Source organism: Falco cherrug, unplaced genomic scaffold, assembly GCF_023634085.1.
Source record: "Falco cherrug isolate bFalChe1 unplaced genomic scaffold, bFalChe1.pri scaffold_44, whole genome shotgun sequence".
NCBI lineage: Eukaryota > Metazoa > Chordata > Aves > Falconiformes > Falconidae > Falco > Falco cherrug.
In genome coordinates this window covers 218538-289719 of record NW_026599484.1, presented here as the reverse complement: position 1 = coordinate 289719, position 71182 = coordinate 218538, and the positions used below count along the sequence as shown (strand labels likewise).

General features: G+C 46.1%; 3 protein-coding genes across 3 annotated transcripts in view; 1 reads left to right on the top strand and 2 right to left on the bottom strand.

The window, feature by feature from the left end:
* LOC129735182 (epoxide hydrolase 1-like) overlaps positions 1-19 on the bottom strand; it is a 5391-nt gene extending 5372 nt beyond the window's left edge. The window contains exon 1 of the mRNA XM_055700541.1: positions 1-19. This exon is cut by the window's left edge and continues 107 nt beyond it. The gene's annotated coding sequence lies outside the window, so the exon portion shown is untranslated.
* Positions 20-18304: 18285 nt separating this feature from the next.
* On the top strand, positions 18305-36106 carry LOC129735165 (radial spoke head protein 9 homolog). Its single transcript, XM_055700525.1, has 2 exons — positions 18305-19208; positions 35909-36106. Exons 1-2 carry the CDS (start codon positions 18992-18994, stop codon positions 36067-36069), a joined length of 378 nt encoding a protein of 125 aa, XP_055556500.1. The 5' UTR covers positions 18305-18991; the 3' UTR covers positions 36070-36106.
* A 12397-nt stretch (positions 36107-48503) lies between these two features.
* On the bottom strand, positions 48504-51323 carry LOC129735177 (uncharacterized). The gene is made up of 2 exons (XM_055700536.1): positions 50441-51323; positions 48504-49038 (listed from the first exon to the last, which is right to left on the bottom strand). Exons 1-2 carry the CDS (start codon positions 51143-51145, stop codon positions 48931-48933), a joined length of 813 nt encoding a protein of 270 aa, XP_055556511.1. The 5' UTR covers positions 51146-51323; the 3' UTR covers positions 48504-48930.
* Positions 51324-71182: the final 19859 nt, after the last annotated feature.

Here is a 71182-nt window from a genome sequence, read left to right as displayed (position 1 = left end):
GACACTCTCTTGGTGACAATGCAAGCTACACCAACCATCAGTGCCACCTATTGCCTAAGCGTGCACTTGCAGATTAAGTTCAGCAAGAGACAAATGCCAAGTCCTGCACGCGGAGGGAATAGCTCCGTGCATCAGCACAGGCTGGACGCCAGATGCACAGAAAGCAGCTCTGCAGAGCCTGGCCTGAGGTCCTCAGCTGAGCCTGAGTCAACAAGGTGCAGCAAAGGCCAGTGCGTACAGGGCTAGACAGCAAGCGTGTTAGCCAGCAGGCTGAGCGAGGTGATCCTTCGCTCTCTTCAGCACTTGTGGGACCACATCTGGAGTGCCATGTCCAGTTCTGGCCTTGCTGGCAGAGGAAAGGCTGGAGTGAGGCTGCCCACCCTTGGTGGTCAGGGCCACCAGGCTGCTGGGGGGCTGGAGCCATGTGGTGTACAAGGAGAGACAGAGAGACCTGGGCTTGTTCAGCCTGGAGGAGAGAAGGCAAAAGGTGGGGTCTTACTGCTGTCTACATCTACCTAGTGGAGAGTGTAGGAAAAATGGACCAAGAACAAAAGGCAATGGACGCAAATTGCAAGGAGGGAAATTCTGGTTAGATGTGAGGAAAAATTAGTTCACCATGGAGGTATTCAGACACTGGGACAGGGGCCCAGAGAGGATGTGGGATCTCCATCCTTAAAGGCAATCAAAATTTGACAGGAACAAGGCCCTGAGCAACCTGATCTACCTGGACCTGCTCTGAGCAGAAGCTGCGATGAGCTGACCTCCATGTGCCCCTTCTGACCTGTGCATCGTGTGGCTCTATTCCATGTGCACCTGTGATCTGCAGCAGCCCAAACAAAAAAGGAAAAGTTGCTTTTCATTTTCCACAGAAATCAATGCTTTGTTTTAGCTCATTTTTAGACTTAATTTCCTTCATGGTTAGTAAAATCTTACTAGGTAAAGGCTTCTTTTTCCTAAATTGTGTCCTTGCTGTGCTTCAGTCCAGGAATAACTACATCTTACTGTGAGAGAAAATGATTCCTATATCCATGCAACGCTCTAAGCGAAGTACCACCACCAGTGAGCTCTGTGATGGTTAGGTCTCATACCGTGACTTCGTATGCAGCCACTGTGCCATCAAAAAAGAGTCATCAGGAAGAAAAGCTTGTAAATCCTTCATTTGGTCAAAGTTCAGTTTATTGCTACACCACAGCTATTTCTGGTTACATCCGTCTGGGATTACTTAGCTTTAAGGTTCTATTTCCCAAACAAAACCAGCTCTTTTGAGGCCTCTTGGAAGATGATATCACTGATTGCAGAGGGACTATAGTCAGAAGACAAGAGAATTATTAGCAACAAGGGGAAAGAACTACAACCCATGTGGAAGGTAGCTGAGGACCCTGTAAAGAGCCAGGTTGAGGTACTGCAGGCTGTGATGTCTTCAGTAGACAAAAGAGACCTCGAGGAAATTCTGTTTCTTACTTAGCACTGGGAAAAAACATAAAGGCTGGTGGAGGAAGGACTGGCTTAAACAGCTGTGAGTGAATTTATCTATACCAGGAATGTGGGAGAAGAGCCAGCAGAGCTAGTTACAGCTACAAAGAAAAGACAGAAGTTGCTGCTTTCTGTATAAAAAGCTTGGGAAAGTCAGAATGGCTTTTACTTAAGATACAAGGTGACACACCAAGGCCACTAATACCCTGGGGCTAAAAGGCAAAACCTCACCACCACCTTCACCCCCGATAAATCTGAAACAGCTGGGATGCCAGGATCCTATCTACTGAAATGCAGGGTATGTGCAGGAGTTTTGTGTGAGTGCTGGTGAGCAGAGATCAAAGGGTTCCCAGAGGAAATTCCATCCTGGGATGCAGCAGCAGTGGAAAGCAAGGGGTTTTTCCCCTCCTCTCTTACAACCTCTCGAGGCCAAAATGCACAAATTCAGGCAGAAACTGCTTGCTGGAGACAGCAAGGCTGCCTCCCACGAGATTTTGATGCATGTCTCATAAATGGAAAGGGGAATCCCACAGGAAAGGACCTGCAAAAATGTCTCAGAGCATCTCCCTGCATTGGGGCAGGATCCCTTATTCTTAATGGCAGACGTCTTAGCAAACCCATTTTTAAAAAGCCCCTTCGGAGCACTATTAGAAAAAATTCTACCTCTGTCCCAGCGCTGTGCTTTTGCTGGTTCAGCTGCTACTCTGGCATGGGAAAAAAAACAAAACAAAACCAAAAGGAGAGAGAATAAAATTTGATACACTGAATCTCACTATTGCACCTCTGTCTAAACTTCCAAATGCTGCCATCCCACAGTCCCTGTGTGACAGGCATCATTTTATAAAGGGCTTTCATATGTTCCCAGTGCACAAATCACATACTAACAGAAAGCTTGTTTCCTATGCTTTTCTCTTGCTCTTGTCACTGATCTGCAGGATCACCCCTGCAGCAATGATAGAAAATACAGACATGGAAATGTTACCGTAATGTATTTTTTCAGCTGGTTTAACCGCTGGATACAAGCAGGAGGAGCCAAACACAACACAACCTGCCAGCTCTCCCGGACCGTTCGCTACTGCTGGTACGGTGTGACCTGCTGCTGGAGAAAGCACCCAAAGGCCAAGCAGTAGTTCTGCAAATACTGGGTGCCCTCTTGTGGGAAAGAGGAGCTCGCAGCACCAGTAATACAACTTTTTTTTCTATTTGGGCTTTTTTCTATTTTGGACTTTATGTGTTTCTCGTTGCCAGTTTCACGTAATCATAATCCAAGCCTCATCAATGCCATTAATACTGAAACCTGAAACACGGGGAGGAAAGCTGGTGACTTCTCATTATGAAATGGGCTATTGAACAGGGGTAAGAATGGAGCACAAAACCTTTGAACGTAGCTCTTTTATAGCTTGAGATGCTGTGGCAACTTGGAAATGATTATTCTGACCTTTAGAGCCGTTGCAAGGCCCTTGCTGGGATATATGGCCCCAACTGTAATGCACTGCCCTTCACAGAATCATAAGATTCATAGAATTGTTGAGGTTGGAAAAGACCTTTTAAGATCATCAAGTCATCATCTTACAGCATGAAGGCATTGCTGCGTAATTTTCCTTTTGCATGCACAAAATCAGGTTCACTGTCTTAAGCATTACTAGAAAGCAAATGGTGCTCATTAACAGGGGATCTTTGTGAATATGGTCTCCTGACTTATACCAGGGACCAGCTCTCTTCTTTTTTTCTGGTCGGTGGCCACTACCAGTGAGCTGCTGGCCAGTGATGTTGCAGGGCAGGACAACTGGAAGCTTCAGATCTCTCCTGTGCTCTTCCAGGTTCCCGAAACCCTGCTTGCCCCATGGCATCACTCTGTCTTTGAACGTTATGTTCTTCCTTTGCTTTTAAGGAAGGTCCTAAGGCTAACAAGGATTTCATGTGTTATGCTGTATCTTTGCTCCTACAGGCCAAAGACACTGAATGCTGTATTTCCCTGCATGACTTCTGAAGGAAAATGGTCCCCATGGTCCAACAGGTCCAAGCTGGGACTGTCCATGCACATGCAACTCTTTCCAACTGGTATTGTATGAAAAAAGCCATGCCCAGAGATGGGATTAGATGGGAAAAATTGGAGATCTTACCACGTGTGGCTGTGTCCTTGGGGTTAAGGAAAAGCCCCCAGCACATCGCCCTACTTGCAATGGACAAGCAAAGTTTTCACCTTTCCAGTGAGGTCTCAGGACATTCAGCTGGTTGGTGGGAGATTTGTTTGGTACCAAAGTCTACTCTGGCACTGAATGGCAGGCTCTGTGCTCAGCCTCAGTGATCACGTCCCTGGAGGAAACACTGAGCTCCTAAGCACCTCCAAGCTGTTAATTCCTGAATCTTACTAACAAGAGCCAGCTCAAACATCTGAGAGCAGACGGCAGCAACACCTTGCTCCTGCCCTCACCGGTAGCCAGTCCATGAGGCCTCTGTGCTGCTTCATGGTATATTACATAAAAGTCGGATTGCAGGAGCAATGAACAGCTTGGGAGAGCCCAGGACAATCTCTCCAACCTCTTCCTCCCCCTCCACAAATGCTCCTTTCTTGCGCAGAAAGCCCATTCTCATTTCTGAATATACCTTCCCCCTAACATCTCTTTAGTCCTCTGTTCTGCACTGTATGCTGAAGAAAAGTTACTGTTTTCCCAGCTGGAAATGGCCCCTTCTCTGTCTCCCTTATTGTCGGAAGACCTCACAAATGTTTCACTGCTACCTCTGGCAAGGACTGGCCCCTTCTGTTGCTAATTAGGGAGCTAAGAGGTTCCTCCAGGCACTTCCCAGTGAAACTGAGCCCATTAAATGAATGGCAGGCAACATCTCTGGGGGTGGGGAGCAAAATTACACAACCGCTGCTTGGAAATAGGCAGTTTGTTACGTGTGCTGGTTTTAGAGACTCAGCAACATCAAAAACAAAAACAACTTTCAAATCCAAACCAGTGTATTTAGGTCACTGATACCCCAGGGATAATCTTGGGGATATTGGTGATGGGAGGCAGGCAGCAGGCTCTGGAAGCTTGTGCTCAGACCCTGGATGCACAAAATGTGATAGCTCCTGCATGTGTGCCAGGCCATGGACTGAAAGTCGGGTGTACAAGACCTTTCTGTGCTCTAGGATATGGGTACTGCTGTGCTGCATGCTAGGAGTGTTAATCCTGGAACGTAATGTGAAGGATAGCCCTTTTGGGCTTGGACACACTGTGGAGTTTTGGTAGGTGAGTGTGGTGGAGGCTTGCAGGCTTGGCTTAGCTAACCCAGGTGCCCAGCAGACATGAGGAATTTCTTATACAGAAGGGAACTTCATACAATCAGTACAGATATAACTTTCAACTCTGCTCAGTTATCCCATTTTTGTTGTTTTACAATCTTAGGATTGCATTGCATATCTCCAGCAACCATTGCTCCAAGCCATGTAAAATTATCATCTTGCAAAGAAAGCAAGAATCATTTTTTTTAAAAAAGGATGCAGCTGACCAAAGGTACTTGAGAGAGGGACTAGTCTTAAGATTTGTAGGACAATATAGATATAAATGTCTTATGGAAAAGAATATGCTGGGTGATTTGTCATTAATGTAGTGAAGAAGCATTGGTGGCAGAAACAAAGGCCTTATCTTCAACAAAGGGCTGCATATAAATTAGTATGTGTAGAGGGTCTATACTCAATGATTTATTTAGTTTAACAAAAAATCTCTAAAAAAGCAGTTAACAGGAAGTATTTGGCTGAGGCAGAAAGAAATGCTAGAGAACGATCTCCATCCTTCTCAATAACAATGATTGCTGCTGAGGATCCTGTAACAGTAGCTATGACGACAGGCCAGATCCCAAGCTGCTTTTCTCCATCCTTACCCTGGAAAACTCCTGTTCTTGCTTTCGGTGGGCATGAGTGCTCAGTGGCTGCGAGGGGTAGCTGTGTTGCAGAGTGGGGCGGGTTGTCTCTGTCCCACCGCTCTGCTGTAGCTCTGCACAGCCACCTTCCTGAAACTAGCTCTTACAACGAAGGGCTTCGGAGGGAAAAGGAGAAGCCCAAATCTAAGCATGCGTTTTGCAGTGCCATCAGCTGAGCATTAGGCGCTCACGGAGCTCCCACAGTCGGTATGGCAGGCAGCTGAAGGGCTGCTGGAGTGTGTGAGCTCCCCTTTGCAGGCCTGAAGAAACATGCAAGAAGAGATCTGTTTTTGAGATGTTGGTCTCATGATGTATTCAGTTCACTGGAAATTTTGGAGAGTTTTCTGCAATGATCCTGTGTGTTATTACCTCCCTTTTGGGGAACTGTGTTAGCTGTTTGGAAATATTTGTGGCCTTCTTTCCAAATTATTTATTTCTCTATGGTTTTTCCTACTGTCCATTATTAGTTGTTATGCCTACATTGTATAACAACAACAACAACAGTAATATGAGGAGACTCATCAGGTCCAGAGGCATTAAGAGAATGAAGACTGAATCAGCTGAACTTCTGACATAAGGATATGATTTTCATTTTTCATTAAAAACATCTAGTCTGGAAAACGAGGGACGTTTGAGTATAATGTAATAACAGCACTGCAGATATCTCACCTAAAGAAAGCAGCACTATGGACCTTGAGCATTATATCAGGACCCACAAATACAATTGGGAAAATAATTAGGTATTGTATTTTAAGATATTGTTCTGAATATGGTAAACAAGATTCTATCAACAAATCTGTAAGTGTAATTTTTTTTTCTCCTCCAGCTTTTCAGCATTCTTGGAAAGACTTCTCTAAGCAAAATCCCAGATACGTAACTGACTGGCCCTTCCCAAAGGTACAAGGATAAAGCCCTTTGCAAGTGGCTGTTAAGAAAACTGGGCAGCAACAGCTGCAGGATTAATCCTTGCCTAAGATTAATAAGCAGTTCCACAAGCAGTGTAACTAATGAAGCCTTGTTTCCTACATGTATTTGCAAAATACAGCTACTATCTGCAAATACAAAGAATTTGTATTTTGCAAGTACAAACACAAAAACTTTCTAACAATTGAATTGTTCTAAGATTTTGTTTCCTTTAGGTATGTTTATAAAATCACCCCTGCACTTCCAAAGAAATCACTTTTCATGAAATGTGTAGAAACACCTTTCAGAACTAATTTTGAAATGTCTGCTTGCCGAAGTTGGTGAAATCAGCAAACAGATCAAAAAGTTACTGAGAGGACACATCTATAGACATACCCAGTGATTGCACCAGCACTGGTTCTGCAGGAAGCAAGGAACAAAAATGAAGTTGTGAAAGAAAACATAGGAGAAAGCACCTATATTTTAGCAGTGTTGCAGTGAGAGGCGTTGCAAGGCTCACAGAAGGAACATCCCCCATGATCAGTGCTGAGACATATGGTAGCCAAGAATGATCGAGTCCAGCTCATTTGGTTTTAATGGTGAAATCTTAGTGCCATTGACGAGACCACCACTTGCTTTTGCACCACATCCAGAGGATGAAGTGTTTAGTGAGGCAGCCAAATCTATGTAAGATAGAGAACGACTGGGAAAAACTTCAAAAGGCCCTAGTAAAGGCTGCTGCTCTGAAATCTAATTCATGTTTTGGCATTTGCCTTCAGTGGGAGCAGGAATGAACCAAAAGTTGGGTAAGTGGCACAAAGGGATTGCAGATGGAGCTCTCTGTATGCCAGTATAAGTTAAGGGAAGCTGGAAAAAATATTTCACTGACCTAATATTTAAATGAAATATTCTGAGTTAGAGCTGATTTCAGGGAAAAACTCCAGGCACCTCTGTGGACAGCACAGTGCTGAGAGAGAAAACTCAGTGCAGAGCAAAGCAAAGCCAAAATAAGATGTCGTGTATTAAATAGGTCAGGAATGTATATATCACCGTAACAATTCCAAAATAAATCAGCTATGCATCCCCACTTTGAAATCAGTGTTAAGTATGGTCACTTCCATAACAAAAGGGCAGAGAGGAATAGAAAAGGCAGAAAAAACCTGGCACCATAATCACTGGGACAGTGGAGGCTGTAATGGGAGAAGGGAATGAGTGAGCAGGACAGTTTAGCTTTATGAAGAGTTGAGTCAGGGGAGAGACTAACATAATGAATATCTAATTTGACCTTTAATAAAGTCTCTTGTCACCTGCTGAACACCCTTCATGACTTGACATGGATTATAATCTGGGAGTTACACAACACCTGATGTAATAAAGAAAGGAAATGTAATTTTATGATGCATAGAATTCTGAGATAAAAAGAATTGCTGAAAAATGTCACCAAGGCAAGTAGCTGTAATCATAAAATTAGTATTAATAAAGTTGGTGATGGTGAAAATCCGTCAGTTCTTGTGCCTCTTGTTTTAGGATTTCCATTCAGGTTTGTGTGGCTCACTGAAGCTGAGATTATTCCTGCTGCTCTTTAAGCACAGCAGCATCCACATGGTGAAATACACTTTAAACACGGAGAGTTAGAGCTCAGGCTGGAGAGCCAGAAAAAGCCAGTGTAATCCTGGTTTCTGGCACAAAGGCATCACTTAAAAGAGTGCAGAGTTATCCATTCCACAGCTCTCATGCGGTTGCAAATCTCTGTCCTGAAGACACTGGATGGTTTTTTTAAAGCTGCATCTTCTCTCTGGAGTAACCACCTGAGGGCAACATCACAGATGCAACGGGACACACAGGGTTCCTGTGCCTGGAATATTGCGCTCACTTTGAGTAACCCCATTACCAGAAAAATTGTGGTGACTGGGAAACAGCTCAAAGAACAGCAACAAAGATGATTAGGAGGCTGGAGCTACTATGCAGAAAAAACATTACAAAAGCAAAATCTAGTTTGCCTAAGGGATGACTGACTAGGAGCAGGATCCTGGCCTTCAAATATTTGAAGAGTGAAGAGAAATTATTTAGCATAATAAAGGGAGATAGAACTACCAGTAACTGGTGGAAATGAGGCAAGGAAAATGTGCCTGCTCTTCCTCTTACATTTTTCCTACCTGTGAGATACTGGGTTGTGAATTGGAAGTATTCATATTCTGACTCTCTAATGAAAGATCAGGGTGAGGACAGTGCGGGCCAGGAGCACAGACCCTTGGTCATGGAGATCAGCTCACAGTCTACGTGACAGTCAGGAGATGACTAGTGAGTAAAGCAGACCACTGTTGTGTGGGCAGGAAGATAGGGGTACCACGAAGTAAGAAATTATTTACAAAAGAGAAGTCATTCCTTCAAGAAAGTCCCAAGAAATCCAAGCTGTTCTCCCCCATCCACAACTTTCAAAATACATATGGCCCCAAGAAGGATCTTTCTTCTTTGCCAGCCTGCGACATATTTGTGGGGGTGCTCTAGAGCAATACTGATTTCAGGACAGGGATACTTCACCTTCTCATGCCTTTCCAAGGAAGCAGGTGTTGGGGCCCTTGATCAGGCATGACAGTGGTTGGAGGCAGCCAGTGGGACACATCACCATATGCTCTGATTCTGGACAATTATTTTTCTGGTGGAGAGGGTAGTGGAGGCATCCTGCCCTGTGCAAACACTGAGCTGGTGCTTAGAACACGGAGTGGAAGGGAGCGCTGAATTTATAGTATCGATGTGAAATGCCACCTACGTGTGCAGAGAGGTCTAGAGAGGAGACAGAGAAGTCCTGCCTGCCCTGCAGTCCAGGTTTGGCTTCTTCACTGCATGGGTTTGTGTACCATAGCACAAGACTGGCAGAGCCTCATGGCAGTGGCTGATGAGGTGTCCAGGTGAACCAGGAGCAAGCTGTGGGCTGGAAGGGCTTTGCTGGAGGGACCCAAGGGGACTGGGAACTGGGCACTGTGCAGCGTGCACACAGCTGAGCACCTCCAATGGTCCACAGGATGGCCATGATGGAAGTCGTCCAGCCTGGTCCCTCCTCAGGGGCAAGCAGCCCTCCCCAGCTGCCTGACCAGGTGGGAGGGAGGCACAAGGAGTCACAGTAAGGGGCTGAGAGGGATAAGGCAGGGTGAGCTGGATGCACTGGGCAAGCTAGCAGAGCTGTGACACTGCGAGCCCTGGTGCTGCCTGAGCCTCTTCAAAGAGCGGATTTAGCAACCTGAGAACATACATAGTCGGCAGGATCATGCTGTGCCGGGGCTGAAGGCAGAGCTAAGCCGCAGAGCTAAAGCTGTGGCACTTGGGCATAGGTTAGTATCCATTCTTTGCTCGGGAAGGGAAAAGCTTAACGCAGTGTTCAGGGGGAGGGGAGGCTCTGAGTGTTGCTGTAAGCACAACACGAGGAAATGGTGCTAAGACAGAGGCATGACCCATCGTTTGGTAGGAGGTGCCAGCCTGCCCAGGCTAGCAGTGCTCAGTAAAGCAAGTGTGACAAACCAGGGCAGTACAGGGGTGGCACCTCCTGTCTGCTTGTCCAAGCCCAGCCTGTACTTCTGCCATATCCTTCTCCCTTGTGGCACCAAGTGGGTGTTTTTGTGCAGGTTTTGCAGTTACTAACTCTTACCACACCAGCTTTCCTGCTCTGTTCCCCTCTCAGTATCCCTTGCTGGTGAGGTCTGAGGGACACTGGTATAGCTGAGAGACATCTCTTTCCCTACTTTTCCCTCTGCCAGCTGTCAATCACCCACCTGGCACTCAAATTCAAACCTCCCCATATCAGGCTCTCCTTTTCTTCCCTTTCTGTCCCTCCATCTACCTCCTTTAGCCAGTGATGGGACCACACCAGCCCCTGGAACATGCCAGCATGAAAATGAGCTTTTTGTGCAGAGCTTCCTGCGTGGGTTTGGGTTTCATTTGCTTAAAAAGCACAGAGCCAAAAACTTCAGGGTGATCTGGGGCCACTGGAGAGCCCTGAAAAAGGAGCAATTCTGGACCTGTCCAGCATGTGGAGTGCCCTGTTATACATCAGGACTTTGCAGAAGGATCCACAAGATGTTTCTTATTTAAAATGCAATTGGAGAAGGGAATGCTACACCAGCAGACTCATCTAGCTCCAAGTCATTGGGATGCCAGCTGCAGTGTGGTCTAACAAGCTTGCTCAAGCCCCTGACTAGACTTGACTGGCCTTCCTGAAGTCTGTCTTGCTGTTACTTCATCCTTGTTAAGAGTTTAAATACAGTTGCTACGCTGCAGTTAAACACTGATGCTGTGGTAGGCATGCCCTAAGTGTGATGGAGCCTGAAAATTTGGGAAGCAAATCAAGCTCAAGTAACTACTCCAAACGGAAAGCAATAAAAGACAGCAACTCCTCCTTCCCTTCACAGATCCCCTACTTAAGAAAGAAAATCCTAATTCTTCTAACAGTCCCATTATAGGACTGAACTGCACCAATGATGACAGGCCTTTAAAAAAAAAAAAAAAAAGATTGGCAAATCTATTGTCTCCTCTTAGAAGGCTTATTTGTAAATATGGCTAACCAAATCCTTTTCCTACAGTCTGCAGCAATATTTTTCCCTGAGATCGAGGAGTTAACACTCAAATACATCAGCCTATCTCAGACCCTGGAGGCAGACTAATGCACTATCTCTGCTAGAGCATTATCCCTACCATCCACTGTTTTCAGGTTCCTGTTAAAGATTAATGATCAAAGAGCAAACAGCTTTTGCTTTGACTAATTCTGATTCAAGCCTGAATCTCTGTTTAAGCAAAAGCAAACCAAGCGAGTGTTCATTTGTTTTGAGAACCACTGGTTCCCAGGAAAGAGGACAAATTTCTTTTTCTGTCTTCTGGGTAGTTGGTGTGGGCAGCTCTGTGCCTCAAAGGCTTTCCTGCCTCCATGGCACAGCAGCTGGGACCCGGCGGAGCACATAAACCCGTAAGACAGGTCCCTATCCTGCAAAGTGAGAAGATGTTAGGAAAAAAACATCCAGCATCATACCCAACTTTACCACAACTCTTTTACTGCCATTTCTGCTACTGCCGTTCCATTGGCTCCTCATTTGCACTCCACAGATGAAATCCTGATCCAGCAAAATCAACGAAAGCTTTGCTACTGACTTCTGCCAGACCTGGCTTTCAACTAGTAGCCTCTGGCTGTCACAAAACCTGTATCTTAACCCAGATACTGTTTCTGATTTCAGATATTTTCACAGCACAATTCTTCTAACCATTCAGCAATACACACATCTAACAGCCCACTTGAGCTCCTATTTCTGCTTACATCAAGTAGATAATGTTTTGAAATAGGCTGCAGCTTTCACCTACCCTCAGCCAAGTTCATACAGCTGTGGCCCATCAGTTCAAAGATAAATGAACTCAAGCTGCCAAGATGTGATTCTGGGTTAACAGGGGCAAAAATAAAGCTATGACCAAATGAGAAGGAAACATTAAGTTGTTTCGTATTTTGAAACTGATTAGGCATTTGTACAGAGAGACCCACTTAAGTCCTAGAACTAGGCATCCAGATCAGTCAGTACTGGCCCAAACAGCTCGCTCTCTCTCCCAAAATAATTACACCTTAACTCATCCCTGCTGGTAGTGTGTAGCTGTAAAACAAACGGTGCTTGAAGTTGCCTCGTGGTGGTTCTCTGGGAAAGGAAATTTGGTTCACAAGCACCACCGTAGTCCAAGTCTGCATGTCTCAGGTGCTCAGAAGTTGGCAACAGCCCATCCCACAGCGATTCTACTGTGCCAGGCCAAGCTTTGCAATGTGTTGTTACTAGTCTGAGGTGAACTGTAAGACACACTATGGCTGTCTAAACCAGTAGTCCACCACAACACCCACTCCCCTGCCCTCAGTCCCAGTTTTCTTTTGAATGGAAAGCTGGAAGCATGGCAGGGAAGAGAAGGCAGACCATTACACATCCAGGCTGCATCCTGTCAAGCAACCAGGATGTGACTGCAGTGCGCATCTGGGCCTCTGAGCTGGAAAACGGTCCCACGACTCACAGTTCCAGTGTGCCTCTATGCCTCAAAGGTTGCTGTGAGCATGAAATTGCCCTGTGGCTGGCTATAAAGCCTGAACAACTGACTGTGTGAGACCCACCCCATTTTGCATTGGCATAGTGCTGTGCTGCTGCATTGACAAACTCACGGTGGGGGCTTGGGCATGTGATTTCTCCTGTTGTTGTTGAGGAAACTTCCCTAGTTCAGATCTACAATGACCTCCAGCCCTTGCTGGCCAAGCTCAAGGTTACTGTGTTGCAGGAAATTCAGAGGTAGAGGCCAGCAGAACTAAAGGCACATCTAACAGCAGGAAAGCGAATTGGTAGTCATTATTATGTGTGACACCACTTGTATTCTCATACAGACTAAAGGCCACAAGTGAGACTGGGGGGAGGATTAATTCTCCTAGGTGCTGAACAAACCCAGAGTGACCCTCCACCCTCGCAGTTTACAGGTGTAAACCAGGCTTACGTAAAGGAAAATTTCTGAAGTTGCAGCATTTACTTGCTCGCTTTTTTTGCTCTGAATACTTTCACTTACTTAAAGACCAGAAAACTTGAAAAGAGATCAAACCAAGAAAGGCTGGAGTCTGCAAGGAGCTGTGTGGATCAAGCCTACAAATTATGATTTTATAGAGTTAATCTGGTTTTGGGAGTGATGCAGACAATTATAAACAAATCAAGGCAAGAAGGAGAGAGGTAGGAAATAAATGTCAAAAGATCGTAACTTGGGTTATTAAGAGAAGTCTTCATGCATGCCCATGAAACCACAGACTGCATTCTCTCTTTAGATCAAGTAGGAGTCTCTAAGCAGACAAGAAAGAAAAATTTCTCCTACCGGAGCTCTGTCAATAAAGAAATGTCAATAAAGGTTCAGCTGATTAAAACAATTGCCCAACACAGAGGATAAAATGAATTTGACAGGGTGGTCTATTACTTCTTTCAGTGACAACCCTTCTCCTCTCAGTTACAAATAATTCCTTAGCTTTTCATTAGCTATGTTGGAGGCACGCATCCATTTAGTATTTGGAATTTTTCACATATAATTCCCTTCTGAATGATCAGTGTGTGTTTAAGATTTTACTAAAGGAATAGGGACAAATTCTGCTCTTTGAAAATTTGATGTAAATCTGAAGTATCTGCCCTAATATAGACTTACCCTTGTCGTTAAATCAGAGTAAATGAGAGGACACTTTGGCCTCGTGGTACCTAGCACAGGGCCAGGAATATAATACAAGAAAGGGTTACTTTCTAACTGCTTGTAAGATTTAAGTCAGACAAATAAATAATAATAGTAAGTCTTTGTTTCTGAAAGGAGATATTCAGTCTACCCAAAGCACCATCCAAGTCATTAAAGGATTCCCAGGTGCCAGTATTTGGAAAGGGTATTAGCTATTCAAACAGTTTAGGCAGAGGTCTCTGCTGTTCTCTCTCCTGGGTCATCTCAGATTTCCTCAATCTCTGCCCAGAACTGAGTACAGGCAGCAAAGAAAGGCTGGAAATTTCAGAGGAGTAACATTTTCTCCAGAACTAGACAGAACATATTTTTCAGTCTTGCGGTAAAAAGGAGGAAACCCCTCCTTTATTAGCGCTAAGCAACTCCAAGGCTGGCAGGGTGAGGGCCATACAGTGCATGTGGAGGGACAGACTCTGCAGCAGATGCTGTGCAGGGAGCCCTCTTTTCCTCCCCTTTTCAGATATAATTTACCTGGTTCCACTCCATTACTGGGAAAAGAAACCACATGAAAGTATCAGCATGATGCAGCTGGGTTGTTCAAACAAAGCAATTCAGCAGCAGATTGGAGGAGTGAATCCACACAAAGGCAAAAGGCTTGCTGAGGAGATGACTGAGCTCCGCTGACAAAAGTCAGTGCCTCAGAGACAGGGATGCAAACACAGCAGAGAGGTCTCTGCGTGTTTGATGCTTGGAGGGTGCAGACAGTCATCTGAAGCCACCCACCCCACCTCAGCTGGTGTCTGGCTCCTGCACATTTTTAAAGATTAATAGTTCTAAGCAGGTGCCTGAGACTGAGCAGAAATTTCAGACTGGGAACTATTTTCCTGAGGAGGAAAAAAAAAAAAAGGTGTTGGAAATGGCAATCACTATAGAAAGTGACATGAAAAAAGGCCAGTGGTCTCTGACTATCTGGCAAAGGGAGGGATGCAGATATCTCCAACGGGAATAACCTCTGCCTAGATAAAAGCAAAGCTAACTAGAAGGAGCATGTTTTCTGAAAACGTCATCTTTAATTAATGAGATCTGCCTTGTTGATTACTCTGATACCAGAGCTCCCCTGGATTCGCTTCCTTACTTCTGCTCTGGGCTCTCAGGCAGTAGGCCAGAAACACTTATCCCATCATCAGCTTGCTGCATGCTTTTCTCACGCATCACCCAGGTCTTTGTTGCCCCTGTGCTTAAATGGTTTACAGAGGTTCTGCCTGGAGCCATCTGCAAGCTGCAAACTTGTTGGGCTTTCTTCAAGGACAAGTTGACTAAACCTTGTTATACCAAGACCGTGCTTACTGATGGCTGCCGACTCATTCCTCTCTGTCATATGTAATCTTGGTCATGGCTCTGAAAAACCTAAATCGTTCAGGTCCCTGCCACTATAAGACATGCTCTTCCACCACTTTGCTGTAGCAACTGCAGCTTGTAGAGACAAGATGAGCGTCAGTCATAAAAACTGAACTTGCAATGACGAGGGATCATTGTCAGCAAGCTGCTTCCAGGGAATCACTAAAACAATTTGGCAGTATTTCATGCAGTGCCTGTCCTTGCTTAGGATGTCTAAAACCCCCTTTATTATATTGGAGTATATATTTGTGTATATATTAACTGCTAGTGCCGAGACACTAGGATGATGGGCAGCCTGAAATGCGGCTAATACCTATACCAATGCATTAAATCCTGCTGAAGCCTAATCACAGCCAGGACTACACTTACGTAGCAGTTTCTCACCGTCCTGTTTTGTCTTTCCCAGGGTTCCTCAACAGCATCCTCCTACTCAGACTGCTGGCAGTTTGACTGGCAGTATGGTGGCTGCAAGGTCAGAGGGCTGCATCTCACCCCTCTGGGTACCTGAAAAACACAAAGACAGACGTGTGTGTTCAGCTGCCAGCTAGAAGAATCACAGCTGCTCATGTGATGCCTGGGCAAGATGATATAATCAGCACATTAGTACTTCTTACCCCAGTAAACTCTTTACCTGTCCCCTGTGCCAAGAGCAGTCAGGAAGACAGAGGCTATTAGGGGAGTGATGAAAAATACGAAATGAACCTTAAAGACATAGAAAACTTCGTCACAAAATGACAAAGCGCTTTGGCTCTTGTGCCTTCTTCCTGAGTAGGGCAGTATAACACATAATGTCTGCCCCGGATTACGCCAAAGAGAATCTCCAGGGAAGACTTGTCACAATCATCCCACAGATTCCTCTTTTATCTCAGCACAGCTGTTCCCATCCTGACCTACTAGCCTGATTCCTTGCTGCCTTCTTACTGAGAATGCTACTGCAGGGATTCGATTCCAGATGTGGAGGAACCCAGCCCACAGCACACGTTGTACCTTCACCCCTTCCTTTCCGAGTCTCCCAGTGACTGCACACAGCTAGCTCCGGTCTCAGTAATGGAGACAATGGCACTGGTCCCAGACAGGCCAAAAGACCCACATTCTTTGGACAGCTTGTAGTCAAAGTATTCCCAGAGTTTTGCTGTATTCAGTATGATCTCCAAACAAGAGGAAAGCGTCTATATTATACCAGGTAGGGACACCCCTGGTCCCTTCCGTTCCTGTTAAACTGTTACTTGGCTGCAGTTCCTTACTTCATGCTCAGCACAGCTCAAGGCTTCATTTTGCAGCTCTTGAAGTTTGTCCAACTGTTCGTCACCCACAATCTCCTCCCCTTCTGTCAAGCAGCCACCTATCATGCCTTTCTTATTGAGAAAAACTGTACTTTTCCTTCTGGTTTCCTATCTTTTACTATCCTTACACAGTAATGACTTACACGCAGGAAAATGATTCAAAACCACACTGTTTCTGAAGCCAGGCAGTCCAAACTTTTGAGTTAACTGGAAGGAAAACCAGACCTTATATTCAACACACCTGGGAGGAATAACCCCAATCTATTTCTTGGTGCATCAGAACCAACTGCAGCCTGTCCCCACCACACTGAAGTGACCTGGATGATGGATAGCAGTATAACTCGTGAGCAGTGTCAGTCTAATGGGTGCCCAGGACAGTGAAACAGTTTGTCCTGCAAGAGTATTTTGAGGGTAGCCTTCTTAATCTGTACCAGCAGAAATGCTGACATGGATTAATAACTATTTTTCTTTCTCTTGAGATCAGGTATACTACAGAATGCAAAGGAAGGTGAGCTAGCTTCCTCCTAAATCACTGAAAGTTTTTTCAAATGTTTTATAAAGCTGTGCAAGCATACAGGAGTCACTGTGCACTCAGCATTAACTTACAGGTACTTCAGGATTTTTAACTCTGATGCTGTAAACAGTTCTGTGAGCTTCAGTACCTTGCTCAAGATGAGCGGAAGGGAACCTGAGTTTGATTTCTCACCCAAAATGATGCCAGCTCTAAATGAGTGGAGCTGGGAGGAGCTAAAGCTGTTTGGCACACAGGTACACACATGTTCTGTGCAAAGGCAGGAGAGCTCAGTCCTCTGACTGGAGCTGCTGGGCATTGCTGGAGCATGGCACCTTCCCTCCCTGAAGCAGGTGTCCACGCAAAGCTGCCTAGCCAGCAGCCGGCTGAATGATGCCTGGTGCCTCTCTCCCCTCCTGGCTGCCCGAGTGCTGCTCCAGCCTGGGATGGCAACGGATGGGAGAAACTGCTTTCAAACTGTTTAATAACAGTGATGGTAACCTTTGACCTTAGTGAATAGCAGCACTTTTGACCTTTCATTTGTTAAATAATGCAACCACTTACTTCCTGATCCTTATCAGTGTTTAGTAATTGGGGTCAAGACAAAGCAAAGCAGAGTACAGTTACCCACCAGACTTCACTGAACCAGGAAGAATTTCCTTAAGCTATAGATTTCCTTTTTGATAATCTTCAATCAGGACTGGCAAAAACTAGACACTGGGTGGCTTAGAAGATCCATAACAGGCTAAAGAGCCTCTCAGCTGTTAGCAGCTGGTTTGAATCCAGCTGTGGTTGACAGTGGCAGAAATTCACTTAAGATCTCAGGTTGACTCTGACTGGTTTGCAGTTCTGTTTACTAGCCAGATAGCCATAGCATATTAACATGTGATTCTAGAGACATCAGTGATTAAATGAGCTCACAAAGCCTGAAAATGCCAATTCCCATAGAGAAAATCAGACTATGGCACAGTGGTAGGTGACAGCATGGACAAAAAGTTTGCGGTCACTCCTACATGTTCTACCTGATTCGTGTCTAGGAGAGGTGGTTAATCTTCAGGAATCTGAGTCACTTTTTGTGTGGCGTACATAAAACTAATGGGTCAGATTGTGTGCTGCACAGCTCATTAAAGATTTCACGTGACAGATCAGCAGCTGACGATTGTTACAGGCAGCAGTTCCAGGATCACTGTTTTCCTTAGAAATGAACAGGAAACATATGAAAAAGAAACCCAAGAATTTATGATGTGACAATGGATTTAAATGTAAGTGCATACACATATATTTATTTATATAATGCACACATATAAAAGCTTCAACTTCCTGAAGATGTCAAACAAATTCTGTTTGTTTAAACAGCCACACAATCTCATTATTTATTGCATTTTGTATTAAGTCAGATTGCAGGGGCAGGGAATGTTTCATGGCTGTCTGTATGGGATTCAGCAAAATGAGCTCCCAAAGAGTGACAATCACAAAGAGTGAAAGCACAAAGAGTGCTGCTGTTTATAAACAAGCCACTTGATTATAGAAGTACACGAGCTAGGTAAGAACTGTAAAAAAAGACACCGCAAGTAGTGAGATTCAGAGGTTTGGATTTTTTAATTTTTTTTTTTTTTGCTGCCGTTCATGTAACAAATGAGGAAGGTGGAGCCCTTTGTGGTATCCTTTCTGGTGTAATTGTATGCCCTCCTGCTTTTGGACGTACATTTGGATTTGGGCCTCTTGAAATGGAGGCCATTGACCTAGGCAGGGCAGCCACCCCTAACCGCATTCCGAGCGGGCTGCTGCCCCTCAGGGCCGGGGCTGGCTCCCCACAGGCCCGGCACAGCCTGCCCTGCCTGCCCAGGAAGCCCGCAGTGCCCCAGGCCTGCGCACGGCCTCCGGGCCGCGGCCACCCCGCTCCCCTCAGCCCCGCACCGCGTGGGAACGGCTGCCGCCTCACGCCAGGCACTGAGGTACACCGGCCCCGCGTGGTTCCCGGCCCGCCCGGGCCCTCAGCCCCGGCACACCGGCCGCCTGCGCCCGCCGGCGCCACCGGGAAGGTGGGACCCGCCATTGCTGCGCATAGTTTATGTCAGCGGTTAGCACTTATAGCTGCAGTGAGTTCTCTAGATATAGGGTGTAACCAAATGGGCACAGAGGGTTGGTCTCAACTCAGTGCCCATTGCTCAGCTAGGACTGCACTTAGCATGGCGTGCAATGCACATCATTGATGACTGATGCCACCCATTTCCGGCAAGTCTTTGGTCTTCTGTGGAGTCCACTGAAGAAAGATTGTGATTTTTTCCTATGTTGTGGGCATTAGAGAAATGATATGATACTCTATGGTGTGACGAACGTTAGCCTAGCTCACTCTATTAATGGTCATCAATGGCTGTTTGCAGGTCTTTCTTTGATGGAGGCAAAAAAGTTAAGTTCCTATTTCCATTTCACTGAGCCTGTTAACCTGAAGAATAAAACCCTGCTGGAAAAGGCTGACCTCGACCCATCCACTGACTTTCTAGACTCTCTGGAGCATGATATCCCACAAGGTAAAGGTAGAAGAATCAACAGATGCAATGAAAGGGAAGGCAGTCTTGAGTAGTCTGGGAAATGCTGAGGTGACAGGATGCAGGTTACTATGGACTTTGGTATGCTTGTGAGGAGCTTCTGCAAATCTGTAAAGGAATTGTATCCTTTACTAAATATTGTACTTAATTCCCTTCTTAAGCAAATCTAAATGCTTACAGTGGTAGATGTAAGTGTACCAGAGCTGTTACATCCTCACAACAGATCTGACCACATCAGCAGTTAATAACCCCTCTGCCTGAGTGGCATATTGTCTCTTGACTTCTGTAAAGCCTGTGACAGCTGGTGTCCCTATGGGGAGAGATAACTCCACCAGTGATAGAGGGAATTTATGTGGTTTGAAGTATTGAAGAGACCTCTTGTCTCACCCAGTATTGCTGCTCTTTATCTAAATGGGCTCTCATTAACACTAAGCTGGTATCTCTGAGAGGCTGAATTCAAATGTTCCTTTGATAAACTGTGTTAGATGCTGCAGTGTGGAATAATCTGTATTCTAGTGGGATTACACTGGAAGCAGAAAGGAAGATGTGCCTACTGGAATATTTTCAGTTCACATCTCTATTGTTCTGCTGGACAACTGTTAAGTATATTTAAAGCTTCTTCCTCTGACAGGATATTTCTCTAAAGAGATGGGCATGATTTTTATTTGCTTCTAACTACCTTTTGCTGATTTGTTGCGTTTTTTTGGATTGGGCCAAGTGTTTTCATGGCCTGCTGTCTAGAAAGAACAGAAAGAAAGGTTCTTGGGTCATAGTCAGAACTTAAGTTTGCTATTTTATTCCTATCCTGGAGTAGCAGGATAGGATAGTAGGTGACCTGTGCCTGATGGATTTGGCTGGAAGGACAGTGAATTACCAGTGCTCTGACTTTCAGACTTTATGTGTGTGTGATTAGACAAGATATATATATATCTTGTCCAATCTTTCCTTTGACTGAGAAGGAACCTAGTGAGCTCCTGCCTGAATTCTGAACATTTCTGACTGTTCAGAGCATAAACAGTGCTAAAATGTAAACCATTGTTCAACTTACTGGGAGTGTCCTTGCTGCAGTCGTTTTACAAAGGTGTAGTCTGGAGGGACTGCACATTTTTATGTATGCTGGCCCATTGAGCTGGCCCTTTTGACTCAAAAAGGAGTATTGCAAGGGAGATTAGGTCCTAGATACCTCCTAAGAAAATTTTAGCTGCAGTTTTGATGGTAGTTCAGGCATTGCTACTGTTTGCATTCCCTGCCCACCCTTTTTTTCCTAGGGTTTGTGGTAGGGAGACTTTTTAATTTTGTGAGGCCTGAAACCATAGAGCCACTGCAACAGGCGATAAATCTGGGGTGCTTTCTATGTTTCCACTAGAAAACAGGCACCAAGGGCTAAGATCCTGGAGACTAATTTGCATCACAGAGCTGGTTTTAGCCCCCTTCAGCTGTGATGAAGAATGGCACCTTTGAAAGATTACAGATACAATTCTGCAGTGTTTCACATCTAGTTCAAGGGACCAGGCAACTGGCAGGTCATGCTGTGTGTTAGACATGAAGATGGCGGTTTTATTGAAGTCTTTAAATCAAATTTGACTTGTAGTCAAATTTTACACAGTGGCAGATAGAAAGTGAGGCTCAGCTGTGCCACTGTTGTGTTTGTCTTCCTGTCGCAACCTGCGGTCTGAGTAAGTGTGAACCTTTGCCCCGTTCCTGGGAGGTTGTTGCTGTTAGTGCAGATCTCTGTCTCCTCAAAAAAGTTAATTCTCAAAGACTACCTGAGCTCAAGTGCAACTGAGTGCTTCTTAATGGAAGAAAAGAAGATTCATCATGGTGCCTGTGCAGCTCTGGCTGCTCTGTTCTGCTCCTTTTTGGACTGAACCTGAGGACTGATGGAATGAGCTTGTCAGGTGAAGGAAGTAAGGCAGGAACTGGTTACAGGATCAGCAAGGCATGTAGCCTCTCTAATTGCACTCTATCACATGCAGATAGGAGCTCTGACATTAAAGAAAGATCAATCCACCCCCCTTTAACAAGCATTCAGGTTGCCTGAAGTACTGGTTGCTTGTGAAAATGTAGGGGGAAAAAAAAGAACAGGAGGTAGACACAGGCTTTCTGCTGACTTTATCTGCACGGCTCTGCCAATGTCCCTCACTCCAGGTTGCAAGGTACTCAAACTCTGGGTCTTGAATTACCCTCTTTCAATTCTGCCAGTTCATGTTGGTCCTGACCCAGCGCAGACAGTGCTCTTTCTATTTCCTGACATGTTGTTCATAGCTCTGGCCAATCCCCTCATTTTGACCCGAAGCTTTTCTTGTCTTTCTTGGCTAGATCCACTCTTGAACAGTTATTGTCAGAACAGAAGTAGGAATTCCCAAATCTATTGACTCTAGAATTGTGACCGAAGCCAAAATCATCTCTGCCCTCAATAAATACACAAAAAATTGACCGGGTTGAGTAACATGTGAGTGATGCTCCCAGCGTGCATTAGGATTCTCCCTTAAAAGACCTAAAGAACAGGACTGAGAGATTAAGGGCTGATTTTAACCTGTCTAAAAGTAACAACTCTTTTGGAATAGTTTTCTTGATTAATTGGAAACTGAACATCTGTGGTGGCTGTCAAGGGTGTAACTGTCATCAAATGTATGGGGTGTCATAATAGGAGAGCAGAGGTGTCTTACAGAATGGAAAACTGGAGGCAGAGAGAACATTTTATATGACAGCTGAGGGGTGGGAAGAAAGGAACTTAAACCAGATTGAATAAAGGAAACAATGGTAAAAGCAGAGAGTTTAGTGCAAGATTGGGGAACCTGGAGTTTTGTAACAAAACTGTCTGCCACCCTCATCTTTATCAGTGATATCTGTGGTGATTGCAGGTTCCAGATTCTGTCCGTGTGTCTGTCTATTGGGTTATTTGTGCACTTCAAGAGTTCAGACTATGTTGCTGCTCCTCCCCTAATCATACTGTGAGTCTGTCTGGTTTTTCTTGGTGTCTCAGCTCCCAGAGACAAGTGACTGTGTAAATTAGATTTTACTTTAAAAATACATTTTTGTAAATGATTGTAGAGAAAAGTGGGAGAATGCAAACCCTGTCTCAAAAGCAAATTCAATTGGCTTATCCCCTCTAAAGTCGCCAGCTCTCTGAGCCAAACTCATGAATTTGAGTGGCCCGACTCATGATTTTTGAACATGGAGGGGTTGTGATACTGATCTTCTGTCACCACAGTATCAGATCATGTAATGCTTCTTTCTGATCCAAGTGGCCAGCTGGCCATAATGTTGCATGCTGGGATCTGTAGGTTTTGCTGGCCATATGTCTGCATTAAAGATAAGCTTGTTTGCTCTAGCCTAAGCAGACAATCTGCTCAACTTTATGCACAATTAGATATAGCCTTTCAGCTGCTGGCAGATTGCCAGTGTGGTCCTTTCTGTTGCGTGGAGTTTGGCACCCTGGGTGGTAGCATGTCAGGATCTAGAGTTGTGGCAGTTTTACATGTGCTTGTAGATAATGGAATGGTGAAAAAAATAGCAGAAATTCCTAGCATGCCTACAGCATTTTCACTTGATGACCTAATGTTGCATAGGTATGAAATAATGGTCACCTGTCAAGCATTGACATGATGGGAAAAGTGAAAATGGAGGGGGAAGGATGATTTTACTGTCACCATAGTATCAGATCAGGCTATGCTACATTCTGCAAGGACAAATGAAAGGGGATGGGAGAAAGCCTAAGGTACTAGCATAGACTGGAAAGCTTGGGAGGAAGTAAAACAGGGGATGCAGAATTCAGGTCTTTGGTGCTTTCAAAGTACAGTTCAGAAAAGCAATAAATTGACTCTGAGTTTTGTTACAGATTGCTGACTCAGATCACTTTGATATGGAGATAAGGGACACCAACAGGTTGAAAAACTGATGCAGTTAAAAACTGATGCGGGAGGGGAGGTATGTTGGAGGCAAAGGAAAAGAAAAATGTGGATAGGAAAAGTTATGAGTGGAAAGAGGATTTATAAAAGAAGACTTTATTCACAAGTCATGACTCCCAGTCAATAAAGAGCTGCTTCTGGCTGAAAGCCTACCACAGTTCACTGGTGGAATAAGGGTAGGAATTAGAATTTAAAAAGCAATATAAAAGAAATACAGAAAGTTGGGAACAAGTAATGATTGATATAATTTGGAATTTATATTGAGTAGAAAATGACAAGGAAGCCAGGATAACCTGCAGTAGTCCCTGACAACTATAAGGAGGACTTTTTCAACTATATTGATAGGAGAAGAAAGCATAGTAATGGTACTGGAAACTGTCACTAAATGGTGAAGGTAAAAAGGCTGATAAGAAATGTGGAAGAGCAGAAATGCTCAATTTTTTTTCCTGGTTTGTTTTGGGGAAGAATAAGGACTCACATGAAATGAAGACAATAAAATACTCTTTCAGACAGTTTTCAGACTGTTTGCTATGGGAGGGTAGTTAGACAACCTTTACTGTGTGTCAAAAAATGAAAATGGCTGAGCCAGATAAGTTATTGCTGAAATCATTATCTCAGGAGACTTGTGGCATACTTACAATGTTAACCTTTAATAAATCCCAGCATTGCAGAAATATTCCCCTAAACTTATCTTAATTAGTAGTTGTGATTTAGAAATCACTGAATGGGCATATTTCTGGAGAGGGTCAGAAGGGGAGTCAGCTGGGACTAGTGCCAGTACTGATATTCTTCAACTTATTTATAAATGATCTAGGAGTAAAGAATTGGTGGAGAGGCAAATAATGACAAGGGCAGGACAGCTACAGAGATCTGGTAAACTGGGCTTGCTTAAAGAAAGTACATTTTGATGTAGCTACTTGCAAAGTCACAGACCTAAGAGCAGGGACTGGAAGCCAGACTGTGAGTTGTATTCTGGAAGCTGTGGCTCTGAAAGGAAATCCAGGCACAACCCACTGAACATCAGCTCCCAGTCTGATCCTGAAACTTAAAAGGCTAATTTGATCTGTAGATTTATAAACAAGGGTGTAGCAAATAGGAACAGGGAGGTGATTTTTTTTCTGCGCAGGCTGTTAGTGGAATCAGGACTGGATTACTGCACATGGCAAAACTGGAGAGTTACAGAAAAGAGCCACAAAAGGATTCAAGGGCTGGTGAGAGACATAAACAGTTCAATCTGTTTATCTTGCAGGAAAGAACATGAGAATGACTGTATTACACTGTGTAAATACTCCATGGAGTTTAAGTATTGATTATTGAAGATCTATTTAGTATAGCAGAGACAGGCGTAACAGGAATCAGCAGCTGAATATTATAGCCAGAAAAATGAAAATGAGAAACTAGGTACAAATTTTAACAGTAAAATTACTACCGGCTAACAAGGATAATGGAGGAATTCGTGTCTCTTGGTATCTTAGCATCATTCCGGATGTCTTCCTGGGAACTGTGTTTTAGCCAAAGGCAAATCTAAGTTGCTAGTCCCAGACATGAGTAACTGAGTTAAGTTTAATGTAGGAGTACAGAACAGGTGATTTCCTGATATGCCTGGCTGTAAACTTGATGACAGCCATAGAGGGTGATTTTTAGTTTGGGCTTCTTCATTGTCAGTGACATTAACGCAAAGGTGGCAATGTGCTCCTGAGACAGCGACTCTAAGCACAGGACTCTCAGTACAGCTGGCTTTACACTCTGAACTATGACACACGAAGGCTCAAAAGAGGACTGAGGAGATTCCTGACTTATTGCCATGCATTGTGTAGGGTAGACTGGGGAGCTGAGACCTCTCAGATGTAATTGCTCTGGCTCTGTTATGCTGGGATTTCGTAGCGTCATTCTAAACGGGTATACAGTGGCAGGGTGGATCATAGTGGGTCTTGTCTAGTTGCTGTTTCATGATTCAGCCAGAGAAGTGCCTAGAGAGAAGATCGTTTACCATTTTGACTGCGGAAGAAGTGACAGCCACTCAGTCTGTAGCTCCGTTTCTTCACCTGAAAGTGCAGTGATTTTGAGGCATTCCTTACACAGCATTGCAGACAATGGGATTTGTGGCTGTTTCCTTGGCTGAATACTTTGGGCACTAGCCTTTCTGCAAACTTGCTGAACAGTAGCCTGGGTTAGAACACTCATAACCTCCTGTTCTCTGAGCTTCATTGGCATGCTTTTTACCGGTTTAGCAACAGCTGGTGCTTAATGGGCCCTTGAAGATAGAGAGGCTGCGTTTCTAAGTGGGAGATAATTTCCTTTGGCCACTCTCAAGGCCCATTTTGGTAGCTCCATCTTGGTTGCCCCAAAAGTCCAGGTGCCTGAAGTAAGGTGGCCAGGAGGCACGAACCTGCTTTATCTCCATGCATTAACACAGCTAATTAACTCCCTTTCGACCCACCCTCCAGGCGATTAATCCTCTATCAGCCTAGTCTCCAGCCACTTGAAGAGTCTGTGTCTGCAGAGGTATTTACAACCCCCAGCTAGCTAGCAGAGAGCAAGCCTGACCGTTATCAGGGCTCTAAGACAAATGGCTATCTCCCCAGTGGCCTTGCAAAATCCGGCAGTGCTATGCTGTGCTGGCCACCTACTTTCACCCAGCCTCCCTTCTCCGCTAACATTTCACAGATGTGACCTGAGCCCTCCCCTTTCATTGCTTAACAATAAGCAGCACCTCCCCAGCTCTGTGAAAACTGAGAGCAAAAGCACTTTACTTCTTAGCCTGCCAAGAGCCACACGGGGACAAGGCTTTTCAAGCTGTCTTGCTGAAATTCAAACTAAAAGACCCATAATGAATGAGAGGGTAGTGCTTCATATTAGCAAGGATAAAAAGAGGTAGCCAAAACATAGAACAAAACTCCTAGTGTGGCTCACAGCTATCCTCATTCCTGGTTAGGAGAGGTGATCTGTAGGTCCGGTAAATGTGTGAAACTGAGCTACAGCATCCCATGGAGTTACCTGACATTTATAGAAGTGTTTTTGACAAACTTCATAACACAGTAGTACAGAAGGAGTAAAACAGATTAGCGTGCATCAGAACAGTCGGCTTTTGGATGTAAAAATCGAACCAGTTAGCTCAGCGGGCTATTACTTAAAGCATTGGTACCTGAAGTTCTCTGTTAAAACTGAAGTCATCCATCCCTACAAATAGTTCCAGGCTGGCCGTAGCTGCTGCTTTCCAGCAGGGCGCACTGTGGTCCAGGCGTTGTCAGTGCTGAGCGCAGAAAAGGAGACTATAGAAAAGCAAAACGAGAAAGAAAAGCACCGAGAGCAGCATCAAATTGAGGAGAAGGTATGGCCTGAGTTTCCAGGCTGTGTGTGGTATATTGACCTTCTGAACTGTAGGTATGGAGAAGCTACTCTGTCCCTTCCAAGCTTAGGCAATTTCTGGAATGGTCCTGGGGCTTTTCAATAGCTTTCTTCGCACCCTTAGTGATTACAGGCATGCAATGGATGTACACAAATACGTAAGCATGTCTCCTACATCCTTCAAAAGTAGAGACACTCTTCATGTTTTTGGAATGAGGAGCCTTTAAAGGCTGTTAAGGCTACGCCTGCAGCGACCCAAGAGCATTGCCTGGGAGCAATACAAGATGTTGTCCCTCTTACAAGCTGGGGTGCTGCCAGCTCAGGAGTTCAAGATCAGACTGGAACCTCTCCTGCTATGTTGCCACGTGAGGACTCCAGAGCCAGCTGGTATTATAGCTTTTGACTGGCTGTCTGTGGTCTGCTTTGATTTCTGGAAAGGAGTCTGTTTTCCTTGGGCTCTGTGTCCATGGGTAATAAAGCCGTGCATTCACTGCTTTTGGGTCCTAGGTCTGTATCACCGCAGGGGTCTTGCTTAGTCAGAGACCTTGGATGAGTTTATACTGGAGCAGGGCTGCCCATCAACCGAGAGCTGTGGTGGAATCCTTCACTCTCCTGACTGCTGCAGTGAAAGGAGGAGGACAGAAGCAGAGTCTTCCGTAGCAACTTTCCAGGGATTGTATTTGAGTTTTTTCCTTCTCAGTAAAAGAAATCATGGCCCACCCTGTCTCCATTTCAGCTCCTGGTTCATTGGACATGAAAAGGAGATGAACTTCTTGCTGAACTGATGGGAAATGCGGGTGAAGCCTCTTAGAACCAGAAGTTGTAGTTTTATCACCACATCGGTCAGCCTTGGCCTAGCCCTTTCTCTAGGGAATGATGAAAAATTACTTGCAGGGGAAAGCCCAGGGCAGTCTGTATGTCACTGAAGTCACAACAAGTTGAGCTTTTGCTAGGAGTGATCTATTTCTGAGTGGCAGCTCCTGCCTGTGCAGCAGCTGGCATTGGTGCCAGCCCTGTTTATAGCTTTGCTTTGCTGTTTGCTGCCCCTTTGGCCATAGAACATTTGCAGGGAGGAAGTAATGGGCGTTGTCTTGCTTTACTGTATGCAAATGTCATATAGATTGAAATTCTGCATGCTGAATGGGTGCGTGGCTGTGTGTAGAGGGAAAAGGATGAGACAGTTCATCTATGGGTATATTTGTATGGCAGTGGTGCTGTGCAGGTTGTGCTGTGCAGAGACAGCTAAGATATCCCAGGCATTAGAAGACGCTTAGCCATCTTTAGTGTTCAGAATTAGCTTGAATATCAACACAACTGCACTGTGCTGTGTGGATATGCTCAGTGTGACAGTCTTCTCAGAAACTGGTAAGCTCTTCAGGTAATTCGGGCCAGAATTTAGTATCTAGTTTAGTATGAGAACATCAACAGTTAATAATCCATGCCATCTGTTCCTCACCCTAAGCCCTTTTAACTAGTCCTGCTAATTTGATGATGAGGTAAGTACAACTGGGGGACTGACAGGGCTTGTAGCCTTGCCCCTCCTGCAGGAGAGAGAATTGGATGTCCTCTAAGCATTCGATGGGTTTTGAATCCCAGCATCGACTGCTTTGTGTTCTCTCAGAATTCAGAGATGGATGTGAGGTTCTTTGCCCCTAATCCAGCCCCCGTTCATCATTATCACCTCCTCAAAGTGGCCAGTGCTTTGTTATCAGGAGAGGCAAAATCTTACAAGGTGGCCATAATCTCCTCTGAGAGTCAGACAGATACTCTCCGTGGGTAAGAAAGTGACAGTGACTGAAAGCTCTAGGGGGAAGCAGGCTAGAACAAAGCTGTCCATTGCATCCTTTCATCAAACTGTTAATCTTTCTTTCAAAGACATCACATTTGTTTGGTGACAAAAGCCCCAAAGAAGCTGAATTGAGCCTGAAATCCTGTAGCAAGATTTAGAGGAAGCGTCTTTCATTCAGAGCAGGGAGGGGCGAGAGTCCTTCGTTTTCCTCCTACCAACCAATGGGCTCACAGAAGCCCACGAAGGTGACGGATTAATGCAGGGGCTCCCCAGGTAGATGCTACGTGACTCATGCCACGCTCCAAAAACGATTCCACAGCGACCAGCTGAACAAGAAATACGGAGTGTGACAAGATCCAGCATAAACTTGTGCTTTGGAAGGAGGGTGCTTTGCCTCTCTGAGAGATTTGTAAATTTACTACAGAAGACCCAAGATACAATGATCAGTATTACAGTTGTCAGAATCCAAATAGCACAGATTTTAACCAGTTTTTCTACTCCTAAGTTTTGATTGTATATTGTCTTGCTGTTTCCTCTAGTGCACAGCCCTGTTCCAAATCTTTGTTCTGGATGCTTTCTGTGCAAAGTCTGCATCTTTTTCTCAAGGACAACAACAAAAGTTAAAAGGATTCTAGCTCTATTCTAATTATCAGGTGGATTTAGGACTTAAGGGCAAACTAACTGGGCTATAAGGGAGGCTGTAATTTGATGTGTGTTACTTCTGTGCTAGCTTTTTCAGTCTTTCCCATCCTTTGCTGCTCATTTATGTCTGTGTATTGTCCCTTCTTTTGTGTTGGCATTGCTGGCTGTGCAGCCAGATTTCAGCTGGAAAAATAACTTTATTTTTGGCTAAACTATTTTTCAGCCAGATCGTTCCCTGACCTGGTTCACTGAGCAGTAAATAAACACTTTTGTGGTCTCTGTGATGGAAGAGTGATGAGGAGGGGAATAAGGGTTTGGGGGCAGAGCCTGCTTAACCGGATTAAGCAGCACTGTTGTCAGATGTCTAAGTACGGCCTCATTTCAGCCAGTACTTGGAGGCACCTGAATACTGTGCTCCTGGGACAACATTGCAATGCCTGGGTCTTCCTTGTCAGCAGGAAACAGGTACTTTGTGCGTAAATGGAAGGCCCAGGGCTGTCTTAATCATTTGTGCTGCAGAGGCATCCCCAGTGGGGGAGGATAATGGAGAGAAAAACCCTCTGAAGCGAGACCATTTTACTTTGAGGTTTGGGCATGGTTGTATTTGTGTGTCAAAGATGTGGCAGGCATTAGGACCACGCAAGAGCCACTTGGAAGCATCTGACTGTTTGTAAACTGTGCTTTCCTGGCTCTGGAGGCTTTTAAAAATAGTACCGAACCTGCAACCAGTCTGTGTTTTTGTTTAATTATTATGAAATAGTTATATGGGGAATTGGAAATATTGACAGCAGTGTTAACGTATGGGGTGCAAGTGGTGTGTCAAGCAAATGAAAGAGATTTAGTTTGTAGCCAGTAAGTGGCATGAAGGAGTCTGAGCCCCACATATAAGAGCGTTTGGATGTGTGTCCTTATGGCTGGTAGGCTGTGCGTCAAATGTCCGTGCAGCAAAATTTCCTTACAGCTGCTCTGCTTTGCAATTTGTCTTTGTTTCCTATCGACAGCAAATTAGAAGTAGGAAGCTCTTTGCAGTGCTAGATTTTCTGTTGGAGGGAAATGGAAGCTAAATCCCATGGGTGTAGTGTAGCTTTGTCAGAGCTAAGTGCCTGGGGTCACGCAGCCAAGCAGTGGCTGCTTTTGCAAAGGGAAGCAGTTATGTTACCCCTCTGTGGGTGTTAATATTTGTGCTATAACTCCATACTTCACCCTCACTCAGAACTGAACTGCAGCAAGGTAGGTTATAACCTGCTCATGTGGCAGCATATTGCGTTAATGGTAAGAGCAACCATGCTGACGCTGCTTTTCCCTTGAGACATTTTCTCCTTTGAAGAGGAATTGATAATGTCACTTTTATGACCCTCTGTGAGCTTTTGCGACATGGAGCCTCTCTATCAGCCTGTCTAGCTCTTAAAGCTGTTTCTTCTCAAGCTTGTACTGAAACGAGGCATTGCTGAATCACCTCCGAAGCAGCAATGTTATGAGAGGTCATACTGAAAGTGGACCAGTTCCCACAGGAAAGTTCTGCAAACAACCTTCTTAAAAGGCTTTTGTTTAAAAGCTAATGTCTCACGCACACTGTTGCCTCTGTGAGTTAGAAGATTCAGCCCATAGCTGAGACAGACATGGGGGATGAGACAGGGATTTCTATTGGCAACTGGAAAGGAAGAAGAAGCTGAGAAGTAGGCTGACTTTTGAAATTCAGCTCTGGTGTCCTGGCAGCTGTTGAAGTGCCATAAAAAAGGCAGTGGTTTAACACTGGGTGAGCATCAGAATCTTCAAAGCACTTTCCTGTTTGGGAAAGATGTAAGGAACTCCTCAGAATTCCTGTCTGCGTTTGGAGGGGTGGAGGCTGCAGCCTGCTCTAAAGAGGGAATAGGAAGCTCCAGATCTTCATCCAGTGGATATTTTTCCCATGCTCTTTCCTCCCACACAGCAGCTCCCTCCCTTCCCTTCTGGAGCAGCAACAGGCAATAGTTTCAACACAGACAGTGCTTGGCTTCCTTAGGTTTGCTGGGTGCAGCTTCAGAATTAATTTGCTCTTTTAAAAAAATGTATTTTGAAGAATGGAAATCTTACCAGAGCGGTGTTACTGTTAGAAATCTCTGGTGTGAGAGCAATGACCTCTGGTTCCCTGTACCTTAGCAAGCATGATGAGTGAAGTTAACTCTGCTGTCTGATTTAGGGATAACATAGGCTACAGCTCACACGTAGATGCAAGTAAAAATCAGTATTTAACTCTAGGAAAGCCAGCTTTTACTTGCTGTCTCTTAGTTCTATTTGTATTCCCTCCAATGCAAATAATAGTTCGTAAATTTTTTTTCCTGACAACTTTTATCTAGGAGTCTTGGTGTACCTTACAGACTGATACTCTGAGTTTCTCAGCCTCCCAGCAAGAGACATGTCGTCTGACACAGGGGCAATGAACAGTACGGGGACTGCCATGGGGTATTCTGAGCCAGTATTAGAAAGGATTTGAACCCAGCATCCCACTCCTGCATTTTTATAGTAATAGAGACCTACAGCTACCTATGCAATGATTTTACTCCAAGAACCATTTGTAATAGCAGGGAGGTTTAAAAGAAAAGAAAAAGGATAAAAGAAAAAAAAAAGGATAAAAACAGCATTTCATTTTTGCAGTTCTCAGCTCTTTTTATATTTTATTATGAAAATGCATTTCTAAGGCATTTTCTTGAAGGAGGAAAGAAGGCATATTCATTTTAAGCTATTATTTCGTGCTGTTCATTAGCTTCTGATTAAAGTCCTTTTAGAGTGGTTTATGACATCATTATTTCAAACTCCTACAAGAAAGGTGGGCCTGAAAAAGCATTTTTTATTAATATAGTGAGATTTGAGCTGTGATGGAAGAGAACACAATTGTCTTGAAGCTTTCCAGGAGAATAACTTGCTCCGTGTCTCATGAGTTCAAATAATTTTGTCTTCTGGACCATCTCCTCAAATGCTGCTAACGTGGTGAGGTATGGGAAAAAACAGACTGAGATAATGGGCTCTAAAAGGACCAAAATAAGTGGTTAGGTTTCACAACTTTAATGTGCTGCCTCCTTAGAAGGCAAACACCAGCACTGTGTATCAGTGCAGTTTCTGAATTGATTTTGTCTGTTGCAAAGGTCCAGCCTGGAAAAGTATACTGAATAGATCACCTTTGATTGCTGTGTTAGAAATATGTCCCCAGTGATGTGGTTAGTAAAAGGTAGAAGGTGGCATGGCTGCTGCTTTTTTGGCTCTGCAGAATAAAGAGCAGCTCTATGACTAATTCTTGCTGAAAACAGGATCCGAGTGAAAATGACATTACAGTTTCAGACAGTTTCATGTAATTTTTTTCCTGTCTTCAACGAGTGTTGTGTCAGTCCAGGTGGGATTGCCCTGAAGTAACCTGCTTGTTTTGTTTAGGTCCTTATTTCACAGGAAGACTTATGAAGCATCAGCAAAACTTTATTGTCCCTATTTGCATAGAATTAGATGCAGAATCAAGTATCAGAGAAGAGCTAGAAAGCTGTAACAATTTAATATTCCCCAAAGGTCTCACATTTATGAAATGACAAATCTGAGCCCTTTGGGAGTTTGCAGCTTGGACAGACAGTAGGGAAATGAAACAGCTGCACATCACAGCCTTTGGAGATCAAGCATAAAAGTGAATGGAGCTGTCTTCAATTACTTCTGTCCATTTCTGCCAGGTGTGAAGGTACATGGGACGTTCCTTTGATCAGCAGAGTTAACTGCTGATGAATACTCTGCAGAGATAGATAAGCCTGTGTGACACTATGGATCCACGTACTGTATTGCCCCAGAGCATAGATAAGGGGATTAAATCAAGTTGAACTGTATTTACTCTAGCTTTTCTCTGAATTTGTCCAGCAAAAAGGAGTCTGAATCCAGATATAGTTCATGAGAGCATTAATATACCTGTTTTCCTTCTCACCTTTCCCACTTGTCATGCTCCAGGCATTTCTTTTTGTTCTTTGTAAATAGTTTTGGGCAGAGGATTCATCTGTGTACATGAACACACACACACACACACACAAGCTATCACATGTACCCAGGCTGCTGGATGCTTCCAGTATGTTGGGAGACATTTAGCAAACCAGATAATCCCTAGAGGCTCTCACCACCCAGCAAGGCAAGGCACAGTCCTATTCTTGACAGACTTGCTTCTCAGAGGACTGGTCCTAAATCAAAGACAATGAGAGTTCCTCGTTCCATTAGCTTTTTGTCAGAGAAACTCTTTCAAAAGTTTACAGTCACCCCCCTGCAAACCAATGTGTAAAGCCGCAGCAAGAACCACCAGTACGTGATAAAGGGCTTGCAGATCATTTCTGCAAGCGCAAGCTGCAAGAACCCTGCACTGAAAGCAGAGTCGGTGTTCAAAGGAGAAATGGAAGAAGTTATTTGTCACATATTCAGACCTATTTGCTTGCCACTTGTTGCTCAACTCCCCTATGCATAGTCTAGCTACCGCCACGAGCAAATGGTGAAAATTTTTAGAGGCAAAGTTCAATAAACTGTTTGAAAGCTTGTCCTTTGACAGCAGATGGCTGTAGTGCTTCAGCCACTGGATGATCTGGCTCGTCATGAAACGTTCTTCACCTGGGTTTCCATGCTATCCAAGTAGTGAAGTTTCTTAAGAACATGCAGATTTTGTCAGAGACCCAGTCAGTTAGAATTTGTAATCCCAGTGGCTGAACCATTAATATGTGGTTTTACTCCAGCTATGACCAAGGTCCAGTTCAGTTTGTGTCCACATGAGTAGCACTGGAGAGACTGCATGGGAGACTGGGGTTGCCTTGTCTGTGAAACCACTGTGTGTGAAGACACTAGCTCATGCTTTAACTAGGACATGTGCAAGGAATGTCACAGTGCAAGGAAGATGGCACACACCTGTACTGATCCTGCTCTGTATGAAGTAGCGCTTTGCTTTACCGAGATTCCAGCTGTTTCTCTTTAGTGGCAACATGGAGCTGAGTGAGTCAGAAGTAAGCTCTCCGGTATGGAAATCTCCCGAGTCCTTAAAAGAATGTGAATGTCTCTTTTGTACTTCTATCCTGCAGCCAGAGTCACTTTGTTAGAAAGTTCAGTGACTGCCATGGAAGGCAGGTGTTGCTGTCCATTTAGTTCCATGTTTGCACGTAACTGAAGAGGGTACTTTGAAAGGTAACAGATCAAAGACGACACGGTGCATATTATGATATAACCAACCTGTGGAACTTGCTACTGAAGGAGACAGGGGAAACAGTGGTGCCCAAGAAACTTTTGAAAAGTACAGAAATACAAAGAGAAGAGGGAGGTAACAGGTGAGCAGCAGAACTCACGACACCTGGTTTTACAGGGCTTTGAATTGCGGTGTTCCTTTCTGATTCTGCAGCCACCATATATATTGTTTCCTCTCAACCTCCCCCCCCCGCCATCGAGCCCTCAACTACTGCAGTTTGCCATGAACTGCTTCAGAGACTACATGTACCGCAAGCGAGTGTGCAAGAGCCCAAAGCTACAAGCACTGATTGCCCAGATAGCTGCTGCCGGGCGAGCCAAACAGCCTGTGCTTCCCCACAGCTGCTGGCAGATAAACAAATAGCTTCAGGAGCTGCAGGCGACCCTTGGGCCGTGTCCTGTGGAGACCTGTTGTAGGAACCTGTGGTGTTAAAACACTTCAACCCTTTGTCGGATGCCACTAAAATTGGCCAAGAGTCAGAAGTGAGTGGGAAGGGGAGGACTGGCAGCTGACAGCAATCACAGAAGCCCTTCCCCAGGCTAACCATGACATAAGTAAGCATGAGTCACAGCATAAATTGATGAGCCTAAAATTATCTACAAGGATGAATACCGTCTAACTGTCCCAACACATTATGGGCTTTCTGCTTACTCTGGAATTGGCAGATTTTGACTTTGGGTGCAGACAGCCTGACCGCTTGACTCCAGGCCCGTAGTAGTATGACAGCTCCAACTGCACTTTTTTATTTGGGCCTGCTGCTTTTGCTTTTAGATGAAGATTCAGCAGGAACCTTCTTCCTTACATTGTAGCCTCTAGGCGTTACTGATTTGGTGCTGAAGCTGGTATTTTCTTCTTTTGGCAGCTCCTTGCCCTCTGGCATTGAATCCAGGCTGATGCTCCAGCCCCCTCCCCTCCTGTGTTGTTCCCAGGCTGTTGTGTCAGATGCAAAACAAACACTCAGTGGCTCAGAGCTCCTTGCATCCAGGAGAAATTGCATTTTCACACTGGCTCTGAACCTCCTCCGCAGAGCCAAAGCAAAATCAATGCGGAAACTAATCCCTTTGCCCCTACCACGCACATCCTCTTCAATGATGGAGCCAGGAAAGACTGAAGAGAATTAACCTTTTCTGCAAAATTCTCTGAGCTAAGAAATACCCTGCTTTTCGTGCTCTCTTCCTCTTTCCCAGTTGCTGCATCAGGGAAACCAGTCTTCTCTGGAGCTGAAGTGTCTTCTTCCTCTTCTCACTACTAATGCTACAAGTTTATTTTAAAAATAAATTCCATACTATGCAGGATTGCTATAGCTAGTCTTGGCTCTCTATAGCTAGTAGCTAGACCAAGTAGGTGGCAGCTTGGTAGAGTAACTGCTGCCCGCTCAGAAGCATCCAAGAATAGCTCTAGCCTCTCCTAGGGATCAAGTATACAAGTCTGGAGCTCCAGGGGTCCCTTCCTGTGGCGCATATGGCGTTACTATCATAGCCATGGAATATGCTACTCTGTGAAGCTAGACACAGACATCTGGAATTGAGGGCAGCCTGTAACGCTGAACTGACAAAAGATAAAAAGGTATCAAGGTTTCTGGTCTCCCTCACTTCCCTTTTCTCAGGTGTCACAAACTCCAGTGCAGCCTTGTGCACTGTTAACTGGTCAGGCAGAACGCACTGCAGCCCCCCTCTCAGCTTAGGGACAGCTTGCTCCAGGAATGCTGCCTCTTTCTCCCTTCCAGGGACTGCACTTGTGACATACTGACAAATGGCATTTTCTTGCACAGGCTCCTGGACTGTCCAGCTAGAGAAGGGAGGCACTGTGGTGGTGCTGCGGAGCCTGCTGCGGCTGGGACTGATGTTCTACCATGTCCCAATGACCGAGCAGTACGGCTATGTCTGCTTCGGCACTGGCGAGAAGAACTTGGATCTGCCCTTCATGCTGTGACTCGCCTGTCTGGGATGAGGGCTCGAGAACATTTAGATTTTATACTTAGGAGACTTTTGTTTACTGCTTGTTCTAATAAATATGTGAAACCTCTGCACTTTGAGCAAGATTCTTTTGTGCCTGGATTCTGGCCCCAGTTCTTTTCTTAGGACTTTGCTGTGTGCGATCCTCTTTCAGCTCCAGGTTGAATTCCCTGTTATGTGTCACTGAAGATCCTTTAGATACTGACAGATGGCATTTTCTTCCACGATGGGTGAAGCCCCAGGTTAGAAATCAAACCTAGGCCATCTGGTTACACGTGCTTACACAACCATGACACTTCCTTGACACCATGCTTACACAAAAACTAATTTGGAGACAGCATGAATGAATGCCTACTATCACCCATGAACGACAAACAGAACAGGGCTGCACTCAGAGTAGAAAGCTCATGCATACTGTAAGGGATCTGTACTAAACCCTGAGCTCAAGAAAGGCATATTGAAGAAAGTATTTTGTTTTTCAAATGTTAGGTTTCATGAAAATTAGAGAGGGCTTTCCAGCTCATGGCACTAAACTGTAGAAAACATTAACTGTGGGCATCACCTGGTCTTTTGCAAAATGTGCTCATTCAGGTTCATCTCAAGGCAGTGGTTTAATCCAGTGACTTTTCCATTAGTAAAGCTCATTGAGCAGAGCTACCTAGGCTAGAAGACATAGTAACTTCCGTATGCAGGAGAAGAAAGAAAAATCTTTTCCCTTCTGAAGGGCTGCAGGTTTCAAAGCTTCATAAAATAGACGGTCAGCCAGAGATTTTATCTCAGTATAGTTAATGAAGTCTTAGCTCTGCCTCCCAAAGCAAAAAGATCTTGGCCAGCTCAAGGGGCTGAATGTAGGGCTTCCATTTCACAAAGTAAGGCTAAGAAGAGCCATTATAACTTGGTTTCCTGGGTAAAACGTGTTTATCCGTACTCTCTGTTCCTGTCCATGCTGATAGGTCCATGCAGATGATTCTGATGAAAGCAGTACAAGGTTAAGTGGCATAGTCGTATATAAATAAGCTGTGTTGATCTGTAGCCCCCAGACAAATATCAAAGAAACGGAGCCAAAGCCATAATGACCCTGATAAATGTAATGACCTTTTCATACCAGGCCCATAAGTAGCACGTCTCAAGTAGCAGTGGTCAGTAGGTGCAAGGTACATGCATGTACTACTATACAAGGAGAGAAATGGTGCCACCCTTTAGTTAGAGCGTGGAAAATTACGCGCATCCATCAGGCCCAAACTATCCCAGGAAGCAGCCGTACCACCGATATGGACGACTTAAGGCAAATGTATTTCCATGGGGAAAAAATCACAGGCCAAGTCATCAAGGATGTCAACATTCTGTATTTCCTAGATCCAGGAGTGAAGCACAAGCCAGAAATCCTTAAGGGGACGTGTAAGATACACACGTCTGTTTACCACTGCCATAGGTGTTCTGCTGCAAATTATGGATAGGACAGATAATTAAAAAAATTAATTTCGGTAGCCATAACAATTTCTGTTACTGCCAAGGAAATACAGTTCTGCAGGAGACTTTTTCTTCCATTAGTGTCACAGGTATAAAAGCCCAAATGAGGCAGATCTGAGTTTGAAACAAAAGCCTTCAGATCCTTTCCAGCTTTGAGGTAAAAGTCTTTGCCCCTCCTTTCTCCAAATCGTTCTGCACACTGAACTTTGCTTTGCTAAATCTTGTATTCTGCTAGAGGAGCAGGTTGCAGCTCATTCACTGGAGACAGTATAGAGTACTAATGACAGTTTTGGCATAAGAAAATTGGGGATACTGACAACCTTGCAAAAAAAGCAGAGCAGTGGGGAACAGCTGTGCTTACTGACTATGCCAGTTCTGTCCATTACTGGTTTAAACAGAGAGGCTTGTGTGTATGTTTGACATTATCCTTCAGCAAAGGGTGTCCCACTGGCAGAGGTTTTTTGCACCACTTAGGGCCCCTCTTCCAGATAAGCTTTGCAGATCTGACGGACCAGCGGGTCAGATACCTGTCAAAAAAACACAAATGCATTTCAGCTTGAGAGTGATCACAGAGAAGAGGTTCCAACTGAAGCAGGAGCAGGCACTGTAGCCTTTGCCTCCGCACATGCCTCTTTATAAAAGGAATAACCATGAGCAGAGCCCCCTCAATTCAGAAGGGGCCACTGGAAAGGAATCTTTCTTTGTTTTGGAACTTCTGAGCTGCACCTCTGCACTGAACCCCCTGGCACCTGCTTGACTTCCAGTCTTACAAATCAGGTGTAGTCTCCAGGCTGCTGGCAAGTTGTCCACCTGTAGTGAAACTGGAGTGCCAAACCCCTTCATTGCAACTAAGTCCAAGACTGAATGCATCCAGCCTCTATGGGAGGTGTTATTTCAACAGCTGGCCTCAATAAGGTAAACGAATTACAAAGGCTAAACTCTGTGAGAAATAAAGTCTCTAAAAAAGGGTTAGTTTACTTCTGGTGGATAATCGGTTATTTCTTCTGCATGTGATGGGTTTCTGGCCTAGTCTTGTATTTTCATGCATTCAGCTTTGCTTTAGTGTTCTCTGTACAATACTACTGCAGCTTGCTGGTGCGGGAAGTCAGAACCTACAGTGTAAGAGGTACTAGAATGGAATTATCATCACAAAACTACAAATCTCTGTGAAGAGCAATGTCTGGCAAATATCCTCTGTTTTTTACCATTTGAAGTTTTAGTCTTGGCTTTGCAAACAGGCAGGGGATTTCAGATCCAGAATCAGTTACTGGAAATCTTACCCTGTGGCTGGGTGGCCCAGAGTTTTGTTAGGCTTTAAATCTTTTGTATCAGTAGAGAGGGGAAGAGAGGTCCTTAGAGAAAGAGGAGTCTTTTCAGACAATAAAGATCCAAAGTAAAACCCTAGCATAATCTGCACAAACAATGCTCTAACAAATTAGAATTTGGAACCGACTGATAAACTTTGTCCAGCAATGTTTGCATGCCTCTGGTTGAGTAATCCCATGGTCTTAATGTAACCTCAATCAGTCATCCTCTCCCCAAACAGCTTTGTTACCTTCTATTTTGCATCGTGCAAATTTGAGATATTAGGAACTTTGGACAGAGACCATGTAGTGCATTTGTTTGAAGGCATTTGGCACATTCCTGAGAACTACAAAGCAAGCTTGCTATGCCAGGCAGCCGCAGACTATGTAACAGCAAGCCCGTTTTCCTAGCACTTTTCTTCCTCAGCAATCCTGAACAGCACAAATTGAAAAAAGAATCATATTTGGAAGTACCTGCTACTGAAACGAAGCCACTTCCAAAAGGCTTTGCTTTTGCTTTGAGAAGTTTATGTTAGTTAACTAAACACCTAGAAGCAACAGCAGGAGGGATCTGGGAAAAGGTATCAAGCAAGATACAGCCACTTCTTCTCCTATGCATGCATTATATTAGTCTCTTTTGACCTTCAGTGTTATGCTAGTGCATTAGTGGAATCCCTTACATAACAACATCAGGACAGGACTCTTAATTTCTCTTGCCTTTAATTTCACATGCAAGGGGAGTTCAGCGAGACCAAACACAGGTCCCCAGTCTGGAATCTGGCAAAGGCAGCTCCTTTGGGAGAAGCTGCAGGGGTATTAGGTGGGCACATGGGGCTCAGCCCTTCTTTTCATATTCCCCTTGCTGAAGGGGGAGGCCTATAGCACAAGTTTTGGTATCTCAAGACGGCACTTACAGTGGAAGTGGAAAAAAAAAATCCCCAATTGTTTTAATGCATCAGCGTGCCAAGTGCAGTTCTGGTCACATGTCCACATGCTTATGGGACAGTGCTCCCGTGATAATAAATGATCTCAGTGGGAGAGAAGTGAATGTGTGAATGTGAGATAGATACACATCAATGCTGTGTGCAGGTTTAGACAGACAGTGGCTTTTTAAGAAACCCCTCTGTTTCTGTGTGGGGGCTGGAAGTGCACACCCCAATTCTGCATAGGAAGGAGGATTTAGTACTGGCCTGTTTTTAAAGCTTTTGTTATTTCTCTTTTGAGCAGGTCTAATGATTCAAGATTTGGCACTTTCTCTTGCTGAACCCGATGTCACGTCCTAGTGCCAGGAGAAACTGTAGGCTGTAGGAAGTGCTATCTTCCGGCAGAGATAACAGACCTGTCATCTTCCTCTTCATCAATGAAGAGTCCAGTGGTATTTTTTGTGAGAAAGTAAAACCCTGTTTATAGTATCCTGACCAAGACGGTGTGTGGAAGTCTTGCGTGTGTGTGTGTGTGTAAGAAACCATCTCAGTTTCCAAACTGCAGTGGAATCTCTCCTCATTTCAGACACATCTTGCTTTGTGCACATACATTGATTTGTTAGTGTATCTGAGGAGCTAGTTCTCTTGCTCACTAGGACAAGATATGTTTATTCTTTTTGTTATAATTCTTACAGCCTTTTTTTTCCTCTCTTTGAAGTGCTGAGGTGCAGTCACTCTTATTGGCTGTTTGTGGACAACGCCGTGGTTTGGTTTGTGCATTTTGCTCCAGATGAGGTCAATTTCCTTTTGGGGAAAAATATTACTAGCAGGAAGCTTCTTGTGACACTTTATGGATGCTGTGGACCTCAACTGTTGGGATGTAATGATGTTAAATAATAACAGCAACTGTTATTCTTCCTCTGCTGATCATTTTTGGAGCAGTGCTCTGCTATTGTGCTTCTCCAGCTGTCCCTCCTCCTCTCCCGTTCCCCTCTGCCCATCCCTTGGCTTGCACCTGTACGTCCCACTTGCCCACTGTCCAGGTACCTTTGGGGAAGCACAGATATGTCTACAGTCCAAAATCCTACTGTGACTTGTTGAAAGTGTTCCAGCAGTGGTGAAAATGCTACATTTCATAGCCAACTCAACAAAAAGAAAGGGCTTTGCATGGATGACTCAGTTAATTTCCCTTTGCCTACAGCAGAAGCAGCTGAAGGATTTCCAGTTGGTTGCCCCATTAGCCAGGGTGTCTCACTGCGGGTCTATTGAAATTGCATACATAGCAGCAGCCATGGCTGTTGCACCGGTGAGCTAAAGAGGGCACTTGAGGCTTTCGAGCAGCAAAGACAGAGTCCTGAGAATAACATACGGAAACCAGGCAAACCATCCCTGGCCTGCTGGTCTTAGGTCTTAAGGTTAAGTCTTAGGGTTCAGTCTGAAGGTTAATTCTTAAGGTTAAGTCTTAGGGTTAGATCTTTAGGTTAAGACTTATGGTTAAGTCTCAGGGATAAGTCTTAAGGTTAAGTCTTAGGGTTAAGTCTTCAGGTTAATTCTTAAGGTTGAGTCTTAGGGTTAAGTCTTCAGGTTAATTCTTAAGGTTAAGTCTTAGGGTTCAGTCTTAAGGTTAATTCTTAAGGTTAAGTCTTAGGGTTAGATCTTTAGGTTAAGACTTATGGTTAAGTATCAGGGATAAGTCTTAAGGTTGAGTCTTAGGGTTAAGTCTTCAGGTTAATTCTTAAGGTTAAGTCTTAGGGTTAGGTCTTTAGGTTAAGACTTATGGTTAAGTATCAGGGATAAGTCTTAAGGGTAAGTCTTAAGGTTAAGTCTAAAGGTTGAGTCTTAGGGTTAAGTCTTCATGTTAATTCTTAAGGTTGAGTCTTAGGGTTAAGTCTTAAGGCTGAGTCTTAAGGTTGAGTCTTAGGGTTGAGTCTTAGGATTAGGTTATTTGGTTAAGACTTAGGGTTATGTCTCAAGGTTAAGACTTAGGGTTAAATCTCCCCCAGCCGGAGGGCCTCCCCCAGCCCTCAGCAGCACATGGGTGTGGGGGCAGGAGAGGAGAGGAGGGTCTCCCTGAAACCCCCATCTCAGCTGCTTGCCTCGCCCTGGCCTTCAGGACAGCAGGCACTGGCCCCTTCGGGGACCTGCTGGCAAGAGTCCCAGGGCACTCCCCCTTCCCCTTCTGGGGATGCATCCCATTCCCACAGCGATGAGCAAAGCAGCAGAGAAGAAGCCAGCAGTGGCCCCTCTCCCCCAGTTCCAACACACACATTCCTCCCTCTCTACCAGTTCTTGAGCCATATGCCAGCCTCTTCCCCAGTTCCCAGGGCCATACCCCTCTCACTCCCCGACTTGTGCAGCGAAGAGCAACCAGACACAGAAGAAACCAGGTGTGGCCCCTCTCAGCATCCCCAGTGTTTTTATTTCAGGGGGGCCCTGGAGGGCCCGGCTGCCTCACTCGGTAGCGGGGCAAGGGGAGGCGGCGCGCATGGTCCCCTGAGCCCGGCTCTTCCTCCAACAACCTGCGCAGCCATTGCAGATCTTCGCTGATGTCCAGCAAGCGGCGGAGGGGGCTGCGGTCTCTGTCCTGCGGGCTGGACATGCTGCAGACGCGCTGGCGGGGCACGGGGGGCCTGCGCTCCCCACGGTCGTCAGAGAGCCTCCGGCGCCTGGGACCTCCAGGGCCCCGCTGCTGCCGCCGCTGCCACCGCCCCTGCCACCGCCACAGCTCTACTTGAGGATGGAGCCGGCCGTGATGATGGTGGGCTGCCCCATTGTGGTCCACCTGTCCCTGCAGGTGGCGGATGGCCACGATGCGCCCCCGGCAGATGGGGCAGGTGGCAGCGACGGTGGTGTCAGCCCAGTGCTGGATGCAAGCGTGGCAGAATGCATGCCAGCACGGATCCACAGCAGCGGGGCCCTCAAGGGGACCCAAGCAGATGGGGCAGGTGTCCTCCCGCCGGGAGATCCCGGCGGCTCCCAGTGCTGCTGGCTCATGCCTGGACGCCTCCATCACTGGTGCTGGAGGTTGGTGCCCTGTCAGCTGCTGGCGGCACTTGCTATCTCACCTGCCACTGGCAGGGCTGGATGGGTGCCGCCAGCAGGACTCGAAGGCTCGGGTGCTGCTGGTGGGACGTGAAGGCTCGGGTTCCACGGGCAGGACGCTCTGGCTCCTCAGCTGCTGGCAGCTCTCAACGTCCGGTGTGCTGTGGCAGGACTCGATGGTTTGGGTGCTGCCCACAGGACACTCTGACGCTGGCAGTACGTGATGCTGGCAGTGTTGCTGTGCAGCCCAAGTGAAGTCAAGGGTGATTGTGACCCTCTGGTGACATCACAGTGGTCTCAGGGGTGCACCTGCAGGAGCACCCAGGCGCTCACCCAGCCTCAGAGACAGACCCTGTGATGCAAAGCCCCTCCGGCAGCGTTGCTTCACACCTCCGTGTCTGCTCAGGCCCCTTTCAGGCGGTCCCTGCTGCTGCTGGTAGTTGTGCCAGCATCACACGCTGTTGGAGCAGTTGGGGCTGGCAGAGCCCTCTGGGGGCCAGCCGGTGCCAGCCCCTGTTGAAGGAGGGCCACCCTGAGCCGCATGGATGCTGGGCACCACTGGAAAGAGCCAGGCTCCATCTTCTTTGCACTCTGCCTTCAGATAGTGATCTATATGGAGAAGGTGCCCTGGGCCTTCTCTTCTGCAGGCTGAAGAGTCCCATCTCTCTCAGCCCCTTCTCACCGGAGACATGTGTTGTCCAGATGGTTGGCATCAGAAAGTTTGTGAAAAAGAAATATCACGGCCCAGGCCTTCCCTAGAGCCACACACCCACCATAGAAAGCCTTTGGAGACAATTGATGGAGAGACACGTCCAGAACTCTCTCCTACCTCTGCCGTGGGCCAAAGGCAGTGCTAGACCTCCACCTCCCTCACTGATGAGGGACTCCAGGACACATTTCACAAAGGTCAGAGGCTGCATCATCACTCCCATGCTAGAAAAAAAAGAGCTGCCGAGATCAATCCCACTGTGGGCAGTTTCTCTTCTGTCTGTTGGCTCGCAGTTCTCACCCAAAATCTCGTGCTGTTCTGCACTGAAGCTAGGCAAGGTCTGGTCCTGACTTTCAGGACCGCCCCAAGTCCTCTCAAGTCGGCTGGACGGCACCATCAGAACTGGGTCCTGTGACAGGTCTCCCGGTCCCACAGCAAGATGTAAGTGCTCCCTCCAAACATTTGAGCCGAGTTTCATTAGGCAGGAGCTGCAGTTTTCAGGGTATGTCCCTGCCACGCAAATCCATTCCTGACCCTGCTGCTGCTTGCAGCGTTATTCAGGTGGCGGAGAAGGGTCCAGGAGCTTGGATTGCAACCCAATGCCTACTAATGAACAGGCACCAAAACGCCCCTCTCTAACCACTGCCAGAGCAGAGGGATGCACAGACCACTCTGCAATCACACCCAAGGACACAGCCAGAAAAAGAAAAGCTTTTTATTTCCTTTTTTTGGGTTGGGTTTTTTTTCTGTAAATATACAATTACAGATACCTCTGCGTAACATTCTCAACAGGACAGGCAGCTCCTCAGCCCTGGGGGCGAGCACAGGCTGCCAGTTCCTGGCTCTGCCGTGCTGTGCTCCGGAGCTGCCCCTGCTCTCGGTGCACGATGCCCCGCTCCTCGCCCTCCGCAGGGAAAACTGGCCCTCCTGGTGTCAGGGTGTTGCCTTTTTGTAGGTGATGTGGAGGTGCTGAGCCACGGGCTGCATACCATTACAGAAACAGCAGGGAATAACTGCTGCATCCGTCACCGCATCTTTACAAATGGGACATAACAACTCCTCTGGAATGGGATCGTCTGAGGAAGAGGAGGAAGGCTCTTCTGGTAAAAAGGGAGGCTTTCCTTCTTCCCTCTAGCATAAGCTTCCCTGGAGGAGAGGGGGGTGAGGAGAGGAAAAAGACAAAGTTGAAAGATGGGTAAAGGAAAACTTTTACAAGCTTTGGATTTTATCAAACTAAGGTGATAGATGGAAGCCTTCTCACGCCACATTGGCCTTCTACAATGTAGGCATTTAGGTTAAATGACTTTTCTAGAGCCACAATATCAAAAGAAGGAGGGAGGAACAGTTTTCCTTCTGCAGAGCTCTCCTATCCATTGGATCAACTGCAAAATGAGCTCAGACTGGAAAAATGATTGCTTGGCAGCCAGAGAGCAGGGGAAAGGAATCCACCCGCTCCTTTGCCAGAGGGTAAATGTAAATTGCTGGATCAGGGTTAAGTTTGTCCCCAAGTAATTTCATTTTGTAAATTAAAGAAGTCTGTGCTACAGCTTCTACAAGAGGAGATCCACGATAGAAAAAGGGAAGTGCTACCGAGTGCATTTTCCAACAGCCACTCTTGAGAGCACACAGTAGGACTTTCTTAGTTTATAGCTACAGGAAAACTTCACTAAAAGTTGGAGGGGGAGGTAATCTCAGTCCAAGGGCTATTTGTTAAATTTTGCAAGAAGCCTTTGAAACATAAACCAGAAGCAAAACGAGTTTTCAAAAAGAATGACACCAACTGTAAACGCTACTGAAATGTCTTGCAGAAATACAGGTATTTAGCATATCCCAAGGTCAGCCAGCTTCCAGGGGCATGAACATTAAGACCACCCTATTTTAATATTGTAAAGTATTGTAGGTCTTAATGTTAAGATACGATGATAATGTTTCCTCCCTCGTAATGGCAGAGGCTGGCCACCTCGGCTACGTTGCCACTCAGACATTTTTACATGGTTTATCTCATTCACTTTTTGGTCAGGCCAATGAATTCCACACTTACACATTAATAGTTGGTATTGCATTTTTCCTAGCCTTTGTCAGCATGGCACCCTTTGTATTGGGATCTTTCACCTCCATCATGAAACTTGTTGGAATTCCTGTGCTTCTTTTAATCCGGGGAAGAGACTAATTTTTTTTGTCCTGTTAAGAATGGAAATGCAGACATCTCTCATCTTAAGACCCACACTTAATGTGACATTGCAGTGATTATTTTAAGCACTGAAAGCCTTTAATCCTCCCCTTTTACCTAGCATAAGGGCTGCTCGACTGAAATATCTACTTTCCTCAGTGAATATAGCCAGGACGTACCAGAGGTTTGAGCAGTGTTTTGGACTCAGTCATTCTTTGGCTTAACTTCAGGACCCTTCAGGGTGAAACAGCCCTTTGCTCACCATCTGTTCAGAGCAGAGACACAAACCCGCTGCCCCTCCAAAACGCTTTGCAGAGTGAGAGCTTCATTCAGGGCTCTGAATCAGTCCCTGTGGCTTATTGATGCATGGACTCTGAGAGCAGATTGAAGACTTGAAGACAATCAAAGACACCTCAAAGACACTTTAGTAAAATCAAGCAAGCCTTTTTACCTTTACAGCAGGCTGACGTATCAGCCTGTGATTGTGCTCAGTAATTTTCCACTGTAGCTCTTTTTTCTATTGCAGACACAGCAACTTAGCAACTGCCTTTACCTACAAGGCCACGAGCTCTGCAGACAACTCCGTATCTTAAAGTTTCTCTTCTTGCTCCCATGACTTCCTTCCAACAAGCATAACTGTGTCTCTCTCCCAAGGTCAGTTTTTGCTCACTGATGCTGTCGAGCTAGCTCGAGAAATATCCACAAGTCCCTGTGTTACCGAAATCTCGGACTGAAGAACTTATCGACACCAATGTGATGTAGATAAGCAGACACTTCTTTATTGACGGCCGGGTGCGTGAGCGAGTCCTCTCACGATCAACGCACACCAGGTCCCAAAATCAGATTCCATAGATATAACTTATTCATACATATTCATTAATTATTCATACATAATCATAACATTTCCCGTAAATCATTTACATATTCTCCTCCTATATCCGATTGTGCGCAGTAAAGCTTAGAAAGGTCTAGAAATGGGTCTGGGGTACGATTTGGGTAGGTGGTGTATGAGTCGGTGGTCGCGATCTCCCCCTGCCGGAATTACCTTTTACTAAAGTTCACAGTTTCTTGGCAGGCACCTACAAGCTGTTCCAGTCGACTCTCCCCAGTTCCCATTAATCTCATATTCTGACATTTCAATACACCTCTGCGTACAGAAGACTGGTTAAATACAATGGAACCTTCCAACCCTAGAGTTATTACAATAGTTCCAGGCCCTTCTTCTAGCCTTGGTACAAGACGTACAAAAGATTCCATAACGTCTCTTATTGCGTAGATGCAAGTTTCCTATAATTTTTTTTTCTTAACCTTCTACATTTTAATTCTATTAAATGATTTTATAAAATCAATTAATTAATCAAATAGAATCAATCAATTTTAACTTATTAACTAATCGGTAACATTTCCCCCCTTTGAAAGTGTTGAGAATCATTATTTCAATACTTTCACTTTATTCATATATCTTTTGTTTCAACATATTTGGGTAATGGATCATGTCTTGGTGAAATAGTTGGTACTTCTCTCATAATCATACGACTCACTGCAATTCTATTGGTAAACTGTTTCTTCAGACATGCATATATCAGCATGCTCATCAAAAAGACAACTAGTAACAGAAACAAAGTCTTAATTATAGATTGTATCCAAGAGCTCAAATTCCATCCCAGTTTGTTAAAAATTTTCCCAAGCCAATCTTCTGACATATCCTTCTGAATTGTTTCAGTTTCTTTTTCAATTTTTCCCAATAGATCTAGATCATGTTCCACATCCTGAGTGACATTTGGAATGTGGATACAACAGTGGTCCAGTTTATCCTTGAGACATCCACACACTCCATGTTCTTTAAGTAGGAGCATATCTAGTGCCATTCTATTTTGTAAAGTCATTCTGGAAGTTGCCTGTAATTGTATATTCAATTCCTTAAACCCCTTCTTGGTAACATTTGCCAATTTTTCCACTTGACCAGTTAAATGATAGAGCCATGCTCTGTTTCTATATGAAGCTATAGGATTTAAAAGTGATTCCAGTGCCCAGCCAATTTTCACTCCTGTAGATGGTTCATTCCAAATATCATCACTTATCCCTGATCTCTTTATTCGTTTCAATTCTAGATTCTCTAGAGATCCTTTAAATGGTGATTTCTTCCAAATCGGACACAATGTTGGCATGCCCAATGTGATTTGTTTTACCTTACCATCTAATGGTAGGTGTGTTGTCCAGGTTCCATCACTTAATGCCCAAACTAAATGTCCTGGACTTCGAATAGAAGATTTTCTACAACTAAACAAAGTTCCTCTTCTGACTGTAAAGGCGCTGGTTAAATTGAGAGTATTCTTAAGACCTCGACAAAAAATAACCATATTTCAAAGCAGCAGCCAACGGAGGAACTCTTTGAATTACTAAGTCTGCATTACTACAATCATACACTTTTTCACATTTCCACCATGGCACTATTTTATTTTCCTTCTCTCCCGATGTAGTTGACCTATCATTGACCCAGGGTAATACTGAAAAAAAACTTTCCCATCCCAGGTAAACACCAAAAAGTTCTTGCCATATACTAAAAATGAGAAAATATGGACATAGACCATATAGAGTCCCGTTGTTCTACTAATTGGGTGCTCTGGCCAGTTTCGTTACACTTCCATTCCATAACACTTTTGCTCACATTGATTTTAAATTGTTCATCATAAGAACACCATCCCACAGTCTTAAATCTTCCTATTTTGGTAAAAACATAATTTAACAATTTTTCACAATCCGCCAGATTACCTGGAGTTTTCCACTGTTTTCTAGTGACTTTTACTTGCTCATACCATTGAGTCACTGGCCTCTGTTCACAATAATTGGTTTCATTTTTATGTTCCAGGTTAGTCAAATTCATAGTTAAAATTCCCCATGGAATAGATTCACCTACTGCCTTCGGTATTGGCAAACAAGCAGTAATCTGCGTGATGTTTTGTAAATTGGCAAATTCTTTAATCAATCCTACCATCAAATTTTCCTCAGCCATCTGTTTGGGAATGTCAATCACTTGTTCTGTTTCTATTTGTCTTTTGTTCCTGTCCACCAAGTCAGCCCATGATCCCACCAACACTACCGACCAAAAGAAAAACCAAAAACCAATCATAACCTGATATGAAAAATTAGACATGTTTCAAAGTCAATTTTTAAGTCTCTGGGTCATGATTCACAATCTTCCACGGAGTAGATGCTTTCTTCACGGTGCTTTCTTCACTCGAGTATAATGTATCCAAGCATCCGATTCTGCAATTTTGATAGCTGTAAAAGTGGTTAACAGTATCTGGAAGGGTCCTCTCCAGCGCTCCTGCAAAGGTTCGGAGGTCCAGGTCTTCACATAGACATAGTCTCCCGGCTGGAAATCATGCACTGAATTTTCCAGAGGTAAAGGTCTATTTCAAATTACTACACTCCAAATCACAGCCAAAGTTTTCCTTAGAAAAAGCAAATAGTTATACACATCTTGTTTTCCTTTTACATGTATGTTTAGATTTGGTTCTAGAGACTCACATGTTTTCCATATAATAATTCATAAGGACTGACTGAGGTTCCACTCTTTGGCTGTACCCTGATTCATAATAATGCCAATGAAAGTGCCTGAGGCCACTTTAGACTGGTTTCTTGACAAATTTTACTTATTTGTTGTTTCAAAGTTTGATTCATCCTCTCCACTTTTCCACTAGATTGTGGCCTCCAAGATGAATGTAAATCCCAATTAATACCCAATGCTTTGCTAACACTTTGGACTACTTCAGCCACAAAGTGTGGACCTCTGTCAGAGGAAATTCCAATAGGAACTCCAAATCTCGGAATTATTTCTTGTAATAACCACTTCACAACCTCTTTTATTTGTGTAGTGCAACAGGGAAGGGCTAATGGCCATCCTGTAAAAGTATCAACCCCTACCAAGATGTACCGGTACCCATTGTATCTAGGCAACTCTGAAAAATCTACTTGCCAGTAATCTCCAGGTTCTGTACCAGATTTCAGCCTACCCATTTGAACCTTTTTCTTAATCACTGGATTATTTTTCAAACATACTTTACACTTTGCAGTTACCATTTTGGCTATTCCTAACATCTTAACTGATATTACTTGCTTTCGTAAAAACGTTACTAAGGCTTCTGCCCCCCAGTGACACTCTTGATGTCTCATTTGAATTATTTCTCTCATCACAGGAGGTGGAATTACTACTTGTCCGTTAGGAGTTACCCACCATCCCGCTAAGTTTTTCTTAGCATTTAATAACTGACCCAATTTGTCATCTTCCTCTGAATATCTCGGTTTCTCCCTGGGAAGGGTTACTGTTTTAGAAGGAATTATTGCCATTTGCAATGCTTGTTTCTTTGCTACCCTTTTGCAGTCTTATCAGCTAAATTATTCCCAGCTATTATTTTTGTATTGCCAGTCTGGTGTGCCTTACAGTGCATGATTGCTACTTGATCTGGCTTTTGAACTGCTTGTAATAATCGTAAAATCTCTGTTTGATGCTTAATGTTTGATCCTTGAGAGGACAATAACCCCCTCTCTTTCCACAAAGCTCCATGGACATGCACTACCCCAAAGGCATATTTTGAATCAGTCCAGATATTTACTCTCTTGTCGTTGCTTAATTCTAAGGCTCGAATTAAAGCGATGAGTTCTGCCTTTTGGGCTGATGTGGTACCCGCCAATGCTCCTGCTTCTATGACTGTAGTCTCTGTTGTTACCGCATATCCGGCGTATCGGACTCCTTGTTCCATAAAGCTGCTTCCATCACTATACAGTTCCCAGTCTGGTCTCTCCAATGGCACATCCTTCAGATCTTCACGACTGGAATAAACATACTCGATGGTAGCCAAGCAATCATGTTCCAGTCGTCCTTCTTCCTGTATGGAACTTAAAAACACTGCAGGATTTACCAGGTTAGTTGTCTTTAGAATCACATCATCCTGTTCAGTCAATACCACCTGGTATTTCATCATTCGGCTGGGGGACAGCCAATGTCCCCCCTTCTGTTCTAGGACAGTTATCACCATGTGTGGCACATAGACTGTTATTGTTCTTCCCAAAGTCAATTTCCGAGCTTCTTGTATGAGCATCACTGTTGCGGCCACTGCTCGCAGGCAGTTTGGCCACCCTTTACTCACTGTGTCCAGTTGTTTAGAGAAATATCCGACTGGTCGTTTCCAGCTTCCTATCCTCTGGGTTAACACGCCCGGTGCAAGGTGTTGCCTTTCATGTACAAACAGCTGGAAATCTTTGGTTAGATCCGGCAGTCCCAAGGCAGGTGCAGACATTAAGGCACGCTTCAACTCTACAAAAGCCTTTTGTTGTTGTGGGCCCCATACAAAGGGAGGGTTCTTTTGGGCCTCGTACAGCGGTTTAGCTATTAGCCCATAGTTCATGATCCAAAGGCGACACCACCCAGTCATTCCCCAAAATGCTCTGAGTTCATGAATATTTCTCGGCTCAGGTATACCACAAATAGCTTCTTTGCGATTTTTTCCTAATTGTCGTTGTCCTTTTGAAATCTCAAAGCCCAGATATATCACAGTCTGGCAGGCTGTCTGGGCTTTCTTCCTGGATACCTTATACCCATTTAGTCCCAGGAAATTCAAGAGGTCAATAGTCACCTGTATACAGGTAGGTCTTTCTTCTGTAGCTATCAATATGTCATCCACATATTGGTAGGAGTAAATGCCCAGGTCTTGGTTTGTCCTGTTTCCAGATTTCAAGTTCCTTTGCTAAATGATTTCCAAAAATAGTTGGACTGTTTTTAAATCCTTGGGGTAATCTAGTCCATGTCAGCTGCATCTTTTGCCTGGTTTGAGGATTTTCCCATTCGAAAGCAAACAGTTTTCTGCTTTCCTTTTCCAAAGGTATACAGAAGAAAGCATCTTTTAAATCAAGCACTGTAAACCACTGATAATTCTCCCTCAATGCTGTTAACAGTGTATAAGGGTTTGCTACCACAGGATAAATATCCTTAACTATTTTGATTTACTGCTCTCAAGTCTTGTACCAGTCTATATTCACCCGAAGGTTTTCTGACTGGTAAAATAGGAGTATTATACTCAGATGCACATTCTTCCAAAATTTTATACTCCAAAAATTTACCAATCAATTTCTTCAATTCCTGTCTCACTTCTGGTTTGATTGAATATTGTTTAATTCTCACTGTTCCTGCGCCTTCCTTCAAATCTATTTTAACCGGTTCTGCTAGCTTCAATTTACCAGGAATATTTGTTTCCCATACAGTAGGGATCACTGCCAAATCCACCTCTGGTGGAATTTCTTGTTCCTTTACCTTTTCTTGTATCATCAGGATTTCTCCCGTTTTTGACTCAGGTATTTTCAAGAAAAGTTCTCCTTCGTCAAAAACAATCTGTGCATTTAATTTAGATAACAAATCTCTTCCTAACAAGGGTACCGGACATACTGGTACATACAAAAAATCATGTGTAATTATCTTATTTCCAAATTTCAAATCCAGGGGTTGCAGGAATGGCCTGCTTTTGTTCCAGTTTTTCCTTTACAGGTATTTAATAAAAAATGTCGCTCCTGTATCCACTCCCAACCTCACAATTTAAACAACATTTTTTCCACTTTCTTATTATCAGAAGTTATAGCCATTACTAAATTATCTCTAATAGTTAGCTTACATTCACCCTGCCAATCCTTTTTTTGTCTTAAGTAAAAGAACAAATCCACATATGGCATTTTATTCCATTTCCCTTCTCTTTTACAATACAGCATTAACTGCAAAATAGTGTTATAATTCAGTGTCCCATTCGTGGGCCACTTTTCCTGATTTTCTAATATATATATAGTGGCCACCAATTATTACAATATTCAATCATCTGGCTCTTTGGCAAATCCTCATATAAATCCCCCCAATGCGCCATTAAACATCCCAATGGAGAATTTTTCGGGATTTTATCATTTAACACAAGATTACCCAAGCTTTTACTTTTAAACAACCGAGTTAACTTAGTTGCCATGGTGTAATTACCCACAGTACAATACACAATTATTCAACTCTGTCACTCCGATCCGCGGATCCACACTCCACAGTCTCACCCTTACAGCCACGCTCACACTTTCCCACAGTTACTTTAAACAAACATATAACACAATATTATACCTCTTAATTTTCTTCTTAATACACAAACTCACAGAACAACAAAGAAAACAAACATATAACACAATATTATACCTCTTAATTTTCTTCTTAGTACACAAACTCACAAAACAACAAAGAACACCAAAAACTTCTTCTAACTTCTTGTTAGAGGCACTACCTTAGAGAACACTATAGCGTATAGTTTCTCTTGTCTCCACTTTTGTCCAACCCTGCAATAGCTTTCGCTTATGTCTTACGGGCAGACGCCTAGGCTTCCACTTCCACAAGGATCCTTTTAGTCCAACCCTGCAATAGCTTTCGCTTATGTCTTACGGGCAGACTCCTAGTCCTACCCTGCGCAGCTCTTTCACCGCGTCTGACAGGCAGACTTACTCAGTGGGGCTCCAACCCACTGGTGGGACTCCATCCCACTCTTTCCCATACAATTATTATAGTGGGACTCCCCCCCACTTTCTCCAGTGCACTTACTTACTTACTTTAGCGGGACTCCCACCCACTTACTACAATTAAAAAAAGAAGTGTCTTACCAAATATCCAGGGAACGTCGCGAAGAGCCTTACGGATCGGGGATCGATGGGTGTCCCCGAGAAATCCTCGGTGCCGGCCGGAACCGATCAGGTCCCCGACTCCTCCGGTCTCCTTCAGCGAGGTCCCATCTGGGTCGCCAAAACTGTTACCGAAATCTCGGAATGAAGAACTTATCGACACCAATGTGATGTAGATAAGCAGACACTTCTTTATTAACGGCCGGGTGCGTGAGCGAGTCCTCTCACGATCAACGCATGCCAGGTCCCAAAATCAGATTCCATAGATATAACTTATTCATACATATTCATTAATTATTCATACATAATCATAACATTTCCCGTAAATCATTAACATATTCTCCTCCTATATCCGATTGTGCGCAGTAAAGCTTAGAAAGGTCTAGAAATGGGTCTGGGGTACGATTTGGGTAGGTGGTGTATGAGTCGGTGGTCGCGATCTCCCCCTGCCGGAATTACCTTTTACTGAAGTTCACAGTTTCTTGGCAGGCACCTACAAGCTGTTCCAGTCGACTCTCCCCAGTTCCCATTAATCTCATATTCTGACATTTCAATACACCTCTGCGTACAGAAGACTGGTCAAATACAATGGAACCTTCCAACCCTAGAGTTATTACAATAGTTCCAGGCCCTTCTTCTAGCCTTGGTACAAGACGTACAAAAGATTCCATAACGTCTCTTATTGCGTAGATGCAAGTTTCCTATAATTTTTTTTTTCTTAACCTTCTACATTTTAATTCTATTAAATGATTTTATAAAATCAATTAATTAATCAAATAGAATCAATCAATTTTAACTTATTAACTAATCGGTAACACCTGGGGAAACTTATATTCACCATCTATGTTCAAGGTTAATCATAGATTAATAGCAGTATTGTCTAGGTTAAAGTAGCAAGATTAGTTGTTAGCAGCAGTGAAAACACAGGTGCAGCAATAACAATATAACCACATCCGTTGTACAATTCTTTCCGTGATTGATTTAGTCTTCAACTGAATTAATCAGTAGATAAAAATAAATGGGTATGTTAAACAGTAAGTAATAATCAAATAAGCCTGTCAGATGATTATGATTGGATATAAATGACTTTTATGATTTTGAGTCAAGAAGAGAACAGCATGACCTACACCGTCAACAACTGGATTGAATGACGAGGATCAGCTGATGGATGAGAATTCAAAGTACTTTCCGGCTGACCAAGAAGAACAGAACAATCGAAAAGATGATGAAACTTTAAGTGGACTCTTATGACTGGACTTCAGGGATTATGTAATTGCTTTAAGAAATCTACGATGCAAAATGAAAAATTTCAAGTTGCCACTCACTGAGGTGATGCCCAACTCTGTATTGTGATTAAAAGCAAACCTAGAGAAACCCATTCGGCTTGTGGAAATTCTTTAATAATCCATCTATGAAAGCTGAATTCATACCTCTTGCATATACATTCAGTGGCTGATGTTAAACGGCATGAATACTCAGCCAGAGGCTTCTGGTAGTTAAAACTCACAGATATTCAATAGAGGGGGTCAACAGAAACATCTTGTTTTTATAGGAAATACTAAAAACTTTGAATGGTCATTGAACAGAGTTAGGAGCAGAACAATTTCCAGTCCTACTGAAACAGACAAAAATAGGTGTGAAAGTTCACTGAGAAAGATCTATGGACATCTTTAATGACTGTGAGCTAGAGAAAAGAAAATTTCACATTCAGAATTCCAGGCTTCCCTTGAATATGGAAGGGCTTTGCAACATTGCCATGTAACCTCTGTATTTCACCCCAAGAGAAACAATTATTACTAGGAGTGTTCATGTCTTTGTTACATAAATGCCAAGGTAAAAACCCTAAAAGGTTCAGTAACACCAGAAGCGCCCCACAACCCTACCCATTTTGTTGGGCAGTTCTTTCTATTGTGGCCAGGTTTTCCACAACGAAAGCAAATGTTCGATGGTGGAGGTGGATCCCAGGGGTCTTTCATGTAACTAGAAGTTTTTTGAAAAAGAAAAAAAAAAGGAAAACGTATGCATGTATCTTTCCTCTTAAAACAAACATCTCTACAATGTTCCCATAACCTTCAAAGAACATACCTGACACTTCCTTGACTGGGTTGTATTCACAGCAAGACTGTACCATCATAGCCTGTACTTTATCCTCTTTGGTAGCATTGTCTTCAGCCAGGTTGTCAGTCTGTTTAACAGGTACTGATTATTTGACACTCATGTTAGGCTACAAATAGGCTCCCTTTGTACCTTACATAAAGACTTGTTTAACCAATCCAATTTTCTTCCAAGTGGACTGAAGCTATGTTTAGAAAAAAGTACACCAGCCGGCATTTTGAAGCTGAACTTTAAGCTCCAGACTGGTTGAAGAAGCTAGCCACGGTACATTTAACTGAGATGCATGCAAGTAGCATTATTTATGTTTTGCAGCATTAAAAGGACACACAGCTTAAGAGTTGTTGCAGATGCTTTTGCTTGCTGAAATTCAGCTTCAGACCCAGAAGCACTAAAAGGAAATCAGCTTTTGATAATCCCTTAGCATGGGATTTAAGAATTTTCTGTTGGTACTGGATTTTCTGTTGGTTTTTGTCTGCCCACAAGCTCTGCTCCTGGCCAGGAAAAGGAGTCCTTAACAGCAGCTATTGCCAAGTGCAGTGGAACTGCAGGTCCAACACGTACTCAGAAGCTGCTCTTTGTTGATCTTAAATGATTCCAAAACCATCCTCAGCACTCCTTTTCAAAACAATCGCCCTTTGGCACCCAAAAGGAAACCTTTGGGATCAACATGTCCCCAGGGAGGGCTCGACACAAAACCTCTGCGCAGACCTGCTGCCCTGTGATGCCTGCCAGCAGAGCTGGTGACGCGAGTGCTCCTTCCCTGTCTCCGTTGAGGATACTAAGGTTAGCAAAGCCCTCCTGTTTGTCTTGTTGACAGGCGTGCTCAGCCTGAAAGGCGGTGAGGGAGCGCTAACCGGCAGCCCTGCCAGCCAGCCTGAAGGGCAGGGGGGATGTGAAAAGCAGCTTGGGGCCGCCTGAGAACTAGCACAGGCATTTACGGAGGGGAACGCACGGGAGCAGGGTGTTCTCTCGCTTTCACTCGCTGGGAATGTGCAATCCATTCCTTCCCTCGGAATCTCTCACCTCTAAGTGAGAGACAGTCAACGTTTTAACTAATGTTTTACAAAATGCCTCTTTGTAAATACCTACACATACATACACATACACGTTCTGTTAAAGTAGCAAAGAGTATGTTTCCCAGAAAAGATGTAGCTGAATTTTGAGAAATTTTGAAGACTCTTTGATGGCCATCTGAGTTGTGGATCGCATCATCTGATTTGTGGACCCCATTTTAAACTCTATTTAAGGAAAAGGAGGTATGGGAATGATACCACTATGGAAATAGACAGGCATTTCACAGGAGTCAGAAAATGGTGCGTCAGCCACAGCTGGTGACTACCAGCTCCAATATTTTGAAGATTAGGAAACTATTTCAAAAACTTGTTGACAACTCTTTCCTAGAATTGTAATGCTCTTTCTAAGAAATCATTCGCGCAGTGCATTGCAAGAGTTGAAAAGCCCCTCATTCTTCTTCCTTGCAAAAAAAAAGAAAAAAACTGTTTATAGTTCTCTTCCTCTTCATTGTACTCCTCATTGTCATCTTCACCACTGTAGATGACAGTGGTGAAGACATTAATCAGTGCAGAGTGTGTTGGTCTTAAAATATTCTCTTGAATTCTGCATGATTGTTTATGATGGGCTGGATGCAGAATCCCTTCCTGGAGACCCCGTTGCAATGGGGCATCTACACCAAAGAACATTCTATTTATTTTGTTAGGAGGGAACTAGAACATGAAATCCAGGTTCAGACCAGCAGGTACAGTTTTTAAATCATTATCAGGCTGATGGGATACTTAAATGGACAGATTGAGCCTTTTAGGAAAACTTGTCTGTGGTGGCTGGCAAAAACACTTCTTCCAGCTACAGAAAATCTGAAAAAGGATGGACATGACCTCCTCTGAACGGACAGGGGAGGCACTGCTGATTAAAGCCTTTAGATAGCATGAAAAGCATGACTAACACCTGATTTCTCATTTTTATAAAAAAAGGAGTAATCTAAGGAGTTCTATAAAAAAGAAAGAAATGTTGTGGTTTATCTGTTTTTAAGCTTTTTGTGAGCTTTCCCAATCTTAATGGCTGTCCATTGCACGTTTAGTTAGAGCTCACAAAACAGAAGCCACTCTGTGTAGCTGTACCCTCAGCCCTCTGCACTACTGGCTTCTGCAGAAGCAGCAAAGGTACAAAGAAAAAACCCAAAACTCCATTGGTGAGGGGTGTATGTATTTACTTGACACAATGTTATTATTGTCCAAGGAATTGCATTTTAAAGACTGATCTCCAGTTTTTGAAAATCACAGGCTGTCTTTACACTGCAGGACAGTGAAAATGTCACAGAGGTACCTTGGTGCCAAGAACCCAGCTCAGCAGAGTGGTGGGCATCTCCTCTGCTTCATTTAACCTGCTACCTCACAGACCTTGGGCTGGCCAAGTTCCGTGGTTCCCAGTGATGATCCCAGATTGACCGGAGCCAGATCAGGAGCTTCTACCCTTTAGGGATTAGGGTTAAATATTAGGGTTAAGTCTTAAGGTTAGGTCTTTAGGTTAAGACTTATGGTTATGTCTCACGGTTAAGTCTTAGAGATAAGTCTTAGAGACACGCTGTAACTCGCCAGTACACTTTATGTATTGAGAGCGAACATTAGAAAGACATGGCAAAACCACAAGTCAATAATATCTACTAATGGTGGAGGAGAGGTCTGTCTTGAAGAAGCCTTGAAAACATGACCATTCAAACCATGCTGATGCAGCTGATACAGAACTGGACTGGACGAATACATCGATGACAGCGATAATGCTGTAGTCAGGCTTACATTTGAGTATCTGCAATTGTAATCAGATTCTCTGTCCTCCATAAACCTGAGGAATACAGCAGTAATACCTGGAGCACAGAGAGCAGCTTAGGCTGAAAACAAACTTAGAAAGGTAACTACTAACATTTGGGAATGTGCTCAACTGCTTTCTGAGCTTCAGGTTTGGAAAAGATCAACTGTTCCTTCACCGTCCTGGCACAAAAGGCAATACGCTTTAGGATGTTGTTCTTTTTCTCTTGCCCGACATAGACATTGTCTTTAGGAATCTAATAGGAAGCACTTAAGAATGAAACTTCTTGTTTGCATGGTTTGCCAGCTGGCCACTCTCAGTCCTTCCTCTGGAGACAGCATGCAGCCCACACACACACACCCCCCTTTGGGGTGTAAGAATACCCTGCCCCCCTCCCCCAGACAAAGGAAGCAGTCAAACACGGAGACTCGGACTGCTGGCAGATGGGAACAAATCACCGGTTCACACTGCAATGTGTCTCTCCGTTTACTCTAAAAGCACTAAAAGCAAAAGCATACAATAAGGAATCTCTCTGCATAGAGGAAACAGGATGGAGAACTTGACTCTCAGAAAAACCAAGCCCAAGAACAAACCCAATTCAAACGTCTGAACAGTTACCACTGTTGGAGCTTGAATGCCACGTCCCAGCAGGCTGAAAAATCTAAGTCTGCTTTGGGACAGACACCTTCAAATCTGCCCTGTCACAACACAATTTAACAGCAGCTTTAACAAGAAAGATACAACCTGAATGCCTCCGTAAACTAACCGCCACAAAGAAGGTGAACGCACTGAAACCCCTCCCAAAGAACACAACGTGTTATGGCTACTTACCCAAGGTCTGTTTTGCCGGTAGCTTTAACTCCTCTGACGGGGACTCCCCTAACAGTTACCGATGAGTTCCCCGGAATCAGGGCATTATCATCTGTGTATTCTGGAAACAACATCAATACAGAGAAAGCATCAGTCAGTTTGTAAGAGTGATATTGACATGTCGTGACGTAGCACTTCAGGGAATCCCTTTACAGATACAAACCCAACACTTTACACACAGCGTCATGCTTTTATCGTCTCAGGTTACGTTTCCAGAAATCTTCAGGTCTGATAGTCAAACACAAGCAGCAAAATCTTTTCCATTTTTTTGGAATCGTTTCAATGCCAACAGCAAAATGGTCTCTAAAGTCACTAAAGCAGAGTCTGCTAAAGCATGAGGTTCTTTCCTGATCTCACTTACATTGCTTTTGCTCCTGTTAGCTTACAAAACCCTAGAACATGTCTCTATAACAGCGAGCACGGAAGAGGACACCCCCACCCTGCCTCCCACCTTTTCAAACACATCCCAACCATCCATTTTGCCTTCCCACCATCTTCAAAGAGAGTCCACCATCTCTTTCTTTTTTTTTCCCCCAGTGATGTTTAAAATCCTGTTTACTTTAAGCTTCTATTAGCATTGCTGCTATTACGAGATTTCCGTGATCACGCGGCCCCGAAAAATCTGAACAAGTTGGCCATCTTCACTCAAGGTTCACTGAAGGGTCTTTCCAAGATCACGTCACCATTTAGTCAGGACTCCTGCACCAAGTTATAAAACCCACGACCGTATCTCCACAGGGAAGATCTCCGAGAACCCCCTTTAGGCAGAACATCCTGGCCGAGTTCTTTCCTTCATCTTCTGAAGGTGACTTTAAGCACGTAGAGGCTGTTCAATAAAAACGGAAATTCACGGTTGTGTGTAAAACCCCAAAATCTCGCATACATGTGTATGACACTGAAATGTATTCCTTAGCTTTGCTCTGACAACCACTGGGGGATTTTTGCCTTTTCACAGGGAAGACACCCTTACAGAAGTTCCACTAAGTATCTGTGTCACAACCTGTACATCTGCCTCTACCTGCATGTCTATCTCTACCGCCGTATGACACGCGATCCCGTAACACCCCCAAGACCCCTAACACCGTGCTGTTAAGTCTCCTCACAGATACTCTCCTGAACATACTTTCCCTATCTGCAGGTAAACAGCGTGCTTAGGTCCAACCACTTGAAAGGCTAGGGCCAAAGTTACAGTTACCGCAGCAGACATGTTATTCTGTTTAAGTTTTAATACATCAAACAGGAAGAGGGAAAAAACCTATGAGTACACATTGTAAAGAAAAGACTGTTGTGAGAATGTCACAGAACCACAGGAAAAAAAAAAGAAAAAAACCAAAACAAAACACCCGATAAAATTTGAATGTTTAAGGAATGGCAACGGTTTCCAAGTCTTTTTATTTCTGTCATATCCCAAAGTCTTTAATCACATGCAAGCTTTGCCAGATGGTAGATTACCAAACTGAAACAGCACGCTAAGTAATACGAAACCATTACCGTCTCTGAGAATCAAGCACCATTTCTGAGATTCAAAAGAACTTAGGGCTTCTCGAAGAACATTTCTAGGTATATTCACCATAAGTGATCTGCCATAAAACTTCAGTATTGCCCTGACACCGTTTAACACGCAGTACCAGGAAAAAAATGCACCGTTTGAAAGAAACGAAGAAATGATGCTCAATAACATCTGAATGAAAATGTCTTTGGTGTAGCAAAGAAGCTGTATTAGCAAGAAATGCCAAGTATACTTGAGACAGAACACCCGTCTACAAGATGGCTTTCCAGGGTCTGCATAGATTCTCACTCACAGATACACTCTTGATCCAAAACGTTGCTACTGAGCAGTTTCTGCAACAGCCGAGCGCCACTTTGGCAATGCGGTGGAGTAAAAGTAGTTGAAGACAAATTTCAGTCACCAAACCCACTTTTTTCCCCTTCAAATTAGCCATCCACTCCTTTTCTATCACGTTCAGCCTTCTCTGCCGGGTTTCAAAGAAATCTGGCAGGTTTGTGATTACAAGGCATTGTCCCACATTTCCTTATCGTTTTACCTAGAAGGGTTCCCAGAAACCAAACCTCTTCCACGCGCGGTGCCGCACATCGACCCCGTACGCTGCTGTGCCTGGCTGCGCACACAGCCCTCACGCCAGCTGCCAGCGCACAACCACGGAAGAGCAGCTCTGAGGCCCCAGCACAAGTCACCGCTGCCGGCCGCGGCCCAATCGCCTCACTGGCCACCTGCGCCACCGCCAGCCGGCCGGTCCCCGCATCCCGCGCCTGCCGCCCCCACGCGCCTTCCATGGTCTAGGCGTTGGTGACCTGCAGGTCGCAGTGAGTCGCCTTCAGCCTCTCGCGGCCTGATCTGGCGCCTGAGGTCCTGTCACCGCCAGGCTTTCAATACCTGCTCTCCCCTCCTGTCACCCCCCAGGCTGTCCCCAGCAGCTGTCCTCTCCTGTACCCCCCCCCCCAGGCCTGTCCCCACCTACTGTCCCCTCCTGTCACCCTCCAGGCTGCCATTGCCTGCTGTCCCCTCCTGTCACCCCCGGGCTGTCACTACCTGGTGGCATAAGCTACATAAGATAACAAGAAAATAAGAAAAAAAAAACCAAACCGAAAACCTGCTTTGGTGAACACCAAAACACCCATGACTTTCTCAGGCTCTTCACTACCCCACATGTGAGTCAAGGGACAGGGTCTCCCACAGGCTCTTTTGCGGGCACTTCCTGAAGACACCCCCACCCCCCAACCCCCACCCCACCCTGCTTTTCTACAAGTGCACAAAGAGGTTAAGAAGAGTTTCATGTCTAAGTTAAAGGAGGCAGTTTCTGAAATTAGCTTAGGTGAAAAAAGCAAGGTGGTGTATTCATGGATTTTCTCCTCTGCAAAGCCATGAAGAAAACATGAACCGCACTCCCCAAAGGCAAAGGAGCAAACTGAGGGAGAGCAGCTCACTGGCGCCTTTCAGAGCTTCAACAGTCTGGAGAAACGGGAAAAAAAACCCATGCAAAGATAAAGAGCAGCCAAGATGCACTTTTATAAAATGCACATTGGGGCCTGTTCCAGATCTCAGAATGACTTTCAGTATTGCTTTGCATGACTATTAGACCAAGGCCTAAAGTGGCGTGCTAGCTTCTGCTTGCCGGGGCACGGTAAGATCACTCAAACGAGCGACAATGGTAACAAGTAAACACCAGAGGCAATAGCGGAGCTTACCGTTTCCCTCCACTGGTGACCAGCTGTACATAAACCAGCTTAACCAGCCTCCCTAAGGGTGGCTCTAAAGTCGCTGAAAAGGAAAAAAAAAGAAGGTAAGTGCTTAGCCTGAAATGCAAAGGCACCATCTTGGCTCCCAGGCAGGTGGCACAGATGGCCCAACAGGGTCATGTGCCCACCTTCCAGGGAAGATAAAAAAAAGCGCAGGACGTCTTAGTGGGGTGGGTTTGTTGCATCCTTTCCGTTTGCTGAAAGCCTGAGGAAGGATGTATTCCACGGTAGGACCGGTGGCACTTTAGACCTGAGGTTAAAAAAGTGCTGCACTTCAGTGACGCTCCCCAAGCTGCTTTCACCACCAAACAGAAAAAGATTTGCTTTCTCCAGTATGGTGGGAATGATACCATAAAGTCGGTCAGGGAGAAAAACCCTCTAAGACTTGCTTGCAAGTTTCAGAAGGCCGGCATTCTTTATGGCAGTGCTGGGAGCACGGGGGAATGTTTCCTCTGAGCGTGCTCACCCAGTTCCTCGAGGGTACGCACTATGGACAGCAGAGCACTTGCACACTCATAGCGCATTACACATGCATTTTCAGTCAGGCACGGGATGGGTTACAAGTTGCTTGCTTTAATGCAAACGAGCACACACCCTCAGACAGCACTGCTGAGGTTTTTTACTAGCTCCCCGTGCTCCCCAAGCGGGGCCTTGCCCTCTCTCGGGGGGCTATCTGAGTCAGAGGTCACGATCTCCCCCCACAACAATTACCTTTGTCCGAATTCCAACCAACATTCTGCGGATCGCAGCACTCTTATCGGCTTGTCTCCTCCTGCGACCACAACGTCCTCACCCAGAGGCTCTTTCTGCATCACTGAAGAGAACGCCGATCTTTTCCCCATCCATTCTTTGATCCCCATCCTTCTCAAGGCTGACTCCCTGCATGAGAGGTCCCTTAATTCGTCACTTCTAACAGCTTTAGAGAGTCAGCTTGGCCTAACCTTTGTGCGCAGGTGTGTTTAACGTAGAGCTACACAGCAAATCAGAGCGTGGTAACCGGGGAGCTCAGACATCTTGTCCCTTTGCCGAGCCAGCAGCCTTCCCTTAACAGAATCCCTGGACATAAACGTATACACAGTGGAATCTATACAGTGGCATCAAACGTCCCGCCAGACACCACAACCTCTGTCCCTGGCATGGCCCAACTGCCCAGCACCACCAGACCACTCTGGCCCAAACACCATAAGGCAATGGTTCCCACCTGACAACAGCAAGTCGAGGAACATTTTTTTTTTTTTCCTAAATAGAGAGAGTTTTACTTCGTATGCTGCCGACTACATCAAATTGTGTTTTGCTGGCTGACTGGATAGACAGCAAAGCTGAACTCCACATCAAATATAATCAAATCTATCAAGTATATCACATAATGGAATATATCAAATGCAGTTTCTTATATTGCAATAAAAGAAAATAGCATGCAATATGATAAAAGGAACCAGTGGCAGTTACTGTGAGCGATATGATAAAAGAGCAACAGGAGAGAAGCAACCATTTGTTATCCCAAAGTGTTAACGTGACTAAGGAAAGGAGACATCACCAATTAACACCCCAACAACACCCAGGCCCACCCTTCGGCTGGGAGCCCCCTTGCAGCCAGTGCCAGGAGTCCCTCGGGAGCTGGGAAATTCCCCTGGAGAAGGTACCAGGAAGGAATTCTCTTGCTGCTTCCCACCGTGCATGGTAGCCATGTGAGGCACAGCACAAGAGTTCTGCTCCCTGCTTTCTCTGGTGAGAAAATTGACACAGCACTTTTGAACTCATGGCCTGGGAAACCATGAACCAAAAAACGGCCTGGGAAAGTGCAGGGCTGCTCCCCTGGAGAGGGTTCCAGAAGGAATTTTATTGCTACTTCTCACCCTGTCCTTGCAGCCACGTCAGGCACAGCAGAGAAGTTGTGCACCCTGCTCTCTGTGGGGAGAAACTGGACACCTTTACACTGGCAATAATGCACAGCCCAAAAAACTCACCTTGACAAAGTGCAGCCCTGCTCCCCTGGAGAAGGTGGCAGGAAGGAATTCTCTTGCTGCTTCTCACCCTGCCCTGGCAGCCATGTCAGGCACAGCACAAATGTTCTGCTCCCTGCTTTCTGTGGTCAGAAAATGGACCCCTCACCTTTGAAATTGCGCAGAGCCCAAAAACCTCACCTTGGCAAACTGCAGCACTGCTCCCCTGGAGAAGGTGGCAGGAAGGAATTCTCTTGCTGCTTCTCACCCTGCCCTGGCAGCCATGTCAGGCACAGCACAAAAGTGCTGCTCCCTGCTTTCCGTGGTGAGCAAAAATTAATCCCTCAGCGGTGCAGTCGTTAAGATCCAAAAAAAGTCCCTTTGGCAAAGTACAGCACTCCTCCCATAAAGAAGGTTCCAGGAAGGAATTCTCTTGCTGTTCTCACCCTGCCCTGGCAGCCATGTGAGGCACAGCACAAAAGTTCACCTCCCTACTTCCTGTGGTGAGAAATTTGACCCAAACATTTTGCACTCATGCAGAACCAGTGCTCACTTTGTGAAAGGGCAGCACTGCTCCCCTGGAGAAGGGGCCAGGAAGGAATCCTCTTGCTGTTTCTCACCCTGCCCTGGCACCCATGTGAGGAACAGCACAGCACAAAAGTTCTGCTCCCTGCTTTCTGTGGTGAGCAAAACTGACCCTTCAGAGCTGCAGACCTTAAGAGCCAAAAAAAAATACATCTTGGGAAAGGGCAGCACTGTTCCCCTGGAGCAGGTGCCAGGAAGGAATTTTCTTGCTGTTTCTCACTCTGTCCTTGCAGCCATGTGAGGCACAGCACAAATGTTCTGCTCCCTAATAGCTGTGTTCTGAAAATGAACCCCTCACATTTGCAATCGTATAGAGCCAAAAAACCCCTCACCTTGACAAGTGCAGCACTGCTCCCCTGGAGAAGGTTCCAGGAAGAAACTCACTTGCTGTTTCTCACCGTGCCCTGGCCGCCATGTGAGGCACAGCAGAAAAGTGCTGCTCCCTGCTTTCTGAAGTTGGCAAAATTGACCGTTTATAGTTCTACTCATGTAGAGACAGGACTTTCTTATTCAAAAGCAAAACCCAAAAAGCCACGTAGCCGTGGGAAACCCTTTATCCTTCCGTGTGGCTGGTGACTTCCCATGGCTCTTCCGCAAGGCAGGAGAAACAACCATGAATTTGGAAGCCCACGTAAATTCAAGTACACTTGGTCCTCTGACAGTCACTACTTATGGGCCAGCAGTCCTCTCACCCCTCCACAGATCTGCCTCTTAGTCCTCTAGCAGTCATCCTCCATGGAGGGACCACAAGTCCTCCATACCTACCTACCAACTCACCAGAAATGAGTCAGACCACACCAGAAGTGACACTGCCTGACCTGCAGGAGATATACTAGGCCTGTAACGATGGTTTCAAGACAGAAAAAAACACCACCGTCCACCAGCACAGCAGAAAAACAACCAGAAGAAACTTGGTACACAAACCAGAGGCCCCCATGCAAACCCTACAAAGGCAAAATAGCTGAAAAAAGGCACTCTCCACAAAAAAAAAAAATCACCACACAGAACACATGATAAAAATGCCATAACCCCAGGAACACAGGGCCAACAAACACAGGTTCTGTCCATAACAATAACACACTTTGACACTAACTCGCCTGACCTCTGGCATACCATAACCTTGTTGCCCTCAAACCACAGCACATTGTAGCCCTAAGGCAACACAAAATGGAACGCAAAGTCCCTGAAGATCTCCGCCAGGGCAAAAGCAAAGCACAGAGCCACACGGGAGGGTGGGGTTGGAAGGGACCCGTGGAGGTCCTCTGGGCCAAGCCCTCTGCTCCATCACGCTCACCTAGAGCAGGTCGCAGAGAAATGTGTGCCCTTGGCCTTTGAAGATCTGCAAGGACAGAGGCTGCACACCCTCCTTGGACAACCTCTGCCAGCATTTGACCGCTCTGGGGGGGAAAATTTGCCATTTCTATCTCTCATTTCACTGTACCACATTCCAGAACAGCCATGACATTACAAGCTCAGGCTTGAAAGCCAGTGCTGTGGCTGGCCTGAAATTCTGTCCCCGTATTTTTCATCCACTGGTAGCTAAAGGAGGACAAACAAGGATTTCTTTCAAAGGAGAACTTCTCTTTTCCTCTGTCCTACTTCTCTACCAGTGATCTGGATTCTGAGTGCTGTGCCACTGTCCTAATGGCCTGGAGAGGGATACTTCTTGTAGGACAGGGAGGAGGTGACAGTGGAGATCATCAGGCTGGGGAAGCTGAAGGAAAACGCAAGCAACTGGAGTTGCCTGGAGCAAGAGTGGCCAGCTTCAGAGCTAGGTCACCTCGTGTCCTCAGCTCCCATGCAGGAGCTGAACCACACACATGGACTGCAAAGCAGTGTGGCCCATAGAAAAAAATCTGCTTTTGGCTCGGGATCGCCCAGGGGCATTTAACTGCAATTCCGCCCTTGTCAGCAGGAAGGAAACATGCCCTGCAAGCACACACTGAGGCATGACACCTTCACCGGGGCTAAAGGGTACCTCAGGAGACCAACATGGGACCCCCCAGGGGCACCTGGATTGCTGGCTGGAGGATGGGTAGGTCAAAGGACCCTGATGGGAGCCCTGCAGGCTCCATACATTGGACCAACGGGCACCTTCCCTTGTCACACAGAGCATCCTCTCGGATGCTCTGGACAGTTTCTGGTAGATCTCTGGAGAAGAGCTTCCCCCCAGCCCTCTCCCATGGGCTTGCTCACCCCCGGTGCCCTTCCCAAGCACAGCCCCAGCAGGTGGATGCAACCGGCGTTGCAGGGAAGAGCAAGCAGCAGGCACACAGTCAGCACTGCAGGAAAGCTGGGACCCCAGACACCCACCCAGCCTCCCCAATCCCAGCCTGGCCCACAAGAGTGCCTTTATATCCCTTTCCCAGAAGTGCTGAATTCCCCTTCCAGCATTAGCCACTGGACCCACGCTGCTTCTTGCTGCAGTGTACAACAGCCAGCAGAGAACTTGCTACATGTCTCTGATGTCCTGCATTTTTCCTGAAAAGGGCGGGTGTGTAACTCTCTGCATCGCTTCTATTTGAAGCAAGGCATTGCTTAGGGTCAACAGTGAAACCAGACACGGGCCATCAAAAGCTGGCTACGGGTCCCTTCTTTGCCATGGTCATGGCCTACCCCACAAACTCGCCCCTGGCCGTGTTGGCCACCGGCTGGGTGAAGGTCATGGCTAACAGGGCAGGGGCTCCCGGGTGGTGCTCATCCAGCCCTGATCGCCAAGGGTGAAGCCTTAACACCCAGGTGGGATAAAGCCTTCCCAAGCAAGGGTGGTGCTCCAGGGGCACCACAATTCCTGCCGAAGCTCACCACACCTTTCATTTCCCTGTGGCGCCTGGCAGGACCCGAGCGGCTCTTTACTGCTGCTAGTCCCCCCGTCTTTTGGTAAAAATGGAAGTTTTTCCTCCCGGTGGGCCTGCTCCAATTCCAGCGCCTTGGGGCCTGAGGCCTAGCACGGCCTGTGTGCCAGAGGCCTTCCAACGGCTAGGCCGGCCTCCACCAAGAGGAGTCTGCCTCTAGCCACAATGGTCATCTCTAGGAAAAACAGCTTCTTTTATTGAGCGGGACCCTGTCAAAAAGCCAGGTGAAAGCGCTGGCCGCAGGCGCAGGGAGGTGGCCCTTGCCCCCTGCCCTGTCCTGCTCGGGGCTCCCCCGGGCAAGGCAGGGCCGGCCATACTGGAGAGGGCCCCAGCCCCGCCCCCGCAGGCCCCGCCCACTTTCCGTTGGGCTCAGACCGTTGGTCACGGGGAGCCCACGGCCACCACAGGCAGCAGGGCAGAGCTGTGCTGGCACGCAGCGGCGCTGGCAGGAGGCAGCCTCTGGCCCAGCAGCGCTGCCACAGCACCAGCACCCCGCTTCCCAGCCTCCCCGTCGCCGGCTGGGCCCCCTCCTCGCTGCACGGCCAGGGCCCTCCTCTCCCGGGCAGGATGGGCCAGGCCAGCTGCTGCTGCAGCTCCAGGTGGGCTCCCCCAGGGCTCGGGGACACGCGGGCACAGCTGGGCCACGCAGCACTGACGTTGCTCATGCCCGCCGCTCTCTGCTCTGCAGGGAGGCTCTCAGCGACGCCGAGCCGGTACTGAGCGCAGACGTGCGGCTGACCCGGGGCCGCAAGAGGAGCGAGGGGCGCCTGCTCCTCCTCCACAAGGAACTGGTGGTCGCCAAGTTGCGGTAAGACCCTCAGAGCCCAGATCGTTCCCCCCAGCCCCGGCCCAGGGACACCCTGGCACCAGCCCCAGGCCCCGGCCCCTCGGTGCTGGAGGCACCAACGTCCATCCCAAGGGCAGGTGGGGGACAGGGCTCTGCGCGTGGGGACCCAGCCCAAGGAGCCCCCCTCCAGCTCAGGGCCGGCTTCTGCTCTCTGCAGACATGGCACCAGCCTGCGCCCACAGCTCTGCCTGGCCCTGGACCAGCTGTGGGTGCTCAGCAGCGGGAAGGAGGCTGCGGGGCAGGAGGGACAGGAGGAGGAGGAGCAAGGCACCGATGAGGACAGCACCTCTGTCATCCTCGCCTGGCCCACCGGCTCCTGCATTGCCACTTTTGGGTGAGTCGTGGTCGGGCAGGAGAGCTTCCCAGCCGTGCCCACGCCATCCCGTGAAGACTGGCCTCTGCCTTGCGTGCAGAGCCTGGGCAGGGAGCAGGCAGCTCGGTGGCAGGGAGGGAGGGATGGGGGATGCTTCCCCATCCTGCATCCCCTCGTCACCTTTTGGCCCCCAGAAGGGAAGGGCAAATACAGCTGCTCAGGCAGGACAGAGCGACCCAGGGCTTGGACAGCGCCTCTGTCCTGCCCCACGGGGCAGGGCTGTGCAGGCCCCCACCTTTGCCCAGGGCTGGGGGCAGCAGGGCCTGACGCTGTCTCTCCTCTCTTTCTGCAGCTCCCAGGCACTGAAGGAGCTGTGGGTGGCCACGCTGCTGGGGTAAGCCGGGGGGGGGGGGGTGCTCCAGGAGAAGCTGGGCCCACGGGGGAACACAGCCCCCAGCTGGGGAAGGTGCCCCTGGGGCTGCAGGCAGCTCTCGCGCACAGCTGCCTGACAAGAGACAAGAGACGGCTTGGGGCTCACCCAGCTCTCTCCCTCTCCCTTCCCGGTGCACAGGACACCAGAAGGACGCACGGGAGCCCGCGTCACCCGCCTAACATCCATCAAGCTCCTGGAGAAGGAGCTGAGCCGCCGCCACGCCGTGAGTGTCTCTCTGCTCTGGGCCCTGTCCCCAAGCACTGCTCCTGCAGCCGAGCAGCAGACCCATGGCTGCTCACCTTCTTCCCCTCCTTCTCTCCCGCCCAGTGGAGGACAGTGCGCGCCAGGAGCCTGGAGAGGCTGATGGAGGCACAGGCAGAGGTGAGAATGGCTGCCTTGCACCCATCTCTGGCTGTGCTGGGATGTGCAGCCAGTGGGGTGACCATGTGCAGGAGGGCGGGGGTTCCCACAGTACCACTCCGCAGCAGAGGGGGTGGGGGAGACACCAGGAACGCTGGTACGTACTGGCTGGCTGGCGGAGCTGGGACGAAACCTGCCGCACGGGGCAGAGAGCCTGGGAGGCCAGAGGGTCCCAGCTCTGCCATGCTCAGGCTGCTGGTGCCGGGGGGCAGCTCGCCGCTGGCCCTTTCTGCTGCGGGGCTGCTCTCCAAGCGCAGCCCGATTCTTGGTTCTTGCAGGCTCATCCCAAGCAAGGGCCTGCGACGGCCCCATCTGCAAACGCAGGGGGACTTTGCCACGAGCCAGGTGAGTTTGGGAAAGAAAGGCAGCCTCCTGCAGTGGATTGAACTGTGCTCACTTGTCCCCTGAGTGTCGCCATGCAGGTTGGGCACCGCACGGGAGGACAGCACCTGGACTAGCAAGGACACCTGCTGGAGAGCGGCCGCTGCATGAGCTTCTGCAGGACACAGAGCCTCTGCGGCTGCCCACAGCTTGCAGGAGGGCAGGGCAAGGGCTGGGACAGGCTGTCCTGGTGGCACACCAGCTCTCAGCAGCCTCCAAGCCACAGCTGCTGGGCCAAAGCCACGGTTCCAGCTGCTGGCTCCCTGCCTGTCCTGCCGCACTACACAGCATCGCGCTGCGGGCAGGACAGAGCAGGGCAGGGCAGGCTCTGGGACCGCTGGCCTGGGGCTCTCCGTTGATGGCGTCTTACTCTGTTTTCCTTTGCAGCAGGAGGGAGCAGCAGCAGCAGCAGGAGGAGGATGGGGCTGCCCTGGCCCTTTGCTCTACGGCGCACCCCGGCCGCTGCCCAGGCACCAGGGCAGGCGGGCTCCGGCTGCAGCAGGGCGCTCTTTGGGCAGCCCCTGGCAGCCCTCTGTGGGGAGGACAACACGCTGCCCCGGCCCATCCAGGTAAGCCAGCCTGGACACGGGGTCCCCAGCCCCCCACTCAGTCCACAGGCAGCGTCCCCTGGCTCCAGGTACTGGGGAATTGGGCTCTCTGCCCATGGCTCACGCTTCTCTGCTCCCAGCCCCTTTGCAGGAGGACAGAGCCCAGCCTGGGGAAGAGCGCTGGCCATGGCCACCGCTGCTGCAGGGCAGCTCCTCAGCCAAGCCACTGTCCTGCATCTCTTGCAGGAGCTGCTGGCTGTCCTGCACCAGGAAGGACCGACGACGGAGGGGATATTCCGCAGAGCTGCCGGCGGCACAGAACTTCGGCAGCTACGCGAGGCCCTGGACCGCGGCACGGAAGTCGATGTGGGAAGCCAGCCTGCACTGCTGCT

Coding starts and splice junctions, on each gene's coding strand:
- LOC129735165 (XM_055700525.1), top strand. CDS start 18,992: ATGATACTCTATGGTGTGACGAACGTTAGCCTAGCTCACTCTATTAAT. Junction 19,209..35,908: donor GGAGCATGATATCCCACAAG/GTAAAGGTAGAA, acceptor TTTCTTGCACAG/GCTCCTGGACTGTCCAGCTA.
- LOC129735177 (XM_055700536.1), bottom strand. CDS start 51,145: ATGACTGGGTGGTGTCGCCTTTGGATCATGAACTATGGGCTAATAGCT. Junction 49,039..50,440: donor TCCGATACGCCGGATATGCG/GTAACAACAGAG, acceptor GAACCTTTGCAG/GAGCGCTGGAGAGGACCCTT.